At 34.9% G+C, this 72,089-nt stretch overlaps 2 protein-coding genes across 4 annotated transcripts; both read right to left on the bottom strand.

Moving 5' to 3' along the window:
* Nucleotides 1–23,058: 23,058 nt before the first annotated feature.
* LOC122295052 (small subunit processome component 20 homolog) lies at nt 23,059–48,096 on the bottom strand. 2 transcript variants are annotated; one of them, XM_043104071.1, is made up of 32 exons: nt 47,885–48,096; nt 46,912–47,060; nt 46,604–46,726; nt 46,314–46,471; nt 45,419–45,463; nt 45,041–45,119; nt 44,847–44,920; nt 43,471–43,577; nt 37,852–38,010; nt 36,146–36,349; nt 35,517–35,733; nt 35,331–35,405; nt 34,862–35,211; nt 34,497–34,689; nt 34,110–34,362; nt 33,685–34,021; nt 33,190–33,370; nt 32,927–33,067; nt 32,521–32,782; nt 31,942–32,382; nt 31,055–31,518; nt 30,650–30,786; nt 30,383–30,564; nt 29,903–30,292; nt 29,508–29,633; nt 29,004–29,069; nt 27,107–28,920; nt 26,694–26,973; nt 25,215–25,448; nt 23,971–24,474; nt 23,692–23,824; nt 23,059–23,417 (listed from the first exon to the last, which is right to left on the bottom strand). In XM_043104071.1, the coding sequence occupies exons 2-32, from the start codon at nt 46,978–46,980 to the stop codon at nt 23,143–23,145; spliced, it is 8,073 nt and encodes a 2,690-aa protein (XP_042960005.1). In that variant the 5' UTR covers nt 46,981–47,060; nt 47,885–48,096; the 3' UTR covers nt 23,059–23,142. The 2 variants fall into 2 exon arrangements, with proteins under 2 accessions (XP_042960005.1, XP_042960006.1); XM_043104072.1 differs by having other exon boundaries at nt 33,190–33,328.
* Nucleotides 48,097–67,089: 18,993 nt separating this feature from the next.
* Nucleotides 67,090–71,376, bottom strand: LOC122294852 (ethylene-responsive transcription factor RAP2-7-like). Of its 2 annotated transcripts, XM_043103840.1 has the most exons (10): nt 70,315–71,376; nt 69,988–70,013; nt 69,858–69,888; nt 69,655–69,742; nt 69,388–69,533; nt 69,123–69,167; nt 68,906–69,009; nt 68,664–68,794; nt 68,305–68,418; nt 67,090–67,745 (listed from the first exon to the last, which is right to left on the bottom strand). In XM_043103840.1, exons 1-10 carry the CDS (start codon nt 70,830–70,832, stop codon nt 67,473–67,475), a joined length of 1,476 nt encoding a protein of 491 aa, XP_042959774.1. In that variant the 5' UTR covers nt 70,833–71,376; the 3' UTR covers nt 67,090–67,472. The 2 variants fall into 2 exon arrangements, with proteins under 2 accessions (XP_042959774.1, XP_042959775.1); XM_043103841.1 differs by lacking the exon at nt 69,123–69,167.
* Between the last annotated feature and the right edge of the window lie 713 nt (nt 71,377–72,089).

Raw genomic sequence — 72,089 nt, 5'->3', positions numbered from 1 at the left:
AAAAAAATATAATAAGACCATACTTTAAAATCTAAAATTATTAGGCAAATTGAAAAAAAAAAACTTAAAATAACAATAACATAACACAAAGTCCAAAAGTGGACGAGTCCCCCTCTCTATGAGGAGGAGAAGCTTTTTTAGGCAATTTTTCTTGTCGGAAATAATATTTTCGATGAGTTGTGTTCACAAAAAACTTTTGGGATTACACATTTAAAACTCCAAATTTTTGGTGGGCAGCCACCTACATCCTACTGGATCGTCCTGTTGCCCAGATGACTAACACAAGAGAGGGGATTAATTGAGTTGTATTAAAAAAATAATAATTATAAATCAAATATATAATATAAAATATAAACAAAATATGAAATAACAATAAATATAAAGAGTAAGGGTAAGAGAGAAGCAAACTCAGTATGTTAACGAGGTTCGGTCCCACTGCCTACGTCCTCGCCTCAAGCTACCCCTTGAGGATTCCCAAATTCACTATTCAACCTCCTTTAGATAGAAACCTATTACACCTTTGAACAACACCGCTACAAAGGATCCGTGTAGAACACCCTCTACACTTGCAATCACCTTACACGTGGTGATTCAACTATTTCCAGTGTAGAATACTTTCTACACGCACAAGGGTTATACACACTATTTTTCTAATACAAAAGCTGATAGTGGATAGGTTATCAGAAAACACTTCTCAATGAGTGAAATAAGAACAATACAGTGCAAACTATATCTATTAAAATGAACAAGGATTAATGCTCAATGCTTAGAGAAGAGAGAATGAAAGCTTTGAATGAATGTTGTATGCTCTTAGTGTTATGAATGTGAAGTTCTTAAATGATCTATTTATAGGCATATAAGACTTCATATTCAAATTTAAAAAGATTCACATGTCAAAGACAACATCATTCAGTTTTTCAAAAAATTCAAATAAAATGTTCATCTTTTTCAATTGTCAAAGACAACATCATTCACTTTTTAAAAAAAATCAAACCTAATCTTTTACTTTTGGCATATGAAAAAATGAACACACTTTCCTTTTCAAAAAAATTCAAACCTAATCTTTTACTTTTTGCATATGACAAAATGAGCACACTTTACTTTTCAAATTTTTCAAACAAAATCATCTACCTTTTGTATAAGTCTAAAAAAGCATCAATCACTTTTAAAAATATTCAAATAAAACATGCACATGTGAAAGATGACAATCAATCATCTTTAATATTTTCAAAGTTCAACCCTTTAATCAAGGCATGCACATGCAAAAGATGACAATCAATCATCTTTCAAAATTTTCAAATTTAATTTTCAAAAATATTCATGCACATGTGGAAAATGTATTTTAATGCTTTATGATAAAATATTAATTTTGAGCATTAATCCTAATTTCAAATTTTAAGAGATTTACAACATTACTCTATGACTTTAATGTGAGCTTGTTTCCTTCTTGCTCATGCTTGGTTCTTTGATGTGCTTGATTCCATTGTGTGAACAACTTGAACTTAAAACTCATTTATTCTTTGAATTCATTTGTTATCATCAAAATTCATGTGTAGATTTATAATCACATGAAACTTGAAACCTTGAGTTCAACAATCTCCCCCATTTTAATGATGACAAATACTTGATAGAACTTGAAACCCGTATTAATACTTAAGCTCCCCCTGAAAATATGCGTTAGTTTTTCAAGTAAAAGTATAAATATAACTTGAAACCTGTATTAATACTTAAGCTCCCCCTGAAAATATGCGTTAGTTTTTCAAGCAAAAGTATAAATATAATTCTAAGCAACAAGTTTAGCAATTTAAACAACGTTAATATTCTAGTCTAAAACTTCTCCCCCTTTTGGCATCATTAAAAAGGATCGGCAACAAGTAAATGGACCTGAAGAAAATGGTGCGTTAGTAGAAAATGTAGATAGTTAAATAAATAAATAAATAAATAAATTTCATCCATCCGTGACCCGACAAGTGCGGCTGGAGATTTGAAAAAAATTGCCTGATGTTGTTGACAAACTAGATTGAAGGCTCCGAGTTTCTAAAAAATGTCATTTTCACCGATAAAAAAAAAATACATTGCTTTTTGACTTGGATGATAGCTTGTCTTATTCTTTATGCTATCTCTATAAAATCAGTCCTGAAGTTCATCTAATCCACATCAAGTTTTCTTTTCATCTCTATAACTCATCTGCATTCTTTCAACATTCTCGTTTTAACCCTTCTATTCTTTTCTCAATGGCTCATTCTTCTAACATTTTTCTAGATCCATCCATGAAGCATTCTGCATCTCAACCTCCTGTTCTTTCTGCAGCTACCATTGGTGTCATATTGCAGCAAGAAAATAATAATCTGACTAATAAGTCAGATTCTGATGCTATTTATGACTTAGTGAGTCTTGGGACTCGCTACTCTTCCTCTATTATTGCTTTTTCTCAGCGGCTACAAGCTAAAAAACAAAGTTGAAAAGCTCAAAGAACAAATTGTTGTACTTCAACGAATTGTTCAAGAGTCTCACACAAGGGAATGAATCATTCGGCAGAAGAATAAACAGCTGAAATCTTTATTAGATTCTTCATTCCGCTTGCCGGTTCCCATGGATAAGAATGACATGATATTGTATGAAGAGAATGAGCATCTCAAACATGAGGCTAAGAATCTCAAGTTTATGTAAAAGTATTTAAAAAATCTATCTCTATTTTTATTGACTCTGGTATATCTTTTAAGAGATATTCATTACATGTATCATACCTATTTCTCTTCTGATCATATATAATCTATCTTCTGGGAAAGGTTTTGTGAAAATATCTGCTAACTGATCGTGTGTGTTTGTGAACTCTAATATTATATCGCTTTTCTGCACATGATCTCGAAGAAAATGATACCTGATTTCAATATGCTTAGTTCTAGAATGTTGTATTGGGTTCTTTGAAAGATTTATAGCACTTGTATTATCACATTTGATTGGAATGTGATTATACATGAGTTTAAAATCTTCAAGTTGTTGCTTCATGTAGAGAACTTGAGCACAACAACTATCCGCAGCAACATATTCTGCCTCAGCAGTAGATAGTGTAACAGAATTTTGTTTTTTACTAAACCAGAAAACTAGTGCATGACCTAAGAAATGACATGCTCTACTAGTGCTTTTTCGATCTATTTTACAGCCAGCATAATCTGCATCTGTGTAACTGATTAGATCGAAAGATGTGTGCTTAGGGTACCATAACCCTAGGTTAATTGTACCACTAAGATATCTAAAAATGCGCTTAACTGTAATTAAATGTGATTCATTTGGAGATGATTGAAAGCGTGCACATAAGCACACACTAAACATAATATCTGGTCTACTGGCTGTTAAATATAATAAGCTACCAATCATACCTCGATATATCTTCGAGTCAACTGGCTTATCGAATTCATCTTTATCAAGTTTAGTTGATGGACTCATTGGTGTTCCAATTTCCTTAGCATTTTCCATCCCAAACTTCTTCAGTAATTCCTTAATATATTTTGATTGATTGATGAATGTCCCACTTTTTGCTTGCTTAATTTGCAATCCGAGAAAGAATGTAAGTTCTCCCATCATGCTCATCTCAAATTCTTCTTGCATAGTCTTAGCAAAAACTTGACACATATTTTCATTAGTAGCACCGAATATTATATCATCAACATAAATCTGAATCAAAAGAATATTATCATTTTCATATTTAATGAAAAGAATTGTGCCGATTTTTCCTTTTGAAAAATTTTTTTCAATCAAGAAACCACTGAGTCTCTCGTACCAAGCTCTAGGAGCTTGTTTAAGTCCATATATTGCTTTTGTGAGTTTGAAAACATGATTTGGGGAAATATGATTTTCAAAACCTGGAGATTGCTCAACATATACCTCTTCATTTACAAAACCATTTAAGAAAACACTTTTAACATCTATTTGAAAAAGTTTGAAATCTTTATAACAAGCATATGCAAGTAGCATTCGAATAGCTTCTAATCTTGCGACAGGTGCATATGTCTCATCATAATCGATTCCTTCTTCTTGATTAAAACCTTGGGCTACAAGTCGAGCATTATTTCTAGTAATGACTCCGGACTCATCTTTCTTGTTTCTAAAAACCCATTTTGTTCCAATAATAGTATGATTTTTGGGTCTAGGAACAAGTGTCTAAACATCATTTCTTTCAAATTGATTCAACTCTTCTTGCATAGCTAGAATCCAAGATTCATCAAGAAGTGCGTCATCAATATTTTTGGGTTCAATTTGAGATAGAAAAGCAGTATGATTGCAAATATTTCTAAGAGATGATCGAGTACTTACACCTTGTGAAGGTTCTCCCAAAATTTGTTCCACTGGATGATCTTTCACAAATTTTCACTGTTTGGTTGCATCTTGTATTAAATTTTGATGATCTTTCCTGATGGCTTCATGTTGAACTTCCTCTATTGTTTTCTCTTTGTTGAGATTGAGACTTTCTATGTTATTTATACCTCCTGTTTCTTCATCAATAGATTTCTTGGAGAGTGGAGAATTAGATTTATCAAATACTACATGCATAGATTCTTGTACAGTCAAAGTCTTTTTATTGAATACTCTATAAGCTTTACTATTAGTAGAATACCTGAGAAAGATACATTCATCAGATTTTGCATCAAACTTGCCTAAATTATCCCTGTCATTCAAAATAAAACATTTGCTTCCAAATACATGAAAGTAACTAATGTTGGGCTTTTTCTCATTCCAAAACTCATAGGGAGTTTTATCTAACTTAGACCTTATCATAACTCTATTTATAACATAACATGCAGTACTTACCGCTTCGGCCCAAAGATAACTAGGCAAGTTGTTCTCATTGAGTATTGTTCTTACCATCTCTTGAAGAGATCTATTTTTTCTCTCTACTACCCCATTTTGTTGAGGAGTTCAAGGAGCAGAAAAATTATGTACAAAACCGTTTTCATCACAAAATGTTTCAATATTTTTATTAACAAACTATTTTCCCCTATCACTTCGGATACTTAAAATAGTATAACCCTTTTCATTTTAAATTCTCTTGCATAACTTGGTAAAGGCATTATGTGCCTCATTTTTATGAGCAAGAAAAATAACTCAAGTATATCTAGAGAAATCATCAATAATAATAAATGCATAATATTTTCCTCCTAGACTTGCAACTCTATTTGGTCCAAAAAGATCCATGTGTATCAGTTGTAATGGTCTAGTAGTAGAAATATGTTTCTTACTTTTAAAAGAAGTTTTTGTTTGTTTACCAAATTGACATGCATCACAAATTTTGTCTTTAAGAAAATTTATTTTTGGTAAACCTCTCACAAGATCATTTTTTGAAAGATTGGAAATAAGTTCCATATTGGCATGACCTAATCTTCTATGCCATAGCCAACTAGTTTCATTTTGAGCTGAAAAGCAAATAGCATCTTTGAGGTAATTTCTTCAAAATCGGTTGTATAAACATTATTGTTTCTAAAAGCAATAAAATAAATATTACAATCATGATCATTCAAAATAATGCATTTATCCATTTTGAAAGTAACTGTAAATCTTTTATCACATAATTAACTTATGCTCAAAAGATTATGTTTTAAACTTTCAACAAGTAGAACATCTTCAATTATGAGAGAAGATTCATTACCAATTTTACATATTCACACGATCTTCCCTTTTGAGTTGTCTCCAAATGTCACGTGTCTTTCTTCTTTAGATCTAAGATCAAAGAACTTAGTCTTGTCTCCCGTCATGTGTCTTGAACATCCACTATCTAAAAACCACTTATTTTTACTTGTGGATGACTTCATGCATACCTATAAAAACAATTAAAATGATTTTTCTTGGTACCCAAGTTCTTTGGGTCTTTTATTTATTAGTATTAGAAGAAATAAGATTTTTAGGTACCCATATGACCCTAATAGTCATTGTATGATTTCTTCTAATAGGACAAGTGATAATTATGACCATTTCTATTACAAAAATTACAAATAGCATGTGATATATATGAAAAACTTGAATGATTATAATAATATCCTTTTTTTGACAAAATTACTTTTATGAAAAGAATTTTGAATATTAGTCTTTGATGTAGAATGATTATCAAAGAAATTTTTATAAGGTTTGTATTTTTGTTTTGGCATATATCCCAAACCTGCCTTGTCAAAAACACATCTTTGACTACAAAGAAGTTTTTCAAAATTTCTTTTTCCATTCGTAAAGTTTTCAACAATATTTTCTAAATTGGTTTTCTTCTTATTCAATTCAAGATTTTCATCTTTCAAAATGATACTTTCTTTTCTTAAAATTTCAATTTCGTTTGTTAAAGAATAATTTTTCTTTTTCAAAGCAGTATACTTGATACCCAATTTTTCAAATTCCTCATAAACCTCTTCTAAAACATTTTGCAATTCTTCATATGAAGGATTTTCAATATTATCAAGATTTGTTACCTCAATGTCATCTTTAGCCATAAGACAAAGATTTATTGATTTTTCATTACTTGCTTCACTATCTGAGTTACTTGAATCATCATCCCATGTAGCTTTCATTGCTTTCTTGCCCTTGTTTCTATCTTTCTTTAGCAGAGGACAATCTGGCTTGATATGACCAGGTTTATTGCATTTATAACAAATTAAAGTGTCATTTTTACCTGAATCTTTCTTGGAAAACTTTTTGAAGGATTTCCTCGGAGGAGTTCTATTTTTCTTCAAGAACCTCTGAATTCTTCTTGTTATCATCGCAACTTCTTCATCTTTATCGTCATTTTCCTCATATTCATCACTTTCACTTTCATGAGGAACAGCTTTAAGTGCTAAGCTCTTCTTTGGCTTTCCTTCTCCTTCTCCTCTTTTCAATGTATACTCATGGGTGATAAGTGACCCGATGAGTTCATTGACTTCGAGCTTCTTGAGGTCTCTAGTTTCAAGAATCGCTGTAACTTTTGATTCCCAACGTTTTGGTAAAGAGTTGAGAATTTTTCTTACTATCTCCAGCTTAGAATAAACTTTGCCAAGAGCTGTCAAGCTGTTTATGATGTTAGTAAAACGAGTGTGCATACTAGAAATAGATTCATAATCATTCATCTTAAATATTTCATATTCATGAGTAAGAATATAAATTTTTGATTCCTTGACTTGCGAAATTCTTTCATAAGTTACTTCCAAGTTATCCCAAATTTCCTTTGCCGTAGCGCAATTTATTATTCTATTAAACTCATTTCCATTAAGAGCATTATATAATAAATTCATAGCAGTTAAATTTAAAGTATAAAGTCTATCGTCTTCACGATCAAACTCTTCTTCTTCCTTTTTGCCCTTTACTCCATCAACCACTTTTGTTGGAATATAAGGTCCATTTACAATATATTTCCAGATTTCTCTACCTTGAGTTTGAAGAAATATTCACATTCTAACTTTCCAGAATGAGTAATTATCTCCACAAAAGAGTGGAGGCCGACTGCTAGATTGACCTTCACCAAATGAAGCTGCAATGTTAGCCATAAGATCTTAACTCAAAAGATAGTTAATCTTATAATAGAGCTCTTAGCTCTGATACCAATTGTTACTAATCATAGGCCGCACCTATGTCACCTAACAATTGTACCTACCAGACTAGCCGGCCACCGTCTCTACTGGTGCACCGTCACCCATGGTCGGAGAGTCTTGCTTCGGTGACACAATCACAAGCAAGAGTTCCCATGAGTGATCTGCCTGTATGAACAGTACAGGTCAACTAGCTCTGATACCAATTGTTGCCCAGATGACTAATACAAGAGGGGGGGTGAATTGAGTTGTATTAAAAAAAATAACAATTATAAATCAAATATATAATATAAAATATAAACAAAATATGAAATAACAATAAATATAAAGAGTAAGGGTAAGAGAGAAGCAAACTCAGTATGTTAACGAGGTTCGGCCCCACTGCCTACGTCCTCGCCTCAAGCTACCCCTTGAGGATTCCCAAATTCACTATTCAACCTCCTTTAGATAGAAACCTATTACACCTTTGAACAACACCGCTACAAAGGATCCTTGTAGAACACCCTCTACACTTGCAATCACCTTACACGTGGTGATTCAACTATTCCCAGTGTAGAATACTTTCTACACGCACAAGGGTTATACACACCATTTTTCTGATACAAAAGCTGATAGTGGGTAGGTTATCAGAAAACACTCCTCAATGAGTGAAATAAGAACAATACAGCGCAATCTATATCTCTCAAAATGAACAAGGATTAATGCTCAATGCTTAGAGAAGAGAGAATGAAAGCTTTGAATGAATGTTGTATGCTCTTAGTGTTGTGAATGTGAAACTCTCAAATGATCTATTTATAGGCATATGAGACTTCATATTCAAATTTAAAAAGATTCACATGTCAAAGACAACATTATTCACTTTTTCAAATAATTCAAATAAAAGGTTTTTTTTTTTCAATTGTCAAAAACAACATCATTCACTTTTTTAAAAAAATAAACCTAATCTTTTACTTTTGGCATATGATAAAATGAACACACTTTCCTTTTCAAAAAAAAATTCAAACCTAATCTTTTACTTTTTGCATATGACAAAATGAGCACACTTTACTTTTCAAATTTTTCAAACAAAATCATCTACCTTTTGTATAAGTCTAAAAAAGCATCAATCACTTTTGAAAATATTCAAATAAAACATGCACATGTGAAAGATGACAATCAATCATATTTAATATTTTCAAAGTTCAACCCTTTAATCAAGGCATGCACATGCAAAAAATGACAATCAATCATCTTTCAAAATTTTCAAATTTAATTTTCAAAACTATTCATGCACATGTGGAAAATGTATTTTAATGCTTTATGATAAAATATTAATTTTGAGCATTAATCCTAATTTCGAATTTTAAGAGATTTACAACATTACTCTATGACTTTAATGTGAATTTGTTTCCTTCTTGCTCATGCTTGGTTATTTGATGTGCTTGATTCCATTGTGTGAACAACTTGAGCTTGAAACTCCTTTATTCTTTGAATTAATTTGTTATCATCAAAATCCATGTGTAGATTTATAATCACATGAAACTTGAAACCTTGGGTTCAACACGTCCGATCCCTCCCTAGGTGGGTAGGGGCATCCTCCCATTGTCTGCGAGCATGCAAGCATCTGCATGCACCTTAGGAAAGGTCGGGGACGGGGCCTGGGTTGGGCCCAAGCCCGTCTAGGATTTTTCCTATCCTCCTGGCCCACGAATATATATATTATATATATATAATTAGATTTATAATGAAACGACATAGTTTTGAGTATCCCAAAACCATGCCGTTTCATTATAGAGTTAATAAAATCTTTTCCAAGGAAAGTCCATGCCCAGTCTATCTTAGAACCTAGCCCACCCTGTTTTTTAAAAAAATAAATAAATAAAGACAAAAACATTGAGTTGAAACTCACCGTCTAACCCCATGCCCTAAACCCTTTTTTGTTTTCCCCCCACCTCCTTTTTTGTACCCTTGATCTCCCTCTTCTCTCTTCAACAAAATTGCAGCAACCCCACACCCCAAGCCACTTTCTATGTTGCCCCATCCATTTGTGCTCACATCGTTGTAGGTAAACCTCTCTCTGCCCAGTTGTCTTTGCCCCGTTCTCCTCTCTGTGTGTGTATGTCCATCTCCATCTTATCTGGCTGCAAATGTAAATCGCTATTAATAGCCAGCCATCTCTGCTACATGTCGCCCTCATTTCCTCCATTGCCAATGCAGCACATCATTGCTTTACACAAAAGAAGTGACTCATTTCAAGCCTCTACACCCACATTTTTTGCACCTCGAGCAAAAAACTACATAGAGCTTCATCCCGACAAGCACTAGACAAAATTGATCTAGCTTGCACCACCCAACTCGATTGCATTGCCAACCTACTCAAAAAATGGTGACCAAGTCACCTAGCACCATGTCCTACCACACCACCTTAAACCGCCAACAAAGACACATTCTTCAATTCTATCTACCTCTCTATTATGTGACAGTTGCACACTCTCTCAAGCTCTGTTTCACTCTCTTGGTTTCTCATGTTGGCCCATCTTTCTCACTGCATGATGTTTCATCGGCTGAGTATTGCTTGTCGAAAAAAGTAATATAAAACTAAAAAACATTTCATATATAAACTTGAGAGAAGTCTCAACCCTATTAATTCCTTGTGCAATAGAAAAATCCTTACCAATATTCAAATCTTGTACATGATAATGCAATAAAAAAACAAAAGCTTTGTATTAGGGGAAGGAGAGAGAGAGAGAGAGAGAGAGAGAGAGAGAGAGAGAGAGAGAGAGAGAGAGAGAGAGAGAGAGAGAGAGAGAGAGAGAAGGCATCCCCTTATTACCATGAGATAGTCCCAAAAAGAGGAGGTGGACTCTGATGACTCGGCTTTCACTTCATCAAGATTTTTGTAAATATCGATTTCTATTTCTTCTACCCTATGAGAGAACGTCTTTAACTGCACTGTCAGAACCCCAAGAAAAGTGGCCATGGGCCATGCCAAGATAGCCCCCTGACACTTTCATTGATATGTCAAGACAGCCCCCTGACACTGCCACTGACATGCCATACCAGCCCCTCGACATTATTGCTGAAATGCCACAGGCATGCCATGGCACACTCCAGACAGCCCAGCAGGCATGCCATGACATGCCCCTAACACTCAATTCTCGAAAATTGGTTTAGAAATTCTTATTGAAAAAATAGCATAATCATGAATTACAATGCAAAACCAAAATAAATAGTATTAGGGTTTCGCTAGTCCTCCCCCAATCAACTTCTTTTAAGATCATAATTTAATAACAAATCAAACTCCTAAAATTAAGGGAAACAATCCCAACAAACTCATAGAATTAATAACACAAATCTTCTAATTAACAAATTGATAAAATCTCTAATTTTAAGAAGCAACAACTTGGTCAACTTCATCCAAATTGCCTCATCCCTAAATTCAAGGAATTTGCCTCATCTCCTACAATCAAGGGATTTGTCCCATCCCCTAAAATCAAGGGGTTTGCCAACAACTCGATCAACCTCTAGTTGGCAAGCGGTTGGTCCTCCGCAACCTTATCTTGTGCGCTCAAAGCAACACAATCTAAACCATGCAAGCACCCCAAAGCCGCCCTCCTAGCCTCGGCACGCCTAGTCCTTCTAGTGGTATTGCGAATGGCCTTTCTTACATCTCCATCAATCCTCCCCCCTTAAGACCGACCTTGTCCTTAAGGTCAAGTTCTGGAATGTTCACATTGAAAACTCAAATACTCTCCCATGTACCATCTTCGGTTGAGAGTCCTCTCTATTGAACCAAGGCTTCAGTTCTTACTTGGCTGCCTTTCCTCACATGCCTATATTCCAAGATCTTCTCGAGCTTAATTGCCATCCATCTCTCTTCATCTGCCATGGGAAATTCATTCAACACCTTAGTTAGATCTCCAACCTTCCTTCTTAGCCATGAAACATGAAAAATAGAATGAATGTAAATTCCAGCCGATAAATCCAGCTTGTAAGCAAGATGTTCGCACTTCTCCAACACTTGGTATGGGCCAAAATACTTAGCCCTCGACTTGCTCAATGCCACCTTGGATAATACCTTGTGCTCCCTTGGTAAGTAGGGGTGCTACCCGCACCATACAGTGCGGGGTAGACCCCCCCCCCCCCCCCGCCCCCGCATGGGGCGGATGGGGAAAATCTAAAGGGGGCGGGGAACCCCGTCCCGCATGACGGGGTAAGGGGTGGGGGGCAATCCGTCCGCCTCCCGCACCCCTCTTCTGGGCCTTGGGCCCAGAAACCTCAGCAATGGGCCAAAATGGCCCACAAGTATGTATTTTTGGCCCAAAAAAAGATTGTAGACCATTTTCATTTTTCAGCCCATAAAATTATAAGTAAAAAGGAAAAAAAATTTAAAAACCAAATTAAAAAAAAAAAGTGTTATGAATGGTAATTGATTTTATGGCTAATAAAAGTTACTAGTCTAAGAATCTAATACGTAATAAACTAATAATAATAACTAAGCTATTACAAAATTGAAAGGCTAAACAATTACAAAATTACAAACATAAAAATGTCCAAGGGACATTGTATCAACATTACAAATTATTGAATACAAAATTTGAACAAATAATTAAAAATTGAATATTCTAAAGAGGTTTGTCAGCTGTGACTTGTCTTTGAGTCAAGGGGTGTGACAGTTGGGGCGGCCCAGGCTTGCGCACATTTTTATATTGTAGAGGTGCTAGACGTCTTATGTGTTACCACAAAAATTAATATTAAAATTAATAACGATGAAATGGAAATGAATATAAATAAATTAAAATAATAAAATAAAAAACAATTACCAGGTGGTCCAAATCTAGACTGATCACCACCCTCATCGGTCTCCTTAAAATCTAAAATATCTGGAACATGAATATCCTTTCCTATCGTCCAACTCTCTGTGCATATCAATGCCTCTACAGTTGTAGGAGATAATGAATTACGGAAAGGATCCAATATACTACCTCCAGTACTAAAGGCTGATTCTGAGGCAACGGTGCTAATAGGGATGGCCAAAATACAGCGGGCAATCTCAGAAATGATGGGATATTTCTTTGAGGCATTCTTCCACCATCCTAATATATCGAAATGATCATCATCATCTTGGACTATATCCGCTGACAAATAGTTGTCTAACTCAGAAACGACCTCTGTAGATTGATGGACTAGTGTGGGATTCTGTGCGAGGGTCTTAGTCCACGACATTCTGCGCTTCTTTGTAGGAGGCCCGGTCACGGTGTCTGTAGAAGGCATTGGGGTCGGTGTATGTGTCTTCGATGCAGTACCACCCTTAATTGCCATAAACTTGTCATATAATTTTTTTCAGGGTATCTCGGGCCAATTCACCAATAATTTCAGTCCATACTTGATCGTGAACAAGTATCAACCCATATAACAAGCCTGAAACTTTCAGACGGGGATCAACAATAACAGCCACATATAAGAAAATATTCATTCTAGTCAAATCTCCCCAATACTTGTCATATTTTAGCATCATGGTCACTGCCATCCCCCTCATCCTTTCATTGGAACCCCTACGCATATCTTCTAATTCTTCTTTTACCCTACATATTTGTTGACAAAACCCATGAGATGTAGGGTACAAAGAACCAGATATATTCAATGTGACATCATAAAATAATCCAAGAAAATTAACGAAAGTAGAAACTACCACCCAATCATCATCATTAGGCTTTCGTGATCCCCCGTGCTCATCAAAGTATTTGACATATTGGATGTCTTTATCACACAATAATTGAAAGGCTGCCTTATATTCTTGGGCCGCCTCCAACATCAAGAAGGTTGAATTCCATTTGGTAGGAACATCAGTACAAAGACCCTTCTTTGATGTTATGCCCACAGCCTTTGCAGCAATTTTGAATTTCTCCAATCTAGAAGGAGAAGACCTCACCCATTTCATAGTCATTCTAACTCGTGCAACCGAGTCATCAACATCTTTCAACCTCTCAGTCACAATTAAATTCAAAATATGTGCAGCACATCTAACATGCAAGTATTCACCACCCAAGAATGTCTTATTTGCATTTTTAAGATAATTCTTTAGATATCCCAATGCGACATCATTAGATGACGCATTATCAACTGACACAGACAAAACCTTTTCCAACCCCCACTCCTTTATTGCGGCCTCCAAGGCCTTCCCAATCGTCTCACCCATATTATCAGTTATTTGACAAAATTTAATAATCTTCTTGTGCAGAACCCAATCAGCATCAACAAAATGCACAGTCAACGACATGTAATTCATATTTTGGATTGAAGTCCAAGTATCGGTAGTGAGGCAAACTACCAAACCCGCCAATTAGCCGCTCAAAACATCTTTATCACAGAGGTACATCTTCTTAATATCCTTTGCCACAGTGTGACGAGAAGGAAGTACAAATCTCGGTTCCAACTCTTGGACTAATTCTTGGAACCCTTTACCCTCCACAAACTGAAAAGGCAGCTCGTCCATGACAATCATACGAGCTAACTTCCTTCTACACTCATCGGGGTTATACTTCGTATACCCCTTCAATGTTGGCCTCCCGGCCCCACTACTCTCATCCGCCATTTTAAAATCTAGTCTAGATTGACCCTTCTCTACTAAGGATTTTAAAATTGGACTCTTCTTGCATTGTTCCTCTAGATGGACTTTCAGCTGGGATGTACCATGTTTCCTATAGTAACATCCATACATTTTCCTACAGTGATTATATTTAGCTTGTGGGTTGTTGGGGTCACCACCCTCTAGTTTGGTAAAGTGTTGCCAAACTATGGATACAGGTTTCTTGCCCTGTGTGGGCTTCAGAGCAGGGCAAAGTGTACTCGTTATAGGGGTAGGAGTAGGGTTAGTTTCTGAGGTAGGGGTGTTGGCTGGGGAATGCGAGCTATCACTGAAATTCGAAGACATTCCTGATTCTCCAACAAAAATAAAATAAAAATAAAATTCAAAGTGCAATCCAATACAATCAGGGCAAACTGCATACAAAACCAAAAATATCAAGAAAAATAATTGGGTTTCGGATTGGAACTCCAAATTGGGGTTCCAATCCGAAACCCGACAATCAAATTAGGCCCCTCATTGATTGAAACCCCTAATATTATTTTTCATGATTACACAAATGAATATTCAGTCACTGAAATATTATTTTTTAGTATTACCTTTTAGATAGCAAGTAGCATTATTTATTTTTAAATTACTAGTGATGAAAACTGAAATATGAGATTTTAGATTAAAAAAACGTATATTTTTAATTAATAATATTCGTGATAATACAAGTTATATATATATATATATATATACACATTACACTATATAAAGTTCAAACTAAACTAAAGTTTATAAGATTTTGTGATAAAATTAATATTTTTATAATTTCTTATTTGATTGAGGATATGCCAATGATTATAAAAAAAAAATATATCACAAAAATCTTATAAACGTGAGTAATAAAAATTGTATAATCACCTATATTATTAAGATTTCCACCCCAAATAATTTTTTTTATAGTTCTGACCCCAAGTTTTACAAACCAGCACACTTTATGAAAAGTTATTATCATTTTTGAAAGAAGAAATTAATTTCTTTTGGCCATTACATGTGATAAATAAATAATGCTACAAATAAGTTTGGGTATAGCAATTAGACTATAGTACTCTTCTCTTTGGATAAATACCAAGTGTTGATAAAAATCTGATAGAAATAATCAATAAAATATTAAAAAAATAAATTCTAATGTCGTAGAGTATTTTTTTTTTCAACTATTTTGAGTTACTTATGTATTATTTTCTATTTTATTAATGAATTTTATTTATTGATTTCTTTAGACATATCATTTCCAAACGTAAATATTTTTTTTATTATTGGATAAAGTTAATAGTTTAATAATAAAATTGATATTAATAACACTATTTCAACCAAATCTACTATTTCCAATGTAATATGGCTTGTTCCTCTAATTTCCTGCAGTATTTTATTTCCTACAATTTTAGATTATATAAATATTGAATTTAATTGTTAGTTTGTTACATTTCTTATCATTCTTAATTTTTTAATAGTTTACAAACTAGTTTCTAAACCCTATAAAAAAAATTAGGGTTTCGGATTGGAACCCCAAATTGGGGTTCCAATCCGAAACCTTAAATCAAATTTAGGGGTTTCAATAGTTGAAACCCCTAAATTCACAAAAAAAAAAAAAAAAATCCAATGAATCCAATGTCAATACCAATCCGAAATAATCACACGAATCCATAGCATACAATTCACAAATTTCATCCTCCATCTCCGAGTCAACCCCATCCTACCTCCAATCTCCAATCAAAACTCAAAAAAAATAAAAATAAAAAATCAACGGAGAAAATCAAAAAAGGAGGAGAAAATTTACCGTGAGGCATGCGTCCGGCATCGTGCGTCGTGCAAGAAAGAGGGAGGATGGAATACGGCGTGCGGCGGACTGACTGGTTGCGAGAGGGAGGAGGGAACACGGAGGCGTCGACGGGAGTGGGTTTCGTGCGAACGGGGAAGGCCAAAGGGGACTCGAGACTCGGGAGAGGAGGGGATCCGGGGGGGGGGGGGGGGGTAGGGTTAATAATAAAACTAAATGAAACGGCGCCGTTTTGTGGTGGACAAAACGACGCCGTTTCATTTAGTGGGTTAATAATAAAACCCCTAAAATGAAACGGCGATGTTTTGTCAACCACAAAACATCGCCGTTTCATTTAAGTATACGGTTATTATATATATAATATATTATATATTATATATATATATAAACGGTGCCAAGCAGGGGAAAAACGGACTGGGGGGAGTCCGTTTCCGTCCCTCGCCTCCGCTGGGGGTGGCCATACGGGCTGGGGGGCCCCGCCCCGGCCCTAACGGTGCTGGGCGCCCCGCCCCGCCCTATGCGAGGGCGGGGCGAACGGGGTGGGGGAGCGGGTTTCGGGGCCTCGCTGCCCACCCCTATTGGTAAGTACTTGAGAAAGACCAAATCTCGCGACTCAAAGGACTTCATGCTCTTTCCCTTGTCAAAGTGCTTCTTTATTTAGTTGTGAGCACATGCCAAATTCTTTTCGAGTTCTTTTAAGACCTCATCGCTCTCTCTAAGCTCCACATCCACCAATTTATTAGGTGAACTCCCTACTTCGTAGGCTACAAGCACCGGTGGTGACATCCCATAGAGTACCTCAAATGGTGTCATCTTGATTAATTGGTGATATGAGGTGTTGTACCAAAATTCAGCCCAAACCAAATGCTCCTCCCACTTTTTCAGATATTGGTGTACAAAGCACCTAAGGTATTGCTTAAGAGTCCAATTGATCACTTTTATTTGGCCATCGGTTTAAGGGTGATAGGTTGAACTTCGAGCCAATTCTGTTCCATGCATCTTGACGTACTCCCTCCAAAAATTACTCCTGAACACATGATCCCTGTCCGTCACAATGCTTCTCAGCATCCCATGTAGCTTCATCACGTGATCCACATAAAGTTTAGGAATAGTTTTGGCCATGTATGGATGCACCATTGCAATGAAGTGTGCATACATAGTCTAGCGGTCTGCCACTACAAGCACCCCATCACATATGTTTGAAAGCGGCAACCTTTCCATAAAGTCCATGGTGACATCCTCCCAAGTGTGAGTATGGATCGGTAAAGGTTGCATCAACGCTTTGGGCTTGCTACTCTCACTTTTCACCATTTGACAAGTGTCACACCTCCTAACATACTCCCTCACATCTTCATTCATGCCATTCCAATAAAACAAGTTAGCCACCCTTTCCCAAGTATGGTACACCCCCAAGTATCCCCCTTACTTGGTATCATGAAAGTAGCCTAAAATCTTCCTTCTAAAGCCTCCCATACTCAGCACTACTACTTTGCCCTCATACTTTAGAAGCCCATCAAGCATCTCATAGTTTTCTACTCCCTTAACATCCGCATCTAACTTTTCCATCACCTCCTTACACCTTAGATTAGATTTTATTCCCTCTTTAATCTTATCTCACACTCCCCATGAAGGATTTGAAAAACGTCACCATCTTCCCTCCTAGATAGGGCATCGGCTACATGATTCTCCTTACCCGACCTATACACTAATTGAAATTCAAACCAAAGCAACTTAAATACCCACCTTTGTTGACCTGGAGTTGTGATTCTTTACTCCAAAAGATGTTTCAAAAGTTATTGATCTGTGACTATCAAGAACCTCCACCCTAACCAATAAGGTCTCTATACCTTCACGGCCTCCATGATAGCAATCATCTCTTGTACATACACACTCCACCATTTCTTTTGAATACTAATGAAGGTTATTGGCCTCCATTCTTGTGTCAATACCGCACCTACCCCCATATTGCTTGTATCCGTGAACACCATCTCAACATTAGGTATGGCAAGAATGGGTATTTAGGGACTTGACTGAAGTCCCTAACATGCACCCCATGTATGTGCACACACACAAAAAGTAATTTAGTTAAGCTTTATACTAATTTTTTTAAAAAGAAAACAATAAGTCAATGAGTATTTAAAATGAGAAACGATATTTTCTTTTCATGGAATTCCATTTTTCATTGATGAGGTTAGTGTTTAATTGTTTAGTTTAAGAATTTACGATAAAATGGCAGTGCTCGAGGGATTTGTTGAGGGACTTCATTACTGAGTATGTGACCTCGTTGCCCTTACTTAGTGTTTCAGTTTCACATGTGAGGAACTCGCGTAGGGTTGGAAGCAATCATGGAAAATCAGAGGCTATTAAAAACGTATGAACATGAGGTTGACCTAGATGATGTCTTAAAGAGAATCCAGAAGCAATCCATAGGCTATGACAAGACATACTTTCATTTGTAGAGGTAGATATATACATAGCCATGTGAACATATGTTATTTTGGAAATGATTGGAAAGATAGTTTGAAGCCTAGCCTTCTTTTTGGTTAGTGAGGGGGCATGTTTGCATATTTTATAGTGTATATATGGATGTATGTTTTATTGATAGAGTGGATATGATAAGTTAGGAAAATGATGTAATTAGATGGTGGACGACGGCCGATGTAGATTTTTTTTTTTTTTAAATGTCACATTACTATATACTTGTTTCGTTTAGATAGGTGTGACCTTCAATTAGTCTTGGAATTTAGGTTAAGGTATCTGTACATTTGTATGCACTGCTCTCTAGACTATATATAGGACATCTGTACATTTTGAAAAAAATTGAGTAAATATGAGATCTAAATTAAAATAATAATAATAATAATAATTTTTTAAAAGTGAACCTCACTATTTTTCAAAAAGATTGTGGCTTGCGTACTTTACGATTGTATCTAGTATTTCTTGAGGAATAATGTGAAGAAAATAGAGGATTTAAGCTAGGGTTTTGAAGCGTAAAGAGTAATTATTCCTACCTTCAAAACCCTAACTTAAATCCTCTATTTTCTTTATATTATTCCTCCTTCACGCCAATAGCAACCAAGAGTAAAATCCTCTCTCTAAAACTCAAAAGTTCCCTTTTATACAGCACCCCTGTAGCCTTCCCCACAACAAACCAAGACTCTCTCCTAAAGGTCTCGTTTAGTTATGTAGTTTAGATAAGATGAGATGAGTTGTTTTGCTTAAAGTGAAATAAAATATTATTATAATATAATTTTTTAATATTATTTTTCTTTTGAGGTTTGAAAAAATTGAATTGTTTATTATATATTTTATATAGAAGTTTGGAAAAGTTATAAGAATTATATAAGATGAGATGAGATATTTTGGTTTTGTATAACTAAACTAGCCTAGAGGACACCGTTGGTAAGTATATTATAAGAGGTTTGGACAAACTCGCTATAAATAATTCTCTCGCCATAATATGTTATTTGCGGCAAGAAAAATTGCCGTAAAATGTCCTAATTTTTGTGGGAATAATTTCCCATTGTTGGCAAAGATTTTAAAACCAAATTTGAGACTTTTTGCTGTGAAATATAATAGCTTGAAATAGTATTATTTGTGACCACCTAAAAAATAGCCGGAAATACATTTTCAAGACGAAACTAACATAAGAACTCCGCGACAAGGAAAAACCTGCCGAGAATACCTTGTTTTGGGTGAATTTTCTATTACTTTTGGCGATTTACATTGTGGCAAAAAGTCGATATTCTTATAGTGTATATAATTTTCTTTTCAAAACTTAATATCCATTAAACACCTTAAATACCATATTACATCAAATCAATAATTTCTTTTAATTTTATCATACAACTAATTCATCTAATAAAACTAAACCCCAGATAGTTTAACTTTCAAAATTGGGCAACTCGAAACACTGTTTATGCCTTCCAATTTAATTGTCAAACAAAGTCATGTGTACTAAAATGATATCTAATCTCGTTAAAGTATAGCATCAAACTCTTGCTTAGTAAAAAACCCATTGCCTATCAACTGTGACTAATATTAGAGCATTGAAGAACTACCCGCCTTCTTTTTTTCGCCCCACCATCAAAACTAACCCATGAGCTAACAATGAAACATCATGCAAAAGAATTATGGGCTTGCAAGAGAAACCGAGGGAGGGAAACAAAGCTGGAACGAGTGTATAAACTCATTCATGCAAAATAGGGTAAGAGATTTAAAGACCTCAACAATTGGCATGCATCTGGCTTGATTTGTGGGAACAACAAAACCAGCCCCAACTACTCTAGCACATCCGCTCAAGAGGCTGCAGTTTTAAAAGAGCTAGAACAACATAACATCATGATATCAAAGAAAGCACTTGACAAAAAATCTGTGTACAATGGTGGAACCAAGAATTTTTTGTTGGGGGCCTACCGGCATAAATATAAAAGCATGTACGTTCTTGTAGTCCCTCTCTATCTGAGTATACTTGCATTGCTAAATATCTATTTAAAGATTTGAATTAAAAAATCAATATTGTAATTGCTCAAAATTGATTAAATAATAAAGAACTCAACATTGTTCTACAAATCCATCATAAAAGCACAAATAAAGGATAACAATTAAGAAAATAAAAAATAATCTTCATTGTTGAATCTAAACTGAATGTTGTAAAGCCTCTATTATATAGATAGGAATTCATGAAATATATGTTGCATTCATTCCTAATTGTTAACTTGATGGTAGCCTAGATGTTAACAAAACTCAATAAAAATAAATTAGCTAATAGAAAACTTGAACGAAAAAGTGTCAACAAATAGGGAAAATGAAGTTTTAAATATACTAAATAGTTTATAAAAAAGACAACGAAATTCTCTTGCCTATTATGAGATGTGAATGAAAATGAAACAATCAGTGTGAACATGTGAGATGTTATTAATGACTAAAAAATTAAAACAATCAGCGTGAGCATGTGAGATGTCATTAATTACTAAAAGTATGAAAAAATTATTGAGAAAATAAAAGGAACTTGAAAAACTAATTGCTAAGTTAGATTTTTGAAAATTGTTGGGGGTGGTCAAATTGTCTTTATCTTGAGAACATCTTAAAAAAACTATGCATTAAAAAAGAGTTTTAAGAAATTTTGAGGGGCGATGGCCCCCACCCCAGTTCGAATCGGCAGATTTACGTTATTCTATGGAAAATATAGGGAACTAGAGGTACATTTGTGTTGTGAGCCTCTTGTTGGTCTATCCTTTAGAGGGTGGGAGGTCGGGAATCTTTGATTGGGTATGGAGAGAAATAAAAACTTTATGTCAGCAATAGAATTAAGAAAGAGGTTCACTTGTTCCATTAATTATGATTTAAAGAGTGTAACTGCAAGTTGAAGTTGAATGAAGGGATTAGGGCTCTCAAGAGTGAAGAACATGACTTCCAATATCATACACTGGAGTAGCCAACATGTAGATTCTTGTTGCTTAAATTCAATTGGGTGTTTGGGAGGTATATAGTTGATGTGGGATAGAAGAAGAGTAGTGGAAAAATTCAAGATCTTTGTTGGTGAATTTACTATTGCATGCACTTTTGTAGAAAGTATACTATTGAATTCAATTTCATAAACCCATTAGATACTAAATGCATATTTTGCATACTTCCACTGCAAATGAGTGCACCATCTCTCTGGATCTATCGAACCTTTAGATGTCTTTGTGGATATGGGTGTGCTCAAAATTTTCCCTTTATTACCACTGTTGGTGGCTTAATCTCCAGAGCTTTAATGTATTCGTAATTTATCTATATAGGAGTCACTGGTTGATATCTTGTCAAGCCTCAAAGTAACATTTAGCTTCAGCATTCCTATGACGGGTCTGACAACGACAGTAATATGCAATTTATGGAAACAAAGTTGGTAAATCTATCAAAAAAGAGCATATTAAAGTTTTGCTAGAATATTGTTTGGCATTTTATTTCCATGTATACTAAAACTTGCGTTTACTTTTTAACTGAGCGGTTGCGGCAGTCTTTTTTTCAGATGAGGAGAGTGGAAACTTCTATAGCAAGCCAAAAGGATCCAAGCAAGGAACGTCAAGGCATTTGGAACCGTTACCCCAACTGTCAGATGACTCAGATTGGTTGCTTGGTTGCTGGGAATTGAATTATGCAGCTGATCAAAAATCATTCTTTGTGAGCTAAAAGGTTGTCGTACTAAGCCAGCAATTGTCATTAAAATTTTTTTGATTCTTAGGAGGGTTCCTGAACCTTACAGGCTCAGTCAGACTTTTCTATATAGCCGAAGTGGCTCAGATAAACTGATATATCTATAGCTGAGATGAACCAAACAACAGAACAAAGCAATGCTCAAGAATGAGGCTTTCTATTCCCAACATAGTGACAGGAGCAATATACACCATTAATGGGCAAACAGTTCAAATGATTATCAGATAATGAAGCACCGAGGACCTAAGGTTATTAATACCAAGTCGTGATGAATGTCATGCATATTGTTAATGATATTTGAGGAAACAATACCAAAATATATAGGAGACCCAATAAGGAATTAGCGACAATTAGTTCCTAACTAAAATTAAACATGTCAGCAGTTGCACATTGTGATATCCCTCGATCAAGGATTAGATGCCTAGAGAGATCTCGTTCTGGTCACCTAAAAATAGAGAAATGATAATTGTAGTCTTAAATACACAAGTGTCATGCAATTCAAAGTGAATAAATAGAAAATCTATATGAAAAGAAATTAATTTTTTTAATACCCATTCTTTTTTAAAACTACTGCACAACAGCGTTTTTTTTTTTTTTTTTTTTTGAAGGCGCACAACAGCGTTTGTACACTCTGTATATAACCTTCTAAAAATATGTTTTTCTAATAGCGTCATCTAGTCCCTTTTGGTTTAAGGAAAAAAGTTATCTATAATTCTTTAAACCATCATCTTCTTTTCTCCTCCTGGTGTGGCATCAAGTGATTATAAAATTATTTTTTATTTTCACTTATTTGTCAGCCATTTGATGCTTCATAAAAAAGATTATAAAAAGATAATTAAAAGAACGATGAATAACATTTTTCGATCAGGAAAGAGAGAAGCAAGCGAGCAGCACTCCGCATACCATCGGTGTACACAGATGACTAGTCTCAATTGCTTGAAAAAGTAATTTCTATTGATGCAGGATCTATACATTTTCTTGTGAAGCCTATGTGATACTATATATTTTATTATATATTACATAGTCCTTTGTTTCTGGTGAACCCATCTCCCCATTTTCATTGTCATTATCTTCCTTTTCTTGTTGGCACGATGCTTAGCGGCAATCCTTAGCTTCCTCTTCGCATTGCGCATTGGATTGACAACAGCCATAACCTTTTCTTCCTGTTTTCTCTTGTCCCGTTTCGCCTTGAGATTCTTCCTGATCTCGCTGTACACTTGTACGAAGTTTTGGATACCTATAGTATTCTTTATAGTTTCACGAACTTCTTCTGCCAATTGCTTTATGTCATCTGCAGGACAAGTTAATGCCCGTTACATACAAACAACTCAACAGATTCCATGAAAAAATCATGAGGGTCATGAGATTGAGCAAGCTTATCTATCCGCTATAGGGAAAACTTAATTGCTATAATAATATTACATAATGAATGATAATTCATGCAGTTCCAATAATCTCGACAGATGATGCCAGACCATATTACCTCACCAACCAAAAACCACGGGAAACACTGAATAAGGATTCATGAAACCAAACGACTGTTATAGTGTGGAAACCAAACTCACCAGGGATCACTTTCCCAGAAAATCCTTCACAAACTTTATATAGGGGCAGCAGGATTTCGGGTACATAATGTAGGCAATCGTCCCGACTGATTTGTGATGACAATTTTGAAAAACAATTGAATATAATTTTCATCTGCATAAAGCAATTAAAATATCATTAGTAGCATGTATCTCAAGAGTAAAATGTTTCTGAAGAGGCATTTGAATCGTTAGGGAATTTTCTAAGAATATCTTCAACAAGCCTAACAAACTTTACGCTACCACCTCTGGAAAACAAACCTGAACAGCCTCCATCTGAAGGGCAATCTTTCCCATTCTTTTGAGCAAATAAGAAACAATTGCATGTCGGATATCATTGGATTGACCAGGATCCTTTTGATAACTTACACCAGATGTAAGAGACAAAAAGACGCTTTTTCCCTTTCTTGAATCCAGCAATTGGAAAGCTTCAAGAAAATGGACTTGCTCATGCTGTTCAAGGGTAGACCAGAACTCCATCTGCGCCATCAAAGAATTCATTCCACAAATCGTGAAGACAAGATTTTGTGTTATAAGGTCTGTGGAAGAATCATCGAGTTGTGTCTTCAGTTGGCAGCAGAGGGAAACAGCTATTATAAAAAGTCTACTTGGCTTCATAAGAAAATAAGCTTGTAATGATTTTTCTTCATTTTCTTTAGGTGCTTCTATTGCACTGGCAAAGTACAAGGCTATCAGGCGACTGGATATGTGGCGTAACCACATGTGTGGGTGCAAAAGCAACTCACAGATTGCCTCCCAAATATCCTGAAAATTGTGACACAAGAATTTTTATTTATATTTAAACATAAAGGAAATGAAAACCAATGAATCCAAAATTTAAAAAAATAAAATAAATAATTCATAAAACCCATCAATCAAGAAGTTCGAACAAAATGCAATTCAATAAAGCTAACATAAATCAAACCAACTCTCTTGTCGCCAGCCACATCGACAAAACATCATACATATCCAATTATACAATAAAATTGTTTTAAAAAACAATAACACTAATCTAAAGACTGACAAGTGGTCACAACAGATACTAGTCATATAGATGTTCACCATGACTAGGTCTGTTGGAGGACTAAGAATGAGTTGTGACAATAGAACCAACAGGGAAACTAAGAACTTTATTCTGTAAGACATAAGATGCAATACAATTTAGATTTTAGCAATAATAATACCAGCCAATAAGTCTTAAAATCATGCATAACACGTATAGTGTTTGCCAATAGTTTGGAAGAACGAAACTCCCATGTTCCTTTCCCATTGAAGGTTTGACTTGCTGATTCAGTGTTTTCTGACAGTATTTACACCAATAAGAAATGAAAAATGTTAAGAACGTATTAAAAACTCTCACCCTACTACTCTCACTGGCCACTGCCCGCCCATCAGGGGCCAACTGCAGTAAATGATCATTGGACCTACTAAGTATGGAAAGACTTGAGAAACTATTGACAATTTGTAAGAACCAAAAACAAAAATCCCAAGTAAAGAAGGCATACCTCAAGATCACTTTGAAAGCACAAATCAGGGAACTGATGAAGCATCTTCTCCAGCATAACAAGGGAATAGTATGCCTCTCTCCAGAAAGCAACAGTAGGCTCCTCAGAGAAATCTAGTTGCCTACAGGTGACAGCACCAATGGCAGACTGCAAACTTTTTCTTGTCACCGACAATACTCTATTAACATGTCTTTCAAATCCTTTCTTCATTACCTCAACCAGAAATCCCAGGACCTGTGATAGAGAACACAACACAGAATCTTAATAAACATAAAAATCAGATTAAAAGAGCAGTTACAGTTATTAGGATTTATATCTAGATTTGAGGTATACACTTCCTTATAATTGAGATTCGAGGATCCCATATGTGATACCCCCCATATTGAGTGATGAATTAGGTGTATTAGATACCACATTGCTTGGGCGGGAGAAGTTATTGCTCTTTATAATGATTCCAATGGGACTCCAATTGTACCATTGACTAGTCTTTCTGGAGTATATGCCCATAAGTGGATTGGGTCTTCTCTAATTTTAGACCACCATTACCCGACGTAGACCACCCTCTGTTTGCACCCGTTCGAGACCTCTCATGCCGACGTAGACCACCATTGAACTCATTTTAGAGCTAATAACGTGTTTGTATATATTCTTTATTTTATGTCATGTATAATAATATTATCAATTTATGTATGCATTACAATTCAACATGTTATACGCTTCACATGTTAGTTGTTATTATATTTATTTAGTTATATATCATAGTTTATTTATAGTTTACCTTACATAATATGTTTAGCTATGTTATCAAGGCATGTATAGATTATTTCTTATAATTAGTTATATATTTAGTTATTTACTATTAGTTTAAGTTTATTGTAAATTATATTCTATCTAATTGACTCATGTATACATATATCGACTAGTTATAAATCTTTTTAATTCAGACTATATATATAACAGGTGTTATATCTATATTTGTGCATTGTCGTGTGATTATATACTAATATTATGTGTATATAGGTGTAATACATGTTTGTGAATATTACCAAAACGAATACCATCAATTTCCCTCTTCTTTACCTCCATCAGATCAATTGAATTTTAAACTAATGCAAAGGCACACAGAGAGAGAGAGAGAGAGAGAGAGAGAATCCTGGTTGGAATATAAAAGGTAAGGATGGAAAAAGGCCATTTAGTATGGGGCTTCACACAAAAGCACAAGTTATATGGTGGCAAGTACAATCTTTAAATGTGTGTGTGTGTGTAAACATGCAGATATGTTCTCTTCTTCTCAAAGGGAAAAAAAAAAAAAATACACTCAAACCACCATTAATGTTATCAAGTCGAGCTCAAACATCCACTAATCAGCTCGACTCAGCTTGATCGCAACCCTTTGTAACCGGAATTACAATCAATGAAGGTGAGTAATCCTCTCAAATCCTAATTTTCTACCACAGAATGTAATTGAGAGATTATTACCTGTGCAGCAGCACTCCACAGTTGCTGTGTCTCTTCTGAATACCAAGATAATGTGTACTCAAGAATTGAATGGAGTGAATGTGAGCTTATGCACCCAATGAGCTTCTTTATAGCTGCCCCAGTCATGGAACGAACCCTACTATCATGATCATTGGCTAAGCAAACCACCAAATGTACAAATAACGTCTGTGATTGCTCATCCACATTTTTTCTTGGAAATTTGACAATGATTGCATGAAGCATTTCAAGCACAGCTTCTCTTCCAGTTGAATGCTCATATCTGCAGCAGTTATTTAGTCACTTTAGGACATATAAGAGAATTTTTAATACAATTTTTTTTATCAGTAAATAATAATTTTATTGTTGATGGAAAGTAGGCTTTTTTCATCCAAAATTTGATGTCAAATTCTTGCCTTAGATTTGAAAGCAGAAAATCTAGGTGTTGCTGCAGACGTTTCACAGAAAGCTGATAATCAAGTAAAAATTGCAATAAGATTTGACTGCATTTCTTGCGAATTGAATCCACTTGACTAGTCACCATCAATTCACCAACTTGAGTTACAAGATCATATATCTCAGCAACAACAAGCTTGCGGCTAACAATGGCCTTTAAAAGTGAAAGGGCAAGATTAGAAGGATTTTTTTCAATATCAACAAACAGGGGAAGCTGAATTAAATTGTGCAACTGATCTGATGAAAGGGTGATTCTGGTGCTCCGTAGAAGCACAGCCAACAATCTCAGACACGACTGCATTAGAAGACTGCTGGAAGTTACCGAATTCTGTGCAATAGCCAAGACTGCTTCCTTCATTTTATCAGCTTGGGATTCAAGGGATGGTAAAGGCAGCCTTACCAATGGAGTGAGGCAACTAAGGGATGCAGCTAAAATATCTTCATACTTAGAATCCAAGCAGTTGACAAGAAGCATGACAAAAGGATCCAGCATTGATAACCCGTGTTCACATTTTCCCAGTTTCAAGCTTTTGATACGTTTGTGCAATATCCTGAGAGCAAACACAATAATAAGATGAGAAGATACATTGAGAATCCGGCCCGAAGTTATTCTTTTTCCACGCGAGTCATTTCTATGATGTTTCTTTGCCTCTGCCGCTAATGAATGTTCACCCTCACCATTTTCGTCTTTAATACCATCTTCAATAAGGCCATATAAAAAGATGAATAGACCAGTCTCATCTACAGATGGATTACGATCTATACCAATGGCTATGTGATTTAACATCCTTTCCAGTTCAGTTTTAACTTTTGGTGTCACCTGCTTTTGCAAATGTGTAGTAACAGGTGAAAGAAGCTTCAAGGCATGGGTTTTGAATGTTATGCTTTCGGCTATCAATTCCAAGGTTTTCAAGGATTTTCGTGTCTTAGTTTCTTTCATTTTTGAAGCAATCTTTTCCACCTCTTTTTGCTCAGCAACATCTCCAAGAATATCATTCTCTACTACAGAGAGAAGATCTTCCAAACAGTAATCCAATTTCCCACAAGCAGGAACTAAAAGAGACTTGGACAAGATGAAATTGAGTGTATAACCCAATACATGCAGCTCGTATCCTCGTTTCAAGGTAGCTCGCAAGACCCTGACAATAAACTGCAGGTATTCCAGCCCAAGCTCCTTCAAACAAGCAGCCAAAGCAGATCTAGCTTCATCACGTATGCTTTCCAAACGATTCTTTAAGAAGTTTGAAATGCGATGAATGATACTTGGAAGCAATGAGTCCATTATGTCTGCGGGAAGTAATTTTAGTAGTTTCAGAGCGGCCAAACTGATGTTCACATTGACCTTGTCAGAATCAGAATTCAGTAGCTTCTGCATCTTTGGGAGCACTGTTTTACTAAGGGATGCCTGTATCTCAGTTAACATAGTAGAAGTACTGCACTCCTGTAAAATAGCTGAAGAAACCCTACTAATGGTCCCTTCACCAGTACCATTCTCCAAAGATTCATTCGCTTTTTGGCTGTTACTAATTTCTGAAAAATGAAAATTGTCCAATATAGAGCAAGTAAGTCTCAAAAAGAGCTTTTGCTTGTCAGGATTCTTCGTCACCCCTTGAAGGCATCTAACTAATAATCCATAGTATGAATTCCATTCAACATGACCAGAAATTGAACCTAGGGCCTCTATGCATGCAGCTCTAACATTTTCTCCTTTTCCTTCTTGTGCATCAAACAACATACTAAAAAAGAGAGGCACGAAGACTTTATTTATAATTCCCTGAAGCAATAACAGCATAATAAATTCAGTAGCTTGGCAGTAGTTGGAAGACGTGAAAATGACAAGCAAAATAATATAATTACCTCTGACATGTTGCCTGTATTGATAACATTTCTAAAACGAGACAATGCCCTTGCTCTCCTATGTCTCTGAAAGAACAATGTGGACATATCAGATGACACAAGTACCTAGTCAAATGTGTTCATTGAGCTCCAGTTGCTCAGAAAACAACTAATGATCCATTTCTTAATGGTTATATCAAACCGATATATTTTGTTCAAATAGAAACAATCGAGACAAGAAAGATGCATCTCTTAATGTTGGAGAAAAGCAAATTAAGCAATGCAAAAATTTACCATCATTTTGTCTAGTCCTTTCAATTATAAAGAGACGTTTATTATAGAGAATCTAAGACATAAACAGCTCTAATATTTTTTTTTCAGGTAAATAAACAGCTCTAATAATATATGTAAAACATGAAATGAGTAGTGTTCAGAAAATGATAACCATGGAAACAAGTCAAGCCCTAAAATGATGACTATGGAAACATATCAAGCCTTAAGCAGGATAAAACACAGAAAACTCACTTGTAAATGAACAATATTGTTGAAAAAATCGACTTCAGCATCTTTACTACACAGAGCCCCCAATGAAGTAAGATTTTCTACTTCTGGAAGTTTCAACACCATTTCTCGTAGTAAATCTATCCATTCCTGAAACCAAATCAGTCTAGAATAAAAACCATGCCAATACAAGAGAGTTCACTTTTTGCAATTTCAGTTAAATCATTTAATTATAAAATCATTTAAAAAAATTCAGACTGGGAGAAAATAAGAGAGTTTACTATATTGAATTTATTACATCATGCATACACGCAGCAACATAAACATATAAATTAGGTAAGCATGTCTCTCTTTCTGTTTCTTTAAGGATATATTAAGTAGTGTCATCAAGTCATGAGATGGCAACGGGAACTGCATACCTTCTTGACATTACTTTCTCCGCTCAAAGTAACACCCATATGTTTCAAAAGGAACTTTATTATACGCTGAATAGATGCTCTTGTCCAACAACCCTTATCAAGCATAATCAACTTAGAAGTCATTTCTTGCTGACCTTTTCCATCTTGGCAAAGAATCAGGGCAGAAAATTCAACAAACGAGAGCAATGACCTATAAGCACTATGCCTTAAGATCAATTCTTCAGAAGACATGTCATATACACAATGTGATAAAATCACCAATGCATGATCCTCTTGAATACTATAGAAGAAATTGACACAAATCTTCTCATAAGCATTTATTATGGTGTCATAATCAAGGCTACCCAATTCAGCAGCAGAAGTTGCATTCAAGTCATGAACAAGTTTTGCCTGCATTCCAATCACGAATTAAGAAAACAGAGACAATTGGGATTCAGAAATCAATTGGAATCAACCAAAAGCAATACTCAAATACAATACCATGGACAGGATAGTAGGATCAGCTTCCGCAAGAGAATCAAGAAGATGACAAATAGACAGCCGCATCTCCAATTCCACAGAAGTAAGTAGCGGGGAAACTGCAGTTAAAACCTTTTTAGTACTGTCGCTTCCTAACACTGGAACAATTTCTCGAATGACTTGCACAGCTTCAGAACACAGATCTGCAAGAAATTACAGAATTTCAAAGAACAAGCAAAGATTGATGAGGTTAACTAGCAAAATTTAAATTTCCAGAGTTATACTTACGAGAAACTTTAGCTCTCTTTGCTATGAATGGGAGCAAGACATCTACAAATTTTCTTGCTAGCAACGGGTCCTTTATATACTTTGATAATAACTTGAAAATTCTTATGTCCCTCTCCCCAGGACATTTGACCAATTTCCTGGTACAGAAAAACGATGTCATTAGGGGGACTTTCCAATCTCGGCAAGTCTAAAAAAGGACTGCATCAAAAAAGAAGTTTCTCCTTTACCCAGAAATACTAATTTAACAAAAAAAAATTAAACTTCTTCATGTACACAAGATATATTTGGAGTGGCAGGTGCTGACTCCAACAAGAGCTCACAGAATTGTTTTTGAACTAGAATTGTAAAGTTATCGTTTTAACTAGAATCATAAACTGACTTAATTACAAAGAAGACCATAGATACCTCTTTGTTGCACTATCACTTTGAAAAAGGCAATGCAAGCTGCAGATAAGTGCCTCAAGGTTTGGAAGTAAAACTCTTTTTGTACTAGCATCTTCATCCCCGAACTCACTATCAAGATTCAACAGGTTCTCAACGAACTTAAGAACGCATGAGACAATAGCTTCAGAAGCTGACTTAATACTAAGCATTGAAAATATATCACGAACGAGATTCTTTTCCCTACTCAAGAGTGATACAAGCCTGTGGCTTCTACTCATAGCAACAAAGCAAGAAAACAGCGAACTTGGTTTCTCACTGCTGGAACCCTCCTGTTTGAAACCATCAACTAAAGGTTTCACAGATGTAAAGAATAGGTCCCAGAACTCACAACCAAATTCGTAATCTTCATACTTGTCAAGGAAAAGAGAGATGATTTTCAGGCAGAGAGACCTTAAATCTTTGAACTGCTTCACAGTGCTGCTTGTCTGCACGTTGGCTTTTCATCAGTAAGTTGCCATATAATTTTTTTTTTTTTTTTTTTATAAGTAAACATCTACAACTGAACTAAAAGAAGTACAGGATTTCCCTTGAACTCTTATTCCATTAGCTTAAAATGTAAGGAAGAAATAAAATGTATTGGATTTGAGGATGCTATTCTGAAAATTGGTAAGAAGCAAGCAATTAAACACAAACAAGGAAGATAACTAAATGTAAGGAAGATAAAAAGCTTCTGTAGTACGGGGGAAAATTATAATAACAATATTTGTGGTTGATAAGTAAAAATTAAAAATATTGTAACAGCATTTTCCCTATTTCTTTTCGATTAGGGTAGTTGTTATCAATCAACTATAACAAGAAGGAGTTTAATAACACTTGAGATTCAGCATTCAGCATGATAAACAGAGTACCGTGCCATGACTTGCTGGTGCACTGTCTTTATTGAGTAAAGTTAGGTCAGCAACAGAATGATCATCACGTGAGGATAATCCATCGCACTTTGCAGCATCAATACTTGATGTGCAGCTTCCCAAAACCCGAACAACACATCCCATTAATAGATCAAGAAAAGGTCTGATGTGGAATTCATCAAAAACTCCTAGGATATCTTCAATCACATGCATAAAACCATATCGCTTCTTCCAAGACAGGGCAGTTATATTATCCACCGTAAAATACTTTAAGAAACTTAATCCTTGAAATTGATCCATAGAATTTTCGGGTGAACTATCAGTATCTTCTGAACTAATTTGCAATGGCTTTATTAACAATGCGAAGAAAAGTGGAAGCTCCATAATATCAAGTTCAGCAATGAAACCAAGAACTGCCTTTCTGTGATGAACACTTGCATTCTGCATAAAAAGTGACATTATACCTAATTAAGGATGTGATGATGAAAATTTAGGAAGAAAAGGCGAAGTAGAAAACCTTGCAGATGTAAACAAATTAGTGCAAAAGAATAATTATCTTATAATTCAACTTTCATATACCTTTCGAGAGGCAAGTGCCTTCAATTTCCTAACTTTTGGCATTAGAAGGTGGATAACTATAGGCACAACATAAGGTCTGTGCTGTTCTTCAATTAAATTAGATTCTTTTGACAAACTCCAAGTAGTCAGTTCTTCTCGCAGATATCTAACACTAATCAAGTTCCTCAGATGCTGATCATAGGGAAGCAAGAAATCCTCCTTCCAAATTAACAGGCAATCAAGAACCTTCATCTGTATTTCAGCATCATTTTCATCCAAAAGCCTAACAGAAACATCAAAATATTTAAGTAAATAAGAACTCACTGCACTCGAACTGAGACTAAAAACCGAAAAGAACAACTAATACAACAAGAATAGATGAGCCCCAAGTAAAAAATACAACTCGTCATCCAAACACTGCACCAACCTATTTTGCAGAACTTCTCTAAGAAATTGACTCTGATAAAAAGACCTGGGGTTGCGCATTATTTTCAGCAAGTTTAACCATTCCTTAAGGACACCCTTCCACTCTCTGCCTTTACAAGCGCGTGAATCGAATAATCCCACACTGCAATACCAAATAAAAAAGCCAAACCAACTTTTAATGAGATAGCTCACTTGAACCTTTAAAAGCACATGAAGTAGGCAAGTATCACCAACAAAAATACACAAGATCCAGCAGAACGCTACCTCATAAGATCATTGAGATTATAGCCCAGAAACTTTAAGAACAAAGATATAAACTGTTGAGAATGGGATTCGACAACATTTGGAATCTTTTGCAAGGATTGGAGCAACAAGGATAATACTGTTGCATATGGAGTGCTATCTGATTCCGGAGTAACAAACGAATAAAAATGCTGTACAATATCTGGAAAATAAAACCACATCAAAACAATAAACTTCCAACAGAACTCAGTTTCAAGGAAGATAAACTAAGAAAATGATAGCTTTGTTGCTCCAAAGCATGCGCCATAGACCAGACGGAGTCAAGATAAGCAACTATCACTAGATCAAAATAAACAAACTAATAAATGATAATAGCAAAAACTCAAGTCCAGTTCCCAGCGGGTAGGGTGCTACTAAAGTCACACCCAGGGAGAGAAGCCACCTTTGGTTGCCCACTCTTTCCCTTTTTTTTGGCTCATAAACAATTATAATAGCAAAAATACTATTGTCACATACCACTTAACTCCTCATGTAACTCAGAGTTCCCCCGGTCTTGTTCTTTAGATGTATGAAATATCGATTGGTACTGCTCAAGACAAGAAATAAATTCATCCCATACAACTCGAACATGCTGGCTCAACAAAACTGCAAGGCATTCCAATGCCGGATTCCAAAGATAGCTAAAGCGGTTATTCAATACACCAATTATCCCATTTAAGACAAGGGGCACATAGGCTCGAGGTACCCTGCCAGCAGGAAGACCCATCTGTATTCTGGAAATCCATAGGATAACTTTCCGGCTTGTAGAAATTGAAAGAGAAGTTTCCTCGATTGAGAGAAGCAACTGGAGAACCTGACATTTGAAGGAAAATCAACCCAAGATTTAATAGTCAGAGCAGGGTGTCAAACAACAGGAGCAGCAAGAATAGAGAGAATCATACATTCATGCCCTGACTATCCATATGGGATCCCTGAGCAACTTCAGATTTTGTTTTCTTCCCAACTGCTTGATCATCCGTAGAATCTACAGAGCTCAGAGGTTCATAGTGGCACAATATTCTAAGAGTTGAAAAGCGTATCCCCTTGTTAGAGTGGCGCAAATTATCAGCAAATATCATTACTGCATCCACAGCCTTCTCCACAGAAAGTTCTGGGTGATACTTCCTATTGCTACTGTGTGCTTCCACTGTAGGCCTGAGATTTTTACAGTAGCAGAAAGTTAAAGCAGAGTTTTCAAACATAGACAAGAACCTATAGATATTAAAATTGGCCAATAATAAGAAACAAACTCATGATGTATGTAACAACTGACATACAGGTCAACTTACCCATAGACAATATCCAAATAATCAGCTACAGCAGACAATACTTGTGCAGATGACGTGTATCTTTTTGCCAGATACAAAAATTTGCTTGTTTCTTCAGGCTGGGATTCTTTACCATGAAGTGATTTGTTATAAGAACTCAAAGCAGCACCAATTACGCTTTGCCATGTTTGTTTAGGAAGACCTGCTACGGAGCCTGAAAAAAATAACAAAGATTAATACACTGATGAGTCTCATTAAGTGCATGAACTCTTTATGCAAAAAAACAAGAGAGACATATTATATACTGTCATTACAGAGACATGGGAAAGTTATACCAGGGTTCAAAGTGAGCAACAAATTACATCCAAATGATTGAGGTGTCATACCTGCTTCAATCATCAGTAGCCGATCAAGTGCATCAATCAAATCTATTAAATAGGATGACATCTCTGGGTTATCAATCATACGGGGATAGCAGCTAATCATTCCCCACAGCAAAGCTAACTCAGTCTCATGAATATGACTACATGATGAATCCCCATGCACAATGTCATTTATTGCCCCAATCCAATAGCAGATAGCTTCCTGCAAAAAACTCTGAATCTTTGAAGACACTTCTCCAGATGTGCTGTCTGAGAAGTTGGACCCTTGCACTTTTGCTTCCATAATTTCACAGAAGGACAATAATAGAAATAAAACCTCTTCTTTTGAAGTCTCTATCAAATCACTCAACGCACTGAAATTCCAATCAGAAAGGTCAAGACCGTCCCAGAAAACAAACCAAATCGCATAACAGATTTTTTTTTTTTTATAATTATATATCGCATACCAGAAATAACAAACAAATAACATTACCTCAAGATGTTTACTCTGAAAATATATAATATGCAAGGGTCCTTTTGTAGTAGTTCTCTAATAAAATTCAGCAAGCTGCAACATAAGCCTAACCAATGTCAGAACTATTTTTCTTATACAAGTAAAATTGTACCAATAATGGGGAAAAACAAGGGAGACAGTATGTGCCAGACAAGTATGTTTTACCTTGAGTTCCTTAACCTAAATACAGGAGACCATTGCAATGAACAATCAGAGATGGCTGGCATGTTATTTTTATTGTGGAGGCCATTCAGAATACATAACATCAATTCCAGAATCTTATCAACAGCCTTGGTTTGATGCTTCTCTGCCTTCGTAATGCCAGAAGACATGAGAATATTTTGCATAAGGAACCCCGCATGTTCAAGCAATGACTGGTAATCTGTTCAACATCATAGCAGTTTCACTTGGAATATAAGAACTACATAAATATGCAGAAAGCAAACAAGTAAAATAAAAGGTGTGGCTGTAAAACAAGCCAAGCTCAGCTAAAGAGCAGTTGGGTGAAATAATGCTCATGGAACTCGCTAATCAGTTGAAAAAAACTAAAGGAACCAATCTTTAGTAGCCTACTATCAGCCCCAATCAATGTCTAACTTGAAAAGCCAATCTACTTGAGCTCAACTAAAAAACATATTTATGAAAAGAACATTTTAAATTTTTTTCTGATCATATTTGAGATTATTCACATGGACTTACATCTGAGCTTGAGCAGTGGACTAGCTTGTTTACAGCAGTTCCCAAAAAAAGATTAAAAAAAATTTAAAAAAAAAAAAAAGTAAATTATGACTCACCATAAACCATTCGCCCATTATGAATCTGAACAATGGAAATAAGTAGCGAAAGGAGGTTACTTAAATGCAAAATGGATCCACCAATTACAGAGTTAGTAATTTTTTTATATAAGTATTTCAACATAAAATCCAACTCCTTTGCCTCTATATCCTCACAGAGTCTTTGAAATGCAGAAATAACAACTTCAAGAACAGCCTCTGAACCTGCAGAGGGGGGGAAGGAGGAGGGGGGGCAGACATAGAAAGGCTTAGAACCATGAACTTCTGAAGGTATCACAACCCATAAAGCAAGTTAAATTCAACTAAAGTTAGCAAACAGGTTAATGCAGCATACATGTATTACAAGTGGAGAAGAAGAATAAGGTGTAGTTTGGATAGTGAAATGAGATGAACCGATCGGTACCGACAAAACCGAAACTCCACCAATATTAAAAACTGTACCAATATGTTCGGTTTACAGCCCTACCACCACCATCTAACCCCGTCAACAAAACATTACCCAATCCCCTAAACTTGTTATATAACACCTTAGCACTTCTACTTATCTTATTTACATAGAGGCAAATACACAAAAATTAAAAAAAAAACACACACACACACACACAACACTTGAAGCAATCCTTTTCTCTATACAATGATTGTCAACACCTTTTTCATTTAAGTGAAATGTTTTTCGTCTTCTATCTAAATATAGAAAATCAATAAGTTTCTGCTTTTAATCCAGTAATTTAAAATGCTTATTATTTTTTTATCTAGCTGCTTTGCTTTTTAAGATTTTTGTATCTCTTTCTTCTTCTCCCTACTTGGGCGTATCATTAAGTTTTCAAAAAGCTGGGTGTATTATTTTATATACTTGGACTTCAATTTAAATAAGATTCCAACACTTTTCAAGGATTTATTTAAAATGCTTATAGCTAGCTCATGCCCCGAGTACATGTGTACTTGATTCATGGATTGAGAAGATCAAAGCCCTTGATCTTTATTGTTGGCCCAAATACTCTAATGAAGTCATCATGCATGTCAAAAATCAAATGTGTTTTCAATAGCTACCAAATCCTTAAACTCGGGTTTCTCTTTACAGAGGGAATAACTAATGACAGCCAATCAGCTTGATACTTAGTAAGCATGATAGACAAGGCCAGAACTAGAAATCAAATGAGTTTTTCAAAACACAAGGTCACAACAGAGTTTCAAAAGTGGAGTAAAAGTGGTGCAAAGTATACAGAGCTCCCCTCACACACCCAAATACAGGCACATAAATGTGTGGATAGATATTAGACTAATTATAATTCTGCTGCATAATTGTAAACTGACACTCCATACTTACAAAAGGATCTAAAGTGGAGTTTACACTATAATCAATTCAAAAAATGTCTTCCATTGGGTGTATCTTTTAAGGCAACGTCTATTTGGGATATTATCGATAGAGAAGGTGAAGCATCGGCAGGCTGGATAGAAAGAAATTATAACTAAACTCACACACACGTGCAACGTAAGTATGTGTCTCTCTATAGCATCATCTTTACAATTGTAAAGCACATGGATTTTATTTTACACAATAATTGATTATAACATGACAGAATCATATCATATTTAGGGAAGAAACAAAAGTAAATTGTCGCAAGAATTCATGGGATTATGAATATTATCAATTCGCAATAAAATAGACCAGTGAAATAGATGCAAGAAATTTCATTTCTCAATACCCAATATTGCACTGTCCATCAATTGCCGCGATACTCGTTCTGCTCTTGAATGGAACCTTGATGAGGCCCCTCTCATGACATAACATAGTAAAGCACTGACACCAAGTTTTCTTGTAGGCAATGGTTTCTTCACAACTTCACTCATTATCCTTTTAATACCTGTTAAAATCCCACACAAACCCCATCAATAATCCTCAAAATAACTCAAATCTGATTGATTGCAGCTCTGGCTATGCTATATACCAACAATATGAGGTCATCTACATGCATACTATTTACCAATTTGGGGCACAGTCCTCCTTTCAAAAATATAAAAACTTAAAAAGGTAATCCACATGCATACCATTTACCAATCTACAACAGTCAAGGAACAAAAGGAGATATACACATGCAATCTGTTCATTCAGCCTACAATAAAAGTTAATCAACCAACCCTACTCCGACTCCTTGATGTCATAGCTGCACCAATGTGCTGCAATAGCATGGCACATGTGCAAAACTATGCAAGCCACACACACACACATACACGAATGAAGAACAAGGCAGGGTGGATGAAAAAATGAAGTGAGGGTAAAGCATCATGAAAATTATTAGATAAAATCAACTCAGCACTCATATGGTACCCGGATCCAAAACAAATAAAAGAACATTCTATAAGTGCTGTCACAATATGAAAATAATGCATCAACATGAAAATTGGATGCACCACATCTGAAAACTCTTGAAAATGACCATGTTCTTGTGTACAGGAGAAAAAAAAAAAAAAGGCCACAGAAGATGCAATGAACACGCTGTCCAGAAATATAATTAACCAATAATTTTATTCCAAACCACATTGCATGGAAGAGGAAAAATATGACCTACGCCAACTGGTTTTGTAGCTATGAACCAACTCAAGTGGATACTAATTACTGTTGAAGGATGGATTTAAAATCTAATTAGGGCACAATATGTGACGAGCCCCTGAAAACAGTTTTCCCAACATTGCTTAGGCTCTCGTTGTAAGAATACATCCGTAGCAGAACTTTCGCAGATATCTGAGAATGGACCCCAATGGAATATCACTTTTATTAGAGCAGCAAATGATTGATAAGTGGACCTTGGAGGTCAAGTCTTTCTACCACGCGCTCTTCCCCCAAGATGGCCCCATTTCCCCTGAATGGAGATTTGGGAAAATAAGACCTTGGAGGTCAAGTCTTTTCTACAATGTGCTCTTCCCCCAAGATGGCCCCATTTCCCCTGAATGAAGATTTGAGAAAATAAGGCACCGTCAAGAATAGCATTATTTCTTTGTTTGGCAACGTCATGGAAGATAAGATCTAAAGGTTGATAGCTTGAGGAAGAAGAAATTCATAGTAATGGACTGGTGTTGTACATGTACAAAGGGTGGTGAAAGCATCAATCATCTCCTGCTTCACTGCGAGGTGGCTAGGGATTTATGGGCTTCAATATTTCGTTGTATTAGAATTTAGTAGGTAATGACCTCAAACAGTACTATATTTGATTGCTTGTTGGGGAAGTCCCATTATTAGCCATGTAAATTTAGTAGTTTGAAGGATGCTACATTTTGTGTTTGATATGGTGTGTTTGGCAAGAACATAATGCTCAGACTTTTGAAGATTGAGAGGATAGCATTTGAGCTAAGAGTCATTATGCTTAATTCCTTTTCTGTTTGGATGACAGCATACGATATTTTCCCTCCTCTAGCTTTTTAGATTTTATGAAATTGCATTCAGTAGTATACTTTCTACAAAAGTGCATGCAATAGTAAATTCTTTGGATGACAGCATACGATATTTTCCCTCCTCTAGCTTTTTAGATTTTATGAAATTGCATTCAATAGTATACTTTCTACAAAAGTGCATGCAATAGTAAATTCACCCACAAAGATCTTGAATTTTTCCACTACTCTTCTTCTATCCCACATCAACTATATACCTTCCAAACACCCAATTGAATTTAAGCAACACGAATCTACATGTTGGCTACTCCAGTGTATGATATTGGAAGCCACGTTCTTCACTCTTGAGAGCCCTAATCCCTTCGTACAACTTCAACTTGCAGTTACACTCTTTACATCATAATTAATGGAACAAGTGAACCTCTTTAACAAGTGAACCTCTTTCTTGATTCTATTCGCTGACATAAAGTTTTTATCTCTCTCCATACCCAATCAAAGATTCCCGACCTCCCACTCTCTAAAGGATAGACCTAACAAGAGGCTCACAACACAAACATACCTGTAGTTCCCTACATTTTCCATAGAATAACATAAATCTGCCAATTCGAACTGCTGTTACAAAGGTTCCCCCATATTTCTTGAGTCCTCCCAGACACACAAGTTCTAATGGGTGCAAGGCAAACCCCCGTACCTAGCCCGCCTGGCACATCTATTGGCCCCGCTAGCGCTAGAGCAGGCAACCAACCCTCCCCAAGGACAAGGGTGAACAACGTTAAGACTTAATTCTAACATATGGTGGGTTGCGAGCAGGTATCCCGCCTGCCCACCCAACACATAAAAACCAACACACGCCAATTGGCAGCCACCTTCTTCCTTTCTCCTTCTCCACTTCCTCTTCAATTTCTTCCCCTTCTTCTTCCCCTTCCACTACCCCTTCTCTACTTCCATTTCCACTTCCCCTTTCTCTTCATCTTTTTTCATAGTCCCAAACCCATGGTAGTGGGTATTTACATAAGAGAAGACCCATGACCATGATGATGGAGATGCAAGAATTACCAACCATTTGCCACCTAGATGTTGTTCGAGCTTGTTGGCAATTCCCTTATTTAGGAGTTGATGCAATTTGGAAGAAGTTGGGCATTTGAATGCTCTTTAAATTAGGAAATTTGAATAATCTAGTTTGAATATCGATTTGTTCATTTGTTGGTTTTGTTTCCCTTAATTTTAGGAGTTGTTGGGTTTGTTTTGGAATGTTATCTTGAAAAAGGTTGTTAGAGGGAATAATTGGGGGAGGACAAACTAAACCCTACAGTATTTAAATATTTTGCAGCTTTGTATTAGATTATTATGCTATTTTTTTTAATGAAAGTTTAATCTCTTATTTTCAAGAATTGAGTGCTAGCTCGAGCTAGTCCTGATTTTCATACTCCAACTAATTCGAATCTTGGTGTTGCCCTGACGTAACCTTTGATTCATCCATCCAACACGACCGTAAACACCTAAGCGCAAGTGAGGCTTCTATCATTAGTGCTTTCGTTGAGAGTAGTACAACCCATGGAGAGGAAGCCAAGGAGGAAGATCATGGCCAATCGACAACTGACTCACAGAGAGCGGATTGAGAACCTTGAAGCCACTTTGGAGGCACAACAAACCACCACCAATGAACGGCTTGAAAGGATATAGGAGATGCTCCATCAATTGGTGAACCAAATGAGGGTACCCAAGAATGGAGGTGGAAGGCACCATAGAAGAAGGGCCTATAAACACCATAGTCCCAAGGGTTCCGTTGGGTCTAGAAGAAGCCAACACCATGAGAAGGTGGAGGATTCGGATTCATCTAATAGAGATTCCTCAAGCTCCGATGAGGAATCAACCGAGGAAAGTAAAAGGGAAAAAGAAAACTAAGATAAGAGAAGAGGTGTTCGAAATGGAAGGCCAAGGGGGAAAGCCATCAAACCTAAGATGGACTTTCCCAAGTTCAATGGTGATGACCCGAGCACTTGGGTAAGTAAGCCGAGCAATACTTCAAGCATAATCACATGGAGGGCCACGCTAAGGTGTCCTATACCGCCTACTTCCTTGAGGGGCAGGCTAACCAATGGTGGCAATGGATAAGGAAGACCGATAGAGCTCAAAGGAGGGAATTGAAATGGCGGAAATTTGTCAATGAGCTCTTAGGGAGGTTCGGGCCAACCGAATATATGGACTACCATGAGACTCTCAAAGATCATACAAACTGGATCTCTAAGGGATTATCAAAAGGAGTCCCAAGTACTTGTCTACAAGAGCATATGGGTGGTCGGAAAAAACCTTCATTTGGGACTTCTGTAGGAGGCTTGAAGAGTGAATTGGCGGTAGAGGTAAAGCTTAAGAAGCCGAAAACCTTGATACAAGCCTTGAAGATTGCACGAATTAAGGAAACTCCAAAGTTTGAGGAAGAATAGTCACTTTGAGACAAGGAAACACCCCCAATGATTTCCAAATTTGGTGCCAACAAAACTTTTAGTTAAGACTTTTCACTGGGAGGCCCTAGTGGAGATGCATCAAATGGAGTCAAACCACTACCCGCGGGCGTGAAGAAGTTATCATGGGAAGAGATGCAACGATGAAGAGAGAACGGGCTTTGTTTCAATTGCAATGAGAGGTTCAAAATGAGCCACAAATGCAAGGTGAAGCAAATTTTTCTCATTAAGATGGAGTTGGAAGAGGAGGAAGACTTAAGGGAGGAAGAGCACGGAGCAATTTCCGGAGCTTGACCTTGAGGACAAGGTCAGTCTTGAAGGGAGGCGGACTGATAGAGATGCAAGAATGACCAACCATTTGCCATCTAGATGTTGATCGAGTTTGTTGGCAATTCCCTTATTTTAGGGACTGATGCGATTTGAAAGAAGTTGGGCATTTGAATGCTCTTTAAAATTAAAAAGTTTGAATAATCTAGTTTGAATATCGATTAGCTCATTTGTTTGATTTGTTTCCCTTCATTTTAAGAGTTGTTGGGTTTGTTTTGGAATGTTATCTAGAAAAATGTTATCAGAAGGAATAATTGGGGGAGGACTAACTAAACCCTACTGTATTTAAATATTTTACAGCTTTATATTGGATTATTATGCTATTTTTTTAATGAAAGTTTAATCTCTTATTTTCGAGAATTGAGTGCTAGCCCGAGTTACTCTTGATTTTCATACTCCAACCAATTCGGATCTCGGTGTTGCCCCGAAATAACCCTTAATTCATCCATCCAACACAACCAAAAACACCTAAGTGCAAGTGAGTTCCATCACCATGACCATGGGTCTAGAGCTTCGAATCTTTTGGAAAACAGTCACCATTGAGGATACCAACCATTTCACTTTTAGTTTTCCCATAGACAATGGCCAACAACCCCCCAGAGCACTCAGTGACATGAATCACTAGCGCGCACAACCCCTCCCCCGCCCCCCAAAAAAAAAAAATCACTATTTCAAAAACAAACTTGGCTTCTATGAACGAATTGACTTATCAACCTATTGGAAAATACAAGTGCTTTGATACCAAAACTGAATTTGAAGACCATTGTATACCATATTTGCATGGAAAAAGGTACGGAAACATGGTTACCTCATACGAAAATCATAAAAAATTCTTGAACCATAAACAAAAGGTTATTATAAGTTTTTCCCTCACAATAATATTGCTACCAACACCATGCCATTTACAAACATATATTTTCAATAATTTAGTTATTCACACAAGTCCTTGCTGGAGACAACATTAAAAAGTTCACTAGTTCCCAAACAAGAAACTCTCAAGGATACAACAAAATAACAATAATGACTGCAGAAATCAGTTGAGCAATAATTCAAACATAAAAGAAGAAAAAGGTTCCTTTATATCCATATCAGTAAAACCAAAGAATGGAGTCCCCGAAGACAAAAATAAATAATAAAGTATGATCATACCATACTGCAACTGCTCATCTGGCGCATTCCTAAGCAAGAATGATAATGCCTCTGCCATAAATTCTTGAACATAATCCTTGGGATAAAATCTTAGTTTTACCGTCACCCTGACAAAATTTGAGAAAAATATGTAAGTAAATATCTTTGCTCATGCATAGGTAAATATATATGAATGGCAGCCTCTTGTACCTGGCTAATACAGAAATACAAATGATATTTGAGAAAACATATACCATCTCATTGTTCTAGAAAAATCTGAACATGTATCAGCTAATACCTGATATTAACATTATAGGAATATATAGCTTAGACCTTAATAGAATTTGTTTAGTCTTTTATACATTCTCTCAAAACATCTGTTCAATTTACCTAATAGTTCAATTGAAACTTAATTTCCATTTCAAGTACTTATTCGGGCGATGACTCGTGATGAAAACTTTTTTTTATCAGTAAACAAGAATTTTACCAATGATATACGGGGACATATACAAAAACAACACCTAAGCATGAGTGACAAGCAATGCAAGAAAAATCATGGCCTTTCAAGCCATTGAAATCTATTACAATCAACCAATTGAATAAAGTATTCAAAAAAAGAATTCTAAGCTCATCCATTGACCGCTCACGATCCTCAGAGACACTAGTAAATATTTTTTAAGACATAGTAAACCGTACCAGCTTTCTGAGAAAAGGAAGCCTGGGAAAAAAAATTAAAAGAGAAAACGATTTGGAGAACAAAAACTAGGAAGCTTGGGAAAAAAATTAAAAGAGAACAATTTGGAGACCTAAAACTATCTTTTCTTTTCATTTTTTTTTGGGGGGGGGGGGGGGGGGGGGGGGGGGGGGCGCGATAAGTAAGATACTTATACTAGCTCCTTCGGTCTTTTGTTTGATTTAAATCTTTTGGGGCAGATTTTTCCTTCTCATAGCATATAATGCAGTTTACATAATTGTTATAATTATGATTCCATTAGCTATAACCTCCATTTTGCAAGTGAGAGATTTTTCAGTAATTGCACAAGATGACAATTATACTGACAAAACAAATCAGACTGTGACAGCATGACCATGGTGGAAGGGGCAGTGCTAGCAATAGCAACAGATATGTGACAAAACAAATCAGAATGTATTGCTGGATTAGAAACATATCGCCTAGACAAAATATCAAAATAGCTAGCAATTACCTAGACCCCAAAACTACCAAACACAAAACATGTTTCATTTTTGTTTCAAAATGGAAAGTTTCACTGCAAATTAAAATATATTTGGTTTGCTCTAACATAAATCTCAAATATTGTGGCATGAACAGTTTGCTTTCACAGAATCATTACAACAAAATTAATAATATTCCTAAAGCAGCATTCAAAAGTACTTACTTGAGAAGATAAACAAGGTCTCGTATCAAATACTTCTGCAAATACATCATAATATATGACCACGATATAAATATCTGCATGTCAACAGCCACACTTGGAGAAGTTTAGATTGAGATTGACGAAGCTATCTGAAAAAATTGGAAACAGAAAAAATATTGACAACTAAAGAACACCACAGAAACCATGGCTTGGACCTGTTCAATAATCTCTGGCTCCCTATCAGCACCACTTTGTAGGAGAGATGCTAAAGAATCAGCAATCCTCGGCATAAAGCTGTCAAAGACCACATACATGAGAGACAAGTCATAAATGCAAAAAACTGTAAAGACATGGCATATGCAAGAATATGATAGCCTGACAAGAAAAAATTCAAAGAAATTTAAGAGGATGTGAGGCTAGTACATCTCCAACAATAATAGAGGTGAATTTCTCATTATGTACAATGTTAATGAGTGCAGCAAATAGCAACCAATAGTGCAGGATTCTAAAGATAGAAGCCCCCAAGAATAATTTACCAAGAAAAAAAAAAAAAAAAAAAGCCTGAGAATTAAATCCAAAAAGAAGGAACTCACGGGATAAAATCCACCAAGAGATCTCTAGATAGAGCAGCAATTAACCTGCATGAGAATAATTTGGAACAGAAACATATCTAATGTTAAAGAAGAAAAGCATAAATAACTCATAAACAAACAAAAACAATAAACAATAAGCAATACAAATTATTCCTTCTTAGATCACTAAACTCTTCTATAGTTCATCGTCGCTCTTGAACGATCAAAATACAAATTATACATATTCTACAGACATTCGATGATCACAATGTCAATTTATTATTATATCAGTTACAGCTTACAAAGATTTGTACCAGGCTTAGTAGCCAGGAACAAAAAGTTAGTCGATATTCAGATACCTACTTAAACTGATAGCATTGATTGCTAAAACCTCATCAAAGAAGTATCATATCACTCATTCCTGACTCTCTTCTAATTACTTTCCCTGACATGATGTTATTGGTATGAGGACAACCCAAGTTAATAACCAAGATATACCTACAGAGCCAGATTCAACTTATTACTGATTGATTTCCATTAAAATGTGCCCATATAAAAAAAGTACCAAAAAAAAAGGACGATAGAGAAACACAAGCAGCAGTATCCTATATGGGCATAAGAATTGTTTTACTGGATGCTTACAAAAAAATTTCTGGGCGTAAGCCTCCATGACTTCCTTCAATCGGTTTCAAACTCTAACTAGGTATTTCTCTTGTACACGACCTGTTACTCAGGTCATGCCTAATGTTGCTATCAATAAAACCTTCAATATCTAATAAAAACAAAATACTTTTTTTCTGAAACAGAAGCATTAAAATAAAACAATACAAGCTTCAATAGATGTTTATCATACCCTATAGCACACATAAATATCCAAAGATCAGTAAAGAAGAGATTATGAATTAGGCTAACATACCTAAGAATAGGCTCCAGAGATAGCCTTGCTTTCATATGTAAACTTGAGAGAAGTTTTGACACTATTAATTCCTTGTGCAATAGAACCAAAGGTAATGTTTGTACCAAGGGCATTATTTCCACATAAAATGAAATAAAATCCTCAGCAGTATTCAATTCCTGTACATGATAATGCAATCAAAAACGAAAACTTGGTATTAGTGGGGGGGAGGAGGAGGAGGAGGGGAGAGAGAGAGAGAGAGAGAGAGAGAGAGAGAGAGAGAGAGAAGGGAAGAAAGAGGCAAGGCATACCCTCCATTCTATGAGGCAGTCCCGAAAAAAGGAGGAGCCCTCTGATGGCTCAGGTTTCACTTCATCAAGACTTTTGTAAACATCAATTTCTATCTCTTCTACCCTCTGAGAGAACGTCTTGAACTGCACCCCAAACACGTGCACACACACGAAAACCAATTTAGTTAACCACTATACTAAATTTAAATATAAATATAAATAAATACAAATAAATAAAAAACAGTCATTCAGTGAGTATTTTGAATGAAAAACAATATTCTATTTCCATAGAAGGGTTTAACTGTTTTGTCAAGGGGTTGAGGACTCACGACAAAACGGCGGTGCCCAGGGGATTTGTTGAGGGACTTCACAGCCTGAGCATGCGATGTCGTCGCCATTACTTAGGGTTTCAGTTCCACAGACGCCCTTCTTCCTCTTTCTTATCAAGACTCAAGAGCATGGATCTACGTTTGGATACCTGTGCCCAAAAATACAGGAAAAGATACATCAAAGCTTTTAATTTCGGAACGACTGGAGTTCAAGTCCTCTATTCAAAAAATTAAAAGCTTATTTTTAAAGTAATGAAACTATGCCCCCTAATTTACACTAGTCATTTTGCTACCTTGATTTGGAACTAAAAAAATTTTAAAAAAATATATTCAAAACAAAATGGCACCCAAAAATACAAAAAGAGAAAGACTAAAACCAAGGGGTGCAACCCGAGCTGATCAAACCGGTACTCCGGTTTCCGGTTCGGTCCGGTTTGATTTTCCGCTTTTAATAAAATACAAATTTATCCTAAAAAATCTGTTTTATAAAAAAATTAAAAAAATAGATAAATAAATAAATAACTGCTATGTCAAAAAATTCTGAGATAAAAAAAACTGCTATATAAAAAAACTGCTATGTTAAAAAAAAAATCTGCTATGTAAAAGAATTATGCTATTAGTCACACACAATCTTTCAATCACACATAGTTTACACAGATTACAAATTACATTTTTTTTATCAGTAAAAAAAATATTATTACTCAAAGAATAGGCCTAGCCCAGTGTACAAGAAATTTTAATTAAAATTTCTAATTACAATTACACAATTATACAAACACAATCACAAAAATCTTAAATTTCAGATTCAACAACCCTAATAACAACCCTAATTTTCAGATTCAACAACCCTAAATTTCGGATTCAACCATCCTAATAACACAAAAATATAAATTTCGGATTCATAGCAGGTTTCAAAGTAATTTCAAATAACTTAAATAAGTGAAATGGAAAAAAAATAATGGAGAAGAATTACCGTGACTAGTGAGAGAGGGGCTGCGTGAGTCGACTCATTGAGGGGAGGTTCCACGGTGAGAGTGAGGTGAGGCGGAGGGTCTGTGCGTGGAAGAGAAGAAAAATTGAAGAAGAAGAAGAAGAAAATAAAGCACTGCGCAGCACTGTAGCAGGAGCCAGGAGGAAGAAGAAGCAGCAGGAGACGGGACTGAGGAGTGAGGAGAGGAAGAAGAAAGACTGAAACAAAACAAGCCCTAATATGACCAAAACTCACCGTATCAGTATGGGGGAATATGGGCTGGGCTGAACTCAAGAAGTTCAATGGGCTGTGCGTGGAAGTGCAATGGGCTAGGCTTAAAACAGAAGAAAAACACACTCAAAGGGCCAAAATAAGCCCAGTCCGAAAATAGATGATCCAATAAAAAAAAGGTACAATAAAATAAATACAAGACAATTAAAAACACTACAACAATTATATTATTAAATACAAAACAATTTAAATACAAAATATTAACTAATACTATTATAGTATTAGTGTTACTACTCCATATAGTGATATTAATACTAGTCTATATATAAACTATATAGTTATACATTAAAGAATATAATGACTATTAGCATTAGTATATATATTAGTTATAGCTATATAATATATTAGACTATATAATAGACTAATAGAATTAATATTAGACTATTAGTATAGATATATATTAGTATTAGTTATGGTAATCTAGTATAACTATTAACTATAATCTATATTAGAATATTAGTATTAGTATATAATCATTAACTATAGTCTATATATTAGTATTTTTTAATTGTTATAGTGAGTTTAGTTTATTATAACTATATTATTGATAGACTATATTGATAGTATTAGACTAGTATTAAGTCATAAAATGTAAATTGTATTAATATAAATTATATATTAATATATATAATTTATATTTATCTACTAATGTCTTATGTACTTATCAGAAAAAATACAGAGAGTTTTAAGTTTATTAGGCCATCAAAATTTAGTAATAATATTTGAGTGATTTTCTTTCTTTTTTAGTTCTTACTTTTTATGAATCTATGATAAAATGTTATTAATAAATAATATATATTTATAATATTTTATATTTAAAGCATATGATCAATTAAATTTTCAAATTTAAGATTAAACTTTTATTTTATAAATTATAATAACATTACCTTATATATAATTATAATTTATATTGTTATATATATAAATTATATATAATATAAAATATATTATATATAATATTAAAATATATATTAAACAGTACCAGTCCGATCCAATGACCAGAACAGAAACCAAACCCGTTCTGGCCAGTTTTCCATTTTATGAAATCGGTTTCGGATCAGATCGATCCAAAATCGGCACAACGGATCCAATCCTAGCAGGTCCGGGCCAATTTTTCGATTTGCCAGTTAAAATTTACACCCCTAGGTGAAGCCAACCCGTTATTGCAACTTGATCCGATGAACTCGACTTTAGTCAAGTGGGCCACTTTCGAATCTTGCAGACGGATCGGCCAAGGCCATTTATGCACAACCTTACTAAAACCTTAGATTCTCTTTACCTTTTTATGTTTGTATTTTTAATTTTTTTTTAATAAGTCCTGTGGCACCACATTGTGATGCCACATTAAGGGACAAAGTGAGCCGTATAAATAAGAGTGAATAGTAACATTACTCTAATTTTTAAGTCTTGACTAGCAGAGAGTGCAAGTGCAAGGCAAGTGCCTAGTTCCCCATTTTCGAGATATTTTGAAAATATGAAAAAAAAAATGTTATCTTAAATATGAAATAATGATGTAAAATCAGTTTAAATAAAAGTAGAGCACATTGTTTAAATAAAAAGAACAGGTTATAAAAAATTTTAATATCATACAAACCCATAATTACCAAATCATAATTGTCTCAATACAGCATACTTCAGCCTAGGTTCTGAATATTTGACGTGGCTTGGAGGATGATCCCTTTGTACTTATTGTGGTGTGTATAGACAGAAATGAATGACAAATGTTTTAAAAACAGTAAAAGAGCAGCAAGGGGTATCTGGAATTTCTTTTTGTATTTTCTTTTTCAGAGGTTTTTTGCTACTATTGTATTAAAGGGAGAGACTGTTCATGAGTTTTTGTTTTCTTTTCAACTTTTTAAAATGTGATTAGGCGTCTCATCTTGTCTTATGTACATGGACTCCACCTAGTTTCATTCGTTTCGATAAAATTTATTACTTATCAAAAAAAATATTTGAGTAACTATCCAAGTGCAATTTCAAGTTTACTACCACAAATCATGAATAAAAGTTTAAACAAAGTCAGGGTATTTTAGTTGAACAAATTGCAACGAACTCAAAAGGTCCAAAACCATCCCAACCAAATAGATAAAAAGCACCTGTAAATTCAACCTGACATCATAGACTTTAATGCTCATCACCTGAATTCTAACAGGGGGGGGGGGGGGGGGGGGGAGAGAGAGAGAGAGAGAGAGATAAGCTTTGTGGTCTGTTAGACCGAGAATCACGACGTAAAGGAGGACCAAGAAGAAGATTACGGAGTGAGCTCACCGAAATGGCGCGAAGTGGCAGTGGGTGCCTGGTCGGTTTATACATGAATGTGTTTATACACTCGTTCTTGCTCTGTTTCCCTCCCTCGGTTTCTCTTGCAAGCCCATAATTCTTTATGTACGATGTTTCATTGTTAGCTAATGGGTTAGTTTTGATGGTGGGGCCAAAAAAAAGAGGTTTTATAGGCAGGTAGTTCTTCAATACTCTAATATTAGTCACAATTGATAGGCAATGTTTTTACTAAGCAAGAGTTTGATGCTATACTTTGACGACATCAGATATCATTTTAGTACTCATGACTTTGGGTTTGACAATTAAATTGGCAGGTATAAACAGTGTTTCGGGTTGCCCAATTTTTTTTTTTTTTTTTTTTTTGATCACCAAAGAAACATAGTGTTATTCATCAAAATATCCATTACATCAAAGCATCATGACTAATAACTTGAGAAACAAACTCAGGAAAAGAATGCCACCAAATTACAAGATCATCTATATGCCATGAATGTCTAGCTAAACAATGAGCCACAGCATTGGCCATCCGACCCTTATGCTTTATAGAAACTTTAGGAAATCTTTGCAAGAGCCTTCTGATCTCAAAGACCAAGTTCCCCCAGATAGAATCCTGATCTGTAGCAAGAGTTTGTACCACCAGAAGGGAATCTAGTTCCACCTCAAGCTCAGCAATTCCCAGAGGTAAGCAAATCTGAAGGCCTCTTAACACAGCCAGAAATTCAATCTCCATTGGGTCTGTTACTTCATGTTCTGGTTTACAGGCTGTGAAAATCACCTCTCCCTTCTCATCTCTTAGAACCACTCCTACTCCCGAGCTGCACTGGTCCTGAAAGATAGCACCATCAGTATTAAGCTTCAAGGCACCTACCTGTGGAGCTATCCAATTACACACAGGCTTTACTCCCTTTCTCTGATCTGCTAGAGCTGATTTCTGTTCTTGCTGAAGTGAAAAAGCTTGATCCATAACTTGCTGAGGAGACAATCTTTGCTGCTCAAAGAGAAATTTATTCCTTCTGTGCCATAACCCCCATGTGCATAAAGCCATTGATTCCATCTCCTTTTCCTTTTTGCTTAATGCCAGCTGAAGCATAATCTGTACAAAGTCCAATAATCCTGAAGCTCCCTGCAGAAACCTGAGCTGCTCCAACAATGCATCTTTAAAAGTCACACAATTGAGCAAAGCATGATTTATATCTTCCTCCTCCATTCTGCACCATGGACACATAGCATATGTCACCACCTTTTTAACTAGCAGATTCTTTAAAGAAGGTAAACCTTCTTTACAAACCCTCCATACAAAAATTTTCACTCGAGTAGGGACTTGCATTTTCCATATTTTCCTCCACATTGTTGTCTGATCTTCTCGAAATGATACCTCTCCTTCTTGGTTCCTGGCAGCATCAGCCAAGAATAGTCTATAAGCACTTCTAACACTAAACTGACCACTCTTCTCATGTTCCCATACCAACTCATCAGGCCTACTAATAGAGGTTAACACCATATGCAACACCTCTTCAGCTTCCCTTGGAGGTAAACATCTTCTAACCTTTTCCACATCCCAACTTCGAGTTCTGTCATCAATTAATTCAGAAACCTTCCAGTTTAATTGGGACTGAGTAGTGGAACCCGAGACAGGCACCATTTTATGGTTTGGTAACCAAAAATCAGACCATATATTAATGGCCTTACCATCTCCAACCCTCCACTTACAACCTTTCAGGAGATATTGCTTAGCTTCCCATATACCCCTCCACACAAAAGAAGGATTTGCTCCTAGTTTGGCCTCTTTAAAACTTGTAGAATGGAAATATCTAGCTTTATATAATTGATGAAGCAGCAGACTTTCTTCTTTAAGGATACGCCAACTCTGCTTTGCAAGAAGGGCCAAGTTAAAAGTTCTTAAATCCTTAAAACCCATCCCTCCATGCAACTTAGACTTACACATTTTCCTCCAACTAACCCAACTAATCTTATTTTCCTCTTTTCTCTGCCCCCACCAAAATCTAGCTATCAAACTTTCCAACTTTGAACACAAAGAGGCAGGTAATTTAAAACAACTCATGGTGTAAGTTGGAATTGAGAGGGCTACTGCCTTTATAAGTACTTCCTTACCCCCTTGAGATAACAATTTTTCCTTCCACCCTTGTAATTTAGTCCACACCCTATTTTGCAGCCCAGAAAAAGCTTGATGCTTTCCTCTACCCACCATTGGAGGCAATCCCAAATACTTATCATAATTTTGCTGCTGTTGGACACCCCAGAACTGCATAATCTCAGCTTTATTAGTGGAGGAGACATTCTTGCTAAAAACCATAGAAGTTTTTTCTTTGTTCACCACTTGCCCTGAAGCCTTTTCATAAACCTCCAATAAATGAAGGATATTTCTATTAGTTTGTGCTGTGGCCCTGCAAAATAACACACTGTCATCGGCAAACATAAGGTGGTTAATCTTTGGAGCACCTCCACTAATAAAGTGAAACTATTTGAGGTTTAGTTTTATTAGGATGAATTAGTCGGATGATAAAATTAAAAGAAATAATTGATTTGATGTAATATGGTATTTAAGGTGTTTAATGGATATTAAGTTTTGAAGAGAAAATTATATACACTATAAGAATATCAGCTTTTTGTGGCAATGTAAATCACCGGAAGTAATAGAAAATTCATCCAAAAAAAGGTATTTTCGGCAGCTTTTTCCTTATCACGGAGTTCTTCCGTTAGTTTCGCCTTGGAAATGTATTTCCGGCTATTTTTTAGGTGGTTTCAGATAATACTATTTCAAGCGATTATATTTCATAGCAAAAAGTCTCAAATTTGGTTTTAAAAAGTTTGCCAACAATGGAAAATTATTCCCACAAATATTAGGACATTTTACGGCAATTTTTCTTGCTGCAAATAACATATTATGACGAGAGAATTATTTATAACAAGTTTGTCTGAACCTCTTACAATATACTTACCAACGGTGTCCTCTAGGCTAGTTTGGTTATACAAAATCAAAATATTTCATATCATCTCATATAATCATTATAACTTTTTCAAACTTTCATATAAGATATATAATAAACAATTTAATTTTTTTAAATCTCAAAATAAAAATAATATTAAAAAATTATATTATAATAATATTTTATTTCACTTTAAATAAAACATCTCATCACATCTTATCTAAACTGTATAACCAAACGAGGCCTTTAGGAGAGAGTTAAGCATTGAAATAGATTGAATTCTATACATATATTGAACATATCATACTGCAACATCTATATATACACTATAGATTTATACATTGAAATATATTTTATTGCATTTATTATTGTTCGTATGAGTTTTATAAACCTTGAAAATTAGACATAACGCGAGGCTAAGATTAGTTTGTACATTAATCATTTTTTTATCTAAAAATTCTGTCAAATATTTGCAAAATCTGCGAAATCTTTCTTATCTTCTGTTTTGGAATTCAAGTTATGTGTCTTCCCCCAATCCCCCCTCTTATGGTTTACTAGAATTCAGAAGTGGATTAATCAACAAGAAGGTAATTTACTATAGGATGATCCTCAGGAAAAGCTATAAAACAATTTTGTAGGTTTTTTCTGATATCCTATATTCAAAGGATTTAAAATTTAGGCTGCATTTAGATATTGAGTTGAGATCAGTTGAGCTGAATTGAGTTCTTTATGAATAATAGTGAGTTGAGTTAGTGGAATAAGTTATATAAGATCAATTTAAGATGAGTTTATATGCGTTTGAATGTTAAAATGAGTTTAGAGATATTTATGAAAAGCTGAAAAATATTGTGGGTTCTATGTATAAAAAAATTTTAAATTAAGATGAGTTTAATAATTTAAGAATTAAGTGTTTAAATATTAAATTAAATTTAAAATTAAACTGAATTAAATTGAACTCGTCAACTCATCTCAATCTGACAACCAAACGAATAATTAAATATTGTATGTGGATAAAAAAATCAAATGGTTAAGGTGTAATATGTGAAATTGAGAATGACATATAAATGGTGGCTATTATTCATAAACAGTGAACAATGTTTCCAAGCCATCATTTTCCTATTTTGTGGGGTAGCTTTGGCCTCCTTAAAATAGATATCTTGCCACTCTTCTCAAAGCAGTTAAAGAAAAAGCAGCACTACATCTCTTCAAGGTGGGAGGCCCCTTCGATCTAATGACCTCACCAACGCTAGTAACAGTAGCAATAAACAAAGACAGATCAAGTACAGACAAACACAAAAGTGACCCCCACCACCCATTGGGGTGTCTCTTTCAGTGCCACACATTAAATGGTTATTTTAAGAATCTTACAAAAGACCTTAATGTCAAATGAAACCTCATCACTCAACCTTTGAGAGAGTAGCAACTATGACCATACCTAACCCAAAGTCAACAAAAAAAACAATGTAGGATCCATTCATATGTTAAAGGAGATACTTAAAATTGCAACTGTGTGCTAGGGACCACCACATGTTCAAAAAACCCATATGAAAGATCCAAGGTTCGATCTTCTTCTGCCCTTTCAATAATGAGAGAGAGGGAGAGTTCATTTCATTGGAGAATTATAAAAAAGTCTAAATTGGAGGAGAGGATCCTTAGAGCATTGTTAATAGATATGCATATGTAAAAGATATTTTTTATGAATATAAGATAAATTTAAATTTTGACTTTTTCATTTACACAAATCTCCACATTAGAATAGCTATTTTTTCATTATATAATAATAAAATAATATAAAATGAATTTAACTTTGACTATTCACATCAAATCTCCACTTTAGATTATCTATTTATTCATTATATAGTAATGAATAATTAATAATTAAAAAATATTTAATTTTTTTAATTAATAATTTATTTTATTTTATCATGGAAAAATAAGAAAAAGAATTCAAGGAAAAGAAACGATGACGGTTGCATTAAAAGAAGAGAGAGGCAAAGTTGCATATAAATAATAAAATAATAATTTGCTCTTTATATAGTACAGATCAAATTTGATATTTTCTTTACAAATACTGTAGCTAAAAGCTACAAAATTTGCTAATGGCTAATCTATTACAAGTGAATTTTCTATCCCAAAGTTAAAAAGTACACCTGTTTTTAAATATAAATAATTCAATGAAACTGCTCTTAGTTGAAGAAAGTAAAAGATAAAAAATTGCCTCATTTTGGACTGATTTGGATACAGATGCTTACATCTTATTTTAATATTTAAATATTATAAACACAAATATTTTTTTTAATTTTAAATGTTTAAATTTTTTATTTAATCATGGTCTACTTATTACAAATTTTCTAAATTTTTAAATAAACACAAAAAATAATTCAACTTTTTTAAATCTTAAAATAAGAATAATATTAAAAAAATTATATTTTAATAGTATTTTAACTTTATAATTGTGAGGGTGCCCTTTCAAGGAAAGAGCCCAGGCCAGACAAGATCAAGCTACAAGACATGAGAAGGCCATGGGCCCATTAGCCAGAGACTCATGAATCATGCTAGGGCCTGAAATAAGAAGCCCGAGCACTGAGCCTATAATGCGCCTACCCCTCTGGAAGAGACCCGAGCACGGGGCTCAACTCGGGCAAAGAGCCCACCACGGGTAGGGATCATTTGGGACCTAAGTAGCCAATCGAGCCATATGAGAAAATACTAGACAGACACCAGCCCAAGGCCCAGGCAACTGGGCATGTCCAGTAATAGGCGCACCTGGCCAAAAGCACGACTTATTAAATGGAATATGAAGGAGGGAACGCCACCGCCAAGGATCACCCTGCATTTAATGCATGTCGAGGAGTCTGCTCATGCAACAAAGTGCTGCCTGGGGCGCCATAGGACGACACGCTTTTATCCTGATACATTGACATGACAAGGGTGTTGGCGGCGGGTCTGATCCAAGTACGACCTAACACCCCACGATCTCCCTCAACAGCCGAGTCTAAACCAGGTATAAATACAATAGTCCTACTCAAGGGGAAGCTATCTAAACTCTTATTCTTCTTTATTCTCTTGGTTTCTCTTCATCACTTACAAAAACTCTATTTGACTTTGGCATCGGAGGGACCCTGGACCTCACCAGAGCCCATCCTTCATCTTTGGGCTATCGTGGTATTGCTCGAGCTGTGAAACACGATATTAACAATAATACTTTTTATTCAACTTTTTTTTTCATTTTCCAAAATTCCATAAAACATTTTAACTCAAAATATTTCTAACTCATATCATCTCAATTCTAATATCTCAATACTATTTACAAACTATTTCAACTCATCTTATGTCAACACACTATCCAAAGCAGGCCTTAATACCACTACAACAGTACACTACCCTTGTTGTGAGTTTTCTCATGTTTTTACGATGGAAAATCCTACTTTACCCAATGATTTTTCTCTATCATTTTGACCATTCATGTATTTTTTTAATTAATAATTAAAGAAATGACCATTATTAAATTGATATATTTAAAAAAAAATACTTTAAAATGTTTAAAATGTATTTGAAAAAAATTTACAAATGCATTGGGGGCATATTCCATGGTACATAGTGGACGGTTGAATAGGATTGTCCTTTTACCGTCCCCATATTTACAAAATATACTAAAACTTTGAGCATCTCATCTAGGTAAAGGTTCAATCAATACCAGATTCCAACCTAAAGAAGCTGATTAGTACATGTAACCATCTACTATCTGATGAATCTGCAATGTTTCTATCCCTTCTTTTTATGTTTTAGGATTTCATGAAAGGTTGAGTGATAATGCTCTTCTGAACATTCCATTGTTTTAGAAGAATATCATAACATTACATCAAATCAGTAGTCTTGGATTTTAAATCTTGCTAATTGATTCTTAGATCCAAGAATTACCATTGGCCTATTGATACTCATTCACATTATTACTTTATAAAATTATTGCTTATTTTAAAAATTTAAATTTATAAAAAAAAAAAGTAGATTTTATTATGTAATTTATATCTTAAGACATAGTTCAAACTTAGAACATCTGATTTGATACCATGTAAAATCATCACTTATTCTAAAAATTTATTATTTATTTAAAAAAATTTAACTTTTAAAATAAGTGACAATTGTTAATATTATAAATTCTCAAGATCATAGTTCAAGTTAGAGCATATCTCTTGACTGGCCTAATTCATGTCATATTCAATATTTAAGATCCTCACATCTTGCAAGATTGTAATTACTCAAGTTACATAGCAAGATTGTATTTAATTCTTTGTTTCTTTTTATAACTTGATTGATTAGCTGAATAGATATGTAACACACTCAATTATTTACTCAACCGTTGTAATTAGATCGCTGTAATTACTCAAGATTATGTGAATATAAACACCTTCAACATATCAATAAATAAGATGTGTGCATTTCTTATCATTCTTTACTTTCTTTAAGTGATTGCCCACGCTTGCCCAGGATGAGATAGCGAATCCTTATCCAGATGGGGGCTGAACATTGGAGGCTCTGATCTGGGTGGTTGAGATGGAGAAATGTGAGACCTAACACCTGTATTGGACCAGTGATGTTACTAATTCTAACGGTACTGTCGCCACCACGCTGGCACTGTTCATTGTTGTGTCATTTTCTGGACACATCGACAATGGTTTCCAATACAAAGTGTTTTGTCAACTACACAGCAATACAACCTCTGTATCATGTCTAGTAGTACTTTAATTGATAGAATATAGCCTTGGCCTTCCTTTTTGTATAATTATTAGCATTTCCAAAACTTGGTCCTCAGTGGACTTCTCTTTTATACGAAAAATGATTTAATTAAGAAGATATTTTATAAAAAAAAATTTACAAATTTATAAATTTATAAATTGATATATTTTTATATAAATTTATAAATTAATATATTTTAATATAATACATTAGACTATAAAATTATTTTTATTATAAAATAAATTAAACAAATAATATAAAACTTATTAATTTATAAATTTATTTTTATGATATTTTTTTGTGACTACAGCACTTTCTTGTCTATAATTGAATTTAGCCTTTTAATTTCGAATGATACTATATATATAGTTGTAGAGTACGCAAAAACTTTATAATTATTATAAAAAAATTGAGATTTATTATTATAAATTTAATTTTTTATATGAATTCTTTATTTATATATATTTTTTAAATAATTATGCAATATTTACATAAATATAATTATCATTTTTCTTTAATTTTCTTTTTACAAATTATAATCTTACTATATTACTAGTAAAAGGATCTTTCATACAATCCACTAGTTTGACTAATGTAGATAATCCAACGGCCAACCATTCCTGTTAGTTCACGAATCACGATACTCATTTCGATTTTTATAATGGAAAATGATAAACACATGTCATATTTTATAATATTTTATACAATAATATTTAAAATGAAGAATATTTTTGTAAACTATCTAATAAAATTAATATCATTTTATAAAAATACTCTTATTTTATAATATGTATCGTGTAAATTATTATAAAATATATTATATGTATATCATTTCTCATCTCTTAAAATTTTGAAAACGTCTATAAACTATAGAATACAAGTCAAGAAACATGAGTAATGATGTATATAAGTTTCGAATAGATAAATTCTATGTAATATTTTTTATTAAAAAATATATTCCACTATAAAAAGTTTTAAAATATATTAATTTTCAATAGAACCTATTTTTATTAAGAAATTGCGTGAAATATGTCTATTTGAAAAGTTATATTCAACATTTAACAATAAATGGACCTAGAGTATTTTGGGAGTTGGGATCACTTTCTTTTTTAAAGAAATGAGAATATAATTTCTTTAATGATTTTTTTTTCTAATTTCTTTAATTGTAATGCTATATATAGTTATATAATGTGTAAATACCGTACAATCATTTTGAAAAAAATGAAGTCTATGATTAAAAAAAGTTAATTTTTTTTTATATAAATTTTATATTAATTCACGTTTTTCAAAATAACTATACGATACTTACAAAATTACGACTATAAATATCATTTATTTTTTTTAATGGTTGATTACAAGAACCTTTTTTAAAGTCACCCACTAAAAAATAATTTTCGAATTAATTATGAGAACTCGGTTTGACAACTTTTTATATAAACCTAAATATATGTCTTTATTTCAACTTGTGAGTCAACTTAAAAAAATAAATAAATTTTTATAAATGTAAGAATTTGGAATGGGAGAGATATCAGATATGCATTCCAAAATGAGTGGACGAGAGGAACGGGAAAATGGCGGTTGCTGTGAGTGATTTGACAGTATTGTAAAAAGGCATAACTGGTACATGAACAGTTAGTCCATTGGACAATAGGAGGATCCCATGAATCTGACCTTAGAATTACTTCTGTCTCTCACTGCAACGTGGCCTTTCCCTAGTTTGTCCTTGTTATATTTTATATAAAAATTTTAAAAATTATAATGGTAACCCCATAAATCTAACCTTAGAATTATTTCTGTCTCTCACTGCCACGTGGCTCTTTCCTTAACTTGTCCTTCATGCTTAATGATTGCCCCCTCTTTTTTTTTTTTTTTTTAAATAAGATTTAGGACTAATTTGAGTATTAGAATATTTTAATTATTATTATTATTATTTTATTATATAATATTTTTTCATTATTATATATAAAATATTTAAGATTACCTTATTATTTAAATGTTATAAAGGCAAAAATTGGCTAGGATTAGATGACTAAATGATAAGATTTATCTTATCATTATTTGATTAAATTTGAATGAATGATAAGGTTTATCTTATCATTATTTGATTAAATTTGGATGAATGTAAAATAAGTATTGATTTATATCTAAACAATATTGAGTCTATCTAGAAGTCTTAGGTGTTGTTTAGATAAGTTCCTGAAGTCAAAATCGAGTTCTGTTAGCAGTACACTTATCCAGAAGAAATCGGAACAGAATTCAGTCTATATCAGAAGAAGTTATCTCGAAATGTTAGCAGTCCGTCGGGACGCGTTTTCGCGTCTGTTGCTAACCGTCAGCAGAGTCCTACTGCAACTAGAACTCTTTTCAGATCTTCTATTTAAAGGGGATTCGGTTTTGCATCTTTTCAAGGACTTCAAGCCACGAATTTTACAGAGAATATTCTGAGTGTTCATGAGAGAAAATTCACTTGAGAATTTTCATGGGATTTTTCATATCTTCTTAAGTGTGATCATGCTTTGAGTGCGAAGCAACATCGATTGGATTTCAGCCTCTGGAGTTCCAGAAGGGAGGTCAACATTTGAAGATCGCCAGAGGTTCTGGCTGCTACTGCGGTAGAAGACAAACGGGTCGTTTGTCTAGGCAAGTAAGAGAGTCGAATTGCAAAGGTTTTGTAATTGATTATTGCTTGTAATTGTTCTTCAAATAATAAGATTGACTTTCTTGGGTTTGGCTGCCCCGTAGGGTTTTACCTTTAAAGAGTTCTTTAAAGGGTTTCCCTTCGTAACCAATCGTTGTGTTTTGCAAGTTTGATTATTTATTTTAAAGTATTTAATTCGTTTCATAATCTTGACAATTGAGATCTAACCTATTTGTTCAAGAAAATTGGTAGACAATTTTGTGGTTTTACAGGGGTACGTTGGGAATTTCAATTGGCATCAGAGCGTGGTTCACTCATTCGAATGTGATCCGTGCCCTTGTAGATCATGTCGACGTCATTATACGTTCCACCATACTTCGATGGGGAAAACTATGCTTATTGGAAAATTCGTATGAGGGCTTTTCTCAAGTCTTTGGATGAACGTGTATGGCATTTGGTTGAACAAGGATGGACTAAACCCGAGACATCTATAGATGCTTGGACAAAAGATGAAATTAGCAATTGCAATTTAAATAGCAAAGGACTGAATGCTATATTCATGGCTGTATCTCCAGAAGAATTTAAGAGAATCTCCATGTGTGAGATTGCTAAAGAGGCATGGGATATCCTGGAGGTTACACATGAAGGAACAAAAATTGTGAAAAATTCGAAATTGCAAATGCTAACCTCAAAATTTGAAGAGATTAAAATGTTGGAAGATGAAAATTTTAATGATTTTTATGCTAAACTGAATGATATTGTGAATTCCAGGTTTAATCTCGGCGAGAAGGTGGAGGATTCAAGGATCGTGAGGAAGATTCTAAAGTCTTTACCTGAAAGATTTCGACCCAAAGTTACCGCTATTGAAGAAAGTAAAGATCTTGATGCAATAAAGGTAGAAGAATTGGTAGGTTCTTTGCAAACGTATGAATCTTCGCTTCCTCAAGCAAGAAAAGGTAAGTCTATTGCCTTAAAAACTATAGAAGAAAATCAAGATAATTTTTCTGATGAAGAAAATCTTAACAATAAGGATATAGATCTTATCGGTAAGAAAATTCAGAAAATTCATGTTTAATAAAAAGTATAGTGGCAAGGAAAAAGGAGGTAGAGAATTTTCTGCAAAGAAAAATTATTTTGAAAAATGGAATAAAGAAAAATCTGATAAATTAAAATGTCATGAATGTTCTGGTTATGGTCATATAAGAATTGAATGTCCAAATTTCAAGAAAAGTAAAGGAAAAGTATTGAATGTCACACTTAGTGATAGTTCAGAATCTGAAACTTCAAGTTCATCATCTGATTATGACAATACTTTTGTGGCTTTTTCTACTGTTGTTAATGATTTTTCTGATATTGAGCTAACAAAATCTGAAAGTGATGATAACAATAGTGATTTGGAGGTTGCTCTAGTTGTGGATGATCATGAGTTGAGTTTACAAGAAGCTTACAATGATGTGTGTGAAGAAGTGATCAAATTAAAGAAACTCAACAAGAAGCTGTACAAGAAATTCACTAATATGGAGAGTGAGAAAAATAACTTGTTTGAGGCATTCAAAATTTCTGATATTGAAATAGCAAGATTAAGGGATCAAAAAATTGCATTAGAAAAAGAGTTGGAAAAGGTTCAAGAAAAAACAGCAACACAAAAATTAGAAGAGATGTTGAGTATTCAAAAATCTAGTTGTGATCGCACGGGTTTGGGGTATATGACTTCTCAAGGTATGGAACTTAAAGACTCATCATCCGCTGCCACCTCATCAAAAGATATCATTTTTGTTAAAGGAAGTCAAGATGAGGAAGCTCCAAAGAAGGTCGTGTCTACAACTCATGTTCCAAGAGCCTCACATGATAGATCAATGACAAAGAAGCCCAAACAAGGTAAGTCCAAAGGTAAGTTTATTCCTACTTGTCATTATTGTGGTGTTGTTGGTCATATAAGACCAAATTGCTTTAACTTGAATAAAGTGAAGAAAAATGGATGTGAAAGAAATCCAAAAAGGAAAGGAAATAGTCTAGAGAATCAAGTTTGTAATATGAGTCAACAAATCAAATTTTTAAATCTCAAAATTGGTGAAATAGCAGATTTTTGCTTTCAAAATAAAGAAAAGATCATACAAAGTGATGTTGACAAAAAGAATAGGCCAAAATTTAAAGCAAAATGGGTGGTCAAAGAGGATGCCATGTCACATTAATGGATAGGATTACTTGCATGTTCTTGCATCCGTTATATTATTGCATTAGCCTAGGACATGCATTTTATTTTTCTGTTTTGTTTTATGTTTCTGTTTTTCAGTTTTAAATAAGAAAAATATAATATAAAAAAAAAAATTCTGGTTTGGTTCATAACTTTTCTTTAAGGAAAGTGCATGCTTGATATGTCAAAGTTTGAGCATTTGTGTTCTTACTTAATAAATTCCTGAACCTATGCATCTCTCTACTTTGTGCAATTCACTTTGTGTATACTAACCCTATGGATTATCTTAGCAAAGTTCATTTTCAATGCACAGTGAGAAACTTATATGTATGTTTTTTTATAATTAAAGTTCACATCATTTAATGAGATGCTCATCAAAGAGAGAGTTCCTACCTTGAATTGACTAATACTAGTTGAACCTAGTACATCAATAAAGAGCTCTCTTCTTGCCAAACACAAAGAGTGATCCATATAGAAAAAGTCGGTGTTAATTCATTGTGGAAAAAGACAAACACCCTACACGGATCTATCTCCTTAAGTCCTTATAGAAAGAATCGTTGCTCTAATCATTGTGGAAAAAGATGAGCAACAAAAATGGACTTAAAAAATGGGATTGTGCAAACTAGTGTTTGGAGGAGATGCTCATGTATCTAGGCCCTAGCATAAAGTTTGACTTTTAAGGTGAAGCAACAAACTCTTGTGAGCATCTATAAGAAGCAATCTTTCATGAATAAAGGTATCAAAAAGAAAAAAAAAAGATATTGAAGAAAGGAGTTCATAAAAATGCTTTGTTATAAGTATACTCACTCACACACTCACATGAACTTTGACATTGATGATCTTATGAGGAGTGAATATCCATAGTGATTGTTGCAAATAAAATGGTGTACTTTATTGAATTTGTTTTGTGAGTTACACTATGTTTGAACTAAGATGCATTTAGGCATGTTACTTGCCTTATTGCTTTATATAAAATAAAAAATTAAAAATAAAAATTTTTTGTTGTTTTTATTTTTACTAATCTCTATTTTTTCTGGTTTCTATAAAATAAATACAGAAATAAAAATATGAAGTTTTTTTGGTTTGTTTGAGATATAAGCCTAAATCTGTGTTTTTTGGTCACTTATGCTAGTGTTGCAGTAGTCCCAGTGGGACTCTTTTTCCTCGGGCACGTGCCTAGGCACACGACACTTATGTGCCTTATGTTTTTCCTTCTTGTGTCTCATACATGCGCCGATCTCCCACCCCCTTTCTCTCTTATTTTGCACGGCGCCCAGCTCTCTCACACATTTCTTCCTCTTTTGAGACCCAACCGAATCCTTCATTCACTCATATCACTAGTTAGACTTTTGAAATTCTGAAGATCATCCAGTTCTACTCATCTTTGCATCCTAATCAAGGTAAGGCTTATATGTTTTTCGGTCTTCTGAAATTTCTAGGGTTGATATGTTTTTCAGCCGATTTATGAGGGGCTATTCATTATATGTGATTGGGTTGCGTTGAAATCACTATGGTTGCTCAGTTGGGCATTTTGTTTGCATGTATTGAGGACGGTTTTTGAGTGGGTCCTTAGCCTTTGTCATTCGGTTTTCATGGAATGCCCACCAAGTGTTTGTTTTTTTTCTCAACTAAGTTGTCTCAATCATTTGCTCATTGTTTAAACATGCATTCATGCTCATACATCAAGTGCATTTAATCCATGAAAAATTGAGACACATGTGAGTTGTTCACCATGTCTTTCTTAGTATCTTCATATTGACTCACATAAGATATTTATTCTATTTTGTGTCTTGTCAGATTAGTGACAAAAAGGGGGAGATAAATAAATTGGAATATCTTGATATTGTGAAATTTAGGGGGAGTTTGAGTAAGTGGGTGTTTAATGAATTTGCTGAAAATAAAAAGGGGAGCAGCAGAATATTAAGGGGGAGAACTAAGTATTGAACATGGTTATTGATGATGAATTTGCTGAAAATAAAAAAGGGGAGCAGCAGAATATTGAGGGGGAGAATTAAGTATTGAACATGGTTATTGATGATGACTAGAACACTTTCTTTTTGTAGGTTTACATTGCATCTAACCTTTGATTATTATTGGGACTAGTTTCAAGGAATGTTCTATGTCATTTCTTATCATTACTGTATTAAGATATTTTTCACGAGATCTTGGTCTGCTGGTTGTTTTTATCTTAGGTACACACTACATTCATCAAGTTGATTTTGTGACCGATCCGCCAAAGGGAAGATTGTATATCCAAGACATTCATCAAATTGGTTTTGTCACCAATCAGCCAAAGGGAGAGATTGTAAAGGCAAAAATTGGCTAGGATTAGATGACTAAATGATAAGATTTATCTTATCATTATTTGATTAAATTTGAATGAATGATAAGGTTTATCTTATCATTATTTGATTAAATTTGGATGAATGTAAAATAAGTATTGATTTATATCTAAACAATATTGAGTCTATCTAGAAGTCTTAGGTGTTGTTTAGATAAGTTCCTGAAGTCAAAATCGAGTTCTGTTAGCAGTACACTTATCCAGAAGAAATCGGAACAGAATTCAGTCTATATCAGAAGAAGTTATCTCGAAATGTTAGCAGTCCGTCGGGACGCGTTTTCGCGTCTGTTGCTAACCGTCAGCAGAGTCCTACTGCAACTAGAACTCTTTTCAGATCTTCTATTTAAAGGGGATTCGGTTTTGCATCTTTTCAAGGACTTCAAGCCACGAATTTTACAGAGAATATTCTGAGTGTTCATGAGAGAAAATTCACTTGAGAATTTTCATGGGATTTTTCATATCTTCTTAAGTGTGATCATGCTTTGAGTGCGAAGCAACATCGATTGGATTTCAGCCTCTGGAGTTCCAGAAGGGAGGTCAACATTTGAAGATCGCCAGAGGTTCTGGCTGCTACTGCGGTAGAAGACAAACGGGTCGTTTGTCTAGGCAAGTAAGAGAGTCGAATTGCAAAGGTTTTGTAATTGATTATTGCTTGTAATTGTTCTTCAAATAATAAGATTGACTTTCCTGGGTTTGGCTGCCCCGTAGGGTTTTACCTTTAAAGAGTTCTTTAAAGGGTTTCCCTTCGTAACCAATCGTTGTGTTTTGCAAGTTTGATTATTTATTTTAAAGTATTTAATTCGTTTCATAATCTTGACAATTGAGATCTAACCTATTTGTTCAAGAAAATTGGTAGACAATTTTGTGGTTTTACAGGGGTACGTTGGGAATTTCAAATGTAATCTTAGTTACAGTTTAAATAATGAATTGAGATGAAATAAATTAAAATAAAAGTTAAAAATTAAATAAATTATAATTAAAATATTATTTTTTAATATTATTATTATTTTAAAAATTAGAAAAATTAAATTATTTATTATATTTAGTTTAAAAATTTTTAAAATTTGTAATGATAAAATTAAATGAGATGATATGAGATATTTTTACTATCTAAACGAAATCATATGAAATGAGATAAAATAAATTGATTAAATATAAAATATCAAATTTATTTTACAATCTAACGTATCTCACTATTTTATAAATTTATTTTTATTAAATCTCTCTATAGACCAATTATTTTAATATTTTATTAGGATATATAACACTGATCTAGGTACGGGAGGATGTAAGGTATGGCTCTAAAATTTCCTCCATATTCAACACATGCATGCATAAGTACAAATATTGAAGGAGATGAGTATTTCAGATTTCAATTTCTTTGTACAATAATATTAAATATAATTATAAATTATATAAATACCGTACACTTATTTTGATTAAAAAAATCAATTATTAAAAAATTAATTTTTTATTTAATTCCTATATTTACTCATTTATTTTTAAAAAAATAAGCACAATTTAAACTATTTATAACTACAAATATTATTTATCTGCTACAGAAACTGGGAATTGGAATCATTCAAAAGTAACGGAATCAGCACACCTTTTGTCAGTAGGTTACTACCCCACTTGTAAAAAGCACTCTGTACAATGTCTCCAAAATGTGCACATGCATTTAACGAACAGTGAACCCACTTTTGCTCGAGTTACGAGGTATCATACATTATACTTAAGGCCTTAGGATTATAGGAATCACCAAAAGAGATAAACATCAAATAGTCCGTCAGATACTTTCGCGTTGGATCATAAGGGTTACCAAAGGAATAAAGTATCAATGGGTACAGTGAAAGTTCAGGGAGCCAAAAACGGAAATTACTTGAAACCCAATTTCTCTAGAAAACTTGACTCTTATTACTAAGCAAAACACGGAGGAGTTTTGGGGAATCCCACCACAGACAGTCCAAACATGATATATTGCTGGAAAACAGAAGCAATAGGAATTTATCATTTCTCAACATATATAGCCAACATAAACCTATCAAGGTCAGGAATAGTCGAGTCTTTGCATTTTGTCACAAACAGCATTTGAATTATAAAAAGAATTCTGAAAACCACAACTGTTACGCTTGCCTGCCCCTTGATTCGGAGGGGGAAATACGCTAGGGTGGTGCAGGTGGCGGCTTCACCTGGTAAAAATATGGACCGGCAGCTGTGGCTGACGAAGTAAAACACAGATTGTGGGCCATTGAACTGGGAGGTTTTGCCGGAGGTATGGCAGCGGTGCGAGGGGTAGACAAAAATGAGAATCCTGATGATGCTGCAGTAGAGATCAGTGGCATTGGGGTAGCACTGACTTGGCCATGCATTTGCCATGCCCAACTGGGGAGTCCTTGTGAAGAACCTAATGCAGTTCTCTTGTTTGTTGCCCTTTCCTGCCGGAAAAGATCAAAAGTTCAGTTAAAATGGATCCAAGGAGGTTTCATGATCAGTCGGGGGGAATCCAAATAGTGTAATCAAGATCTCAATTCTTCTTAGCACCCAAGTATTGAGTCCACCTAGCAAAGATAAAAGAACATGGATGGTTTGAAGGCACCAAGGACGTCATAAATGACAGAAACCAGCCAAAAAGAAAAATATGTCCCCACCAACCACGCATATAACTGTATCAGTGAAATAATCTAATTGCCTCTGGCCCGGAGGGCCGGCACCCTCTTCCAATATACATCACCTAGATCTGTCCTAGAAGAGGATTCAACATAAGATATAATACTATGTAAATGAAATCCAGTGATCAGTATGGGGTTTGGTTGCAGTTTTAGGTTATTGCCACAAAATACGTGCAAAAATATTAAGGAAAAGAAAGGGATGGTATCTGTTCTGATGGATAATTGTTTACAAACTATGAAATTAGGAAATAATGAGAAATTGGTTCTTTGTCTAGAAGGTAATTGGTCCCAAACTATGAAATAGGAAATAAGTGGACAAAATCACCTCATTAGGAAAGAAGCTAGGATATAAACCCTTCATCAAGGTTGAATGCCCCGATGTCATTACTAGCCCTTTTAAATGTGGATCTGTTGACGTTGAGTGCACATGGTTCTTCATCTGCAAAAGAACAGGACGCAGTAAGGATGATGTATAGGTATTTTTAGAAATTGAATATGGACGAAATGAGTCATTATCATCTAGTATGTGCAAGGAAAACTTAAAACAGACCAACTATATTTACTAAAGCAAGCTAAATTGTAGCTTGTAAGTCCTTCAACGAGGCTTGCAAGATTTTAGTATTTGAACCTAACTTTAGATTCTTAAGTACATCATCAGCAAGCCAAAAATATCTTTGAATTTACCCCAGAACTCCTTTCACTATGCATGTCATAAGTGCCGGAGTGGAACTGAAGACACCCTTCAATCTTCTTTGAACCATTACCAAGCGAAGGAGGAGACATCCCCAAATTCAGATCAAGATTGTGGTCACCACCTGCACCAACACACATACAAGCACAAATCACAACAATAATGACCACTATCTACTCAAGAAGTAACATACATGTAAAGCGCATACAAGAATGGCAACAGCTATATAAAATACCTTCATTACTGGCCTCAGAGATCATCTCCCCTTGATACGCACTCGGTTCAAAGTTGGTGACCGCCTCCCTTCCATTACATTTGATAGCTGCTTTGTCATAAGCCCTGATTTCCATAAAATCAAAAGGGAGACACGTGTTGGAGTGGAACCTAATGAGCTTGATAATTCAGGGTAATAAATTCAGTGCAGGTAGAGAGTAATTCATGATCATTAGGACCTTGCAGCTTCTACTTCGCTGTCGAACAGCCCAAGATATATATACCTGCACGCAAGCATTGTAATCTCCGTGATGAAAACACCATCCCCAATCATTTCTTTGAAATAGTCATCGTCTTAGACTTGATTATCCGAACAAGGGTAAAACAAAGACAACCAACTAAGAATTTAACTAAGAATTGGAACCGACCATTTGAAACTTCTAATGTCTCTACTCTCAAGCATAAAATAAGCTGAAATTTAAATTCCATAAATTGTTGCCTCACTTTTTCCCAAGGAACTGCCCCATTCGAGCTTCCCATCGTCCACATTTGTGCAGCGTCACTCCTCGATATTTTGAGCTCCCTCTTGAGAACCCAGTGCTCTGCCGCCTTAATATGTGCACAAATTCTTCCTTGGCCAGATTCTTCATCTGTCCATTGATAGCAAAATACAAAATAACACAGCTTACAATTTCATCATTTGAAATTCTTTAAAAAAATCATTATTTGGAGCATATTGATTCAGTTTGATCGAGGCACGCATTATCCAACCTGTTTCATATCATCCTCATAATCACTGAGATTGAAATTGATGTCAGCATCAAGCCCCCTAAATTTAATAGCTGCACGATCATAGGCCCTGAAATCATGAACACCAATTTTAAAAATAATGCCATTCAAAACAGAATCAAGCTCGAAGGTAAAATACAAGCTAAAGTAAGCGACGACCAATTTCCATATATGACAACTTTTACCTAGCCGCAGCATGAGCAGTGTCAAATCCACCTATAAAAATCCAACACCAAAATTTACAAAAATAGAGTTATATATACTTTCCGCAACAATAGAACTGAAATAAATGAAACAAAAACATTAAGTCCATACCTAAATACACTTGCTTCCCACAGTCCCTGCACCAAAAGAAAAATTGAACAACTAAAGGAATTAGATAAAAATTCAGCTCAGCTCAGCACTATTAAAATTGAAATTAAATAATAACTACTTTTTCACGCCGAGGCACACATAGAGATCCATTCAGACTGCAATACAGTTGAGCATAGAAGCACCGCAAACTAGTAAATGAAATTCAGACTCAACTAAGCCGGAAAAAAAAAAAAAAAAAAAAAAAAAAAACTGCAGTACTAACTCAAACAAAAGCATCGAACTCAAATTAAAAAAGAGCATCCAAATTTAGTGAAATTTTTCACTGACCAGATATGGGATTCCCATCTCCCAGTCCTCCTATAGAACGTGACACCTCTGTACTGCGAGCTCCGAGACCTCGGTCCCCTCCTACTCTTCTTCACCTGCTGCTTTTGTGGCTCTTGCTGTTGCTGAACCACTCTCACCTCAGCAGACACACCGCCGTGGTCGAACGACAGGTCGATCCAATCCTTCTTCGACGAAGAAGAAGAGGACGAAGATTGACCCTGCCAATTCATAACATCCCCGTCCTTCCCTTCGCTCACAGGAAAGAGCTCCTTGGTGACGACGTCGTTCCCGCCTCCGACTTTTAATATACCGAAGTTGAAGGTGAACAAGTCCCTGGTGGCGCGTGTGGAACACGAGTCGTCCTCGCACGCGTCGGCATTGACGATCAAGGAGTTCGAGGTCCCCGATTCGTCTAATTGGTTTCCGGAAGAGCCTTCGGGTAATTTCTCGAGGAAAGTTACCGATTCGTCTTTCTCAGACGAATCAGCCAAGACCACATTCAGATTAAGATCCAGCATCGCGCTCTTCGTCTTCGAGATTTCAGCTCTGATTCTAGCTTAAAATAGAAGTTTGGCAACCACTTATTAGCTTAGAAATGACTACTTACAAACACTTGAGCAACGAGTGACGGCGTTCAAAGCAGATAATCGAACGGTGTAGATCTCTGGGATCGAAAACAACCAAGGGCTACAAGGAACGCGATCGGAGCTCAGAATTCCAAGGAAGAGAGACAGAGACAAAGAGAGTGAGTTTAGAGAGAGAAAGAGAGAGACAACTCGACTCCGTTCAGTAAATACGAAGATTGAATAAGAAGCTCGTTTGCTATCTCTATGGCCACCGGAAAAAGCAGCCGGAGAAGCTATCGAGGAGAAGAAGATGCACTAGCATTGACCGCCTCGTTTAGAAGACAAGCACGGTAAGCATTAGCAAGTTGCATTTGCCAACTGCTCGGCGATGTGTTCGGCGACGGAGTGAATGCATCGCTGACTAACAGATTCCATAGCCGAGAGAGAGAGAGAGCGGAGAGAAGGAGATGGGACGTGTGAAGGAACATTGCAGACCCAATTCAAGGAAGACGGAATATATAAACATTTTCTCTCTCATCATGGCCACCGATTCGACCGGTCACTGGTTCTTCGTATCGGTAACTAGATTTTTTTCTTGTTCAATGCTTTATCGTCCCACCATCGCCCATTAAGTTTGTTACATTTTATTAATAATTTTTTAAAGTTTACTCATCTAAATATCAAATAACAAATGAAAAATCTGAGAAAAAAAAAAGGGCGAAGATGCTTTTACCCTCTCGACCACAAATCATAATATTAATCTTTTTTATTATAAATAAAATACAATAACGCACACAATCAAAATTTACAATTTTTTAAAAAAAAAATTAATAATGGTTGCTGGCTGTCGGATTATAGTGAGAGAGAGAGAGAGAGAGAGAGAGAGAGTTGTTAAAATAATTAACTCTAATACTTTTAAGAGTTTAAGGTTTAAAATTTAAGATTTTAAAATTACCTTTTCTAAAGAAATTTAATTTAATATGATTTAATTCATCATTAAATTGGTAGAATTATGAAGCGGTGATGTGTGATTGAAAAGTACACTACAATTTCTAATGAAAAATATTCTAAGCTACTCTTATCTTTAAGGCTGTGTAGAAGTTGTGCTCTCCACATTATTTACACGGTGTTATGGGTATTTTCGTTAGGGCCTAAATTTTATGATATTGTCCCAAACCTATTAATTCGCCAGCAACTCCAAAAATGCCA

Source organism: Carya illinoinensis, chromosome 14, assembly GCF_018687715.1.
Source record: "Carya illinoinensis cultivar Pawnee chromosome 14, C.illinoinensisPawnee_v1, whole genome shotgun sequence".
Taxonomy (NCBI): domain Eukaryota; kingdom Viridiplantae; phylum Streptophyta; class Magnoliopsida; order Fagales; family Juglandaceae; genus Carya; species Carya illinoinensis.
Note: the sequence above shows the minus strand (reverse complement) of the source record. Positions and strands in the feature narration are given on the sequence as shown.

Excerpts from the sequence above, each read along its gene's own strand:
- LOC122295052 (XM_043104071.1), bottom strand. The coding sequence starts at position 46,980 with ATGGCGACGACATCGCATGCTCAGGCTGTGAAGTCCCTCAACAAATCC. Across the intron at positions 38,011-43,470 it reads AGATGAGCAGTTGCAGTATG|GTATTAAAAGGATAATGAGT; the intron begins GTATGATCATAC and ends GGATTTTAACAG. Across the intron at positions 35,734-36,145 it reads TAATGGGCGAATGGTTTATG|ATTACCAGTCATTGCTTGAA; the intron begins GTGAGTCATAAT and ends GATGTTGAACAG.
- LOC122294852 (XM_043103840.1), bottom strand. The coding sequence starts at position 70,832 with ATGCTGGATCTTAATCTGAATGTGGTCTTGGCTGATTCGTCTGAGAAA. Across the intron at positions 69,889-69,987 it reads TGGGAAGCAAGTGTATTTAG|GTGGATTTGACACTGCTCAT; the intron begins GTATGGACTTAA and ends GGATTTTTATAG. Across the intron at positions 67,746-68,304 it reads CTAGCTTCTTTCCTAATGAG|GAAAGGGCAACAAACAAGAG; the intron begins GTGATTTTGTCC and ends CTTTTCCGGCAG.